Raw genomic sequence first — 57,066 nt, forward strand, 5'->3', positions numbered from 1 at the left:
TCCTCCCCTGAGCACGCCACGTCCCCGCTGCGCCCCCCTCCCTCCTGGAAAGTCCTAAGCGCCATCAAACAGCTGTTAGGTGGCTGCAGGGGGAGGAGCGGTGACATGGTGCACTAGCGGGGGAGAGAAGGAGGCAAGGAGTGGGGAGGTTGGCTGCTGGTGGGTGCACAGCACCCGCTAAATTTTCCCCATGGGTGCTCAAGCCCCGGAGCACCCACGGAGTCAGCGCCTATGCCCTATGTACTATTTTAATAATCTTTGTACATAGTATGCCTTGTGAGGCATAATTTGAAAACTCATAAGTTGTTGGTCAGTATCGTCCTGACAAAATGTGTGTCAACACTGTCTGGAAAGTTCTATAAGAGTTCCCCGTGTGATGTTATTAACCCATGTTCCCAACCCCACAGCCCTACTGAGGCAGAAGTTGGCAAACAGGTGTGTCCTCGGGAAAGGAATGTGTGCTTGCCTGAATTTGCATTTAAGCGGTAAACAGTCATCAAGCAGGGACGGAAACAAAGGAAGCTCAAACAGATGAGGAAAAGCCAGCAGGGAACATCCTTCCACATAGACTCTGTGTGCCCTAGTGCCCAGCTGCAAATGTTTTTCAACCATGGGACTGAAATTATAGAAAGGAAGGACAAACACCCCAAACCCCTCCCTGCCCATGGCATTCACTACACCTGAAGAGAGGAAGGGAGTATTCGCTGGACACAGAGGAAGGGGGCCTGACCTACACAGTTTGGTCAGGAAGGCTGCTGAAAGCATGTGCTGAGACACTTTGCTTGAATCTGATACAGTTTGTTAAGTTAGGCACTCGGAAACGTTTCGTCTTTTATTTTCTTTGTAACTATTCCTGACTTTTATGCCTCATTTCTTGGATTCCCTTAAAATCTCTCTCTGTGTAGTTAATAAACTTGTTTTATCGAATCCAGTGTGTTTGAATTGAAGTGCCTGTTTGATACACTCTGTTTGGGGTGACAAGATGTGTGCATAGCATAATCTTTAAGAAATAATGGATTTAATATAATTTGTAGGGTCCAGGAGAGGGCCTAGCAGTACAGGACATACATTTCTGGGGGAAAGCTAAGACTGGGGGTGTGTTGGAGTCACTCTGCTATATAACCCAGGCTGGTGAGACCCTGATGTAACCCAGGTGTGGCTGGCAGGCTGCTGTTACACACAGACACTCAGGGTGTGACTTGAATGCTCTTAGGTTCTTTGTGGGCGGCCCAGGTGGGAGCTCTTTCAGCAAGGCTTTGTGAGGCACTCAAGGCTACAGGGCAGGGGTGACACACCTGCTCATTAGCCTGGATTGTACCCTGGTTTGTCACAGATGCATAAACAGGAATCTCAAGCAGGAGTAAAGGGGTTCTATTCCCTCTGTGTTTGGCACTGGTGCAACTGCTGTTGGAATGCTGTGTCCAGTTCTGGTGCCGAAAGTTCAAGAAAGTTGTTGCTAACTTGGAGAGGGTTCAGGGAAGAGCCATGAGAATGATTAGAAAACATGCCTCATACTGATCGACTCAAACTGATCAATATAGTTACCTTAACAAAGAGAAAATTAAGTAGCCACTTTGTTACAATCTATAAGTATCTACTTAGGGAACAAATATTTAATAATGGGCTCTTCAGCCTAGCAGAGAAAAGTCTAAAACGATCCAATAGCTGTAAGTTGAAGCTAGACAAATTCAGACCGTAAATAAGGAGTAAATTTTAACAGTGTGAGAACATAAGAATTGCCATATTAGGTCAGACCAAAGGTCCATCTACCCCAGTATCCTGTCCTCCGACAGTGGCCAATGCCAGGTGCTCCAGAGGGAATGAACAGAACAGGTAATCATCAAGTAATCCATCCCCTGCGCCCATTCCCAGAATCTGATAAACAGAGGCTACGGACACCATCTCTGCCCATACTGGCTAATAGCCATTGATGGACCTATCCTCCATGAATTTATCTAGGTCTTTTTTGAACCCTGTTATAGTCTTGGCCTTCACAACGTCCTCTGGCAGAGTTCCACCGGTTGACTGTGCGTTGTGTGAAAAAATACTTCCTTTGTTTGTTTTAAACCTCATGCCTATTAATTTCATTTGGTGATTCCCTAGTTCTTGTGTTATGAGAAGGAGTAAATAACACTTCCTTATCTACTTTCTCTACAGCAGTCATGTTTTTTATAGACCTCTATCATATTACCCCTTAGTCGTCTCTTTTCCAAGCTGAAAAGTCCCGGTGTTATTAATCTCTCTTCATATCTCTCCTCGCCTACTGGAGGAACGAACCAGGGGCCGTTCTCCTCTTGACCTGCTGCTTATAAACAGGGAAGAATTGGTAGGGGAAGTAGAAGTGGGTGGCAACCTGGGGAGCAGTGACCATGAGATGGTTGAGTTCAGGATCCTCACAAAAAGAAGAAAGGAGAGTAGCAAAATACGGACCCTGGACTTCAGAAAAGCAGAATTTGACTCCCTCAGGTAACTGATGGGCAGGATCCCCTGGGAGGCTAATATGCGGGGGAAAGGAGTCCAGGCAAGCTAGCTGTATTTTAAAGAAGCCTTATTGAGGGCACAGAAACAAACCATCCCAATGTGCAGAAAGAATAGCAAATATGGCAGGCGACCAGCTTGGCTTAACAGTGAAATCTTTGGTGAGCTTAAACACAAAAAGGAAGCTTACAAGAAGTGGAAACTTGGACAGATGACTAGGGAGGAGTATAAAAATATTGCTAGAGCATGCAGGGTGCGGGGTGTAATCAGGAAAGTCAAAACACAACTGGAGTTGCAGCTTGCAAGGGATGTGAAGGGTAACAAGAAGGGTTTCTAAAGGTATGTTAGCAACAAGAAGAAGGTTAGGGAAAGAGTGGGACCCTTAATGAATGGGGGAGGCAACCTAGTGACCGATGATTTGGAAAAAGCTGAAGGGTAAGAACCTTTATGTATGCAGTAACATAAAATCCCTCCTGGCCAGAGGTACAGAATCACTTTACCTGTAAAGGGTTAAGAAGCTCAAATAAACTGGTTGGCACCTGACCAAAAGGACCAATAAGGAAAGAAGATACTTTCAAATCTGGGGGGAGAGGTTTGGTTTGTGCTCTCTTTGTTTGTTCCCTCTCTGGACAGAGAGAGAGACAGAGAGACCAAGCAGGTAGACCATCTCCTGAAAAGATACCTGAAATGATACATATAACACTACATAAATTGTAAGTAAAGGCAAGGAAATGCATTAGATTATCTTTTGTTTTAGCTTGTGAATTTTCTCTATGCTAAGAGGGAGTTTTATTCCTGTTTTTTGTAACTTTGAAGCTGAGCCTAGAGGGGAATCCTCTGTGTTTTAAAACTTTTTATTTACCCTGTAAAGTTACCTTCCATCCTGATTTTACAGGTGTGATTCTTTCACTTTTTTTAAAAATAAAATTCTTCTTTTAAGAACCTGATTGATTTTCAGTGTCCTAAAAAACCAGGGGTTTGGTCTGTGCTCACTTTGTAACCAACTGGTTAGTATATTATTCTCAAGCCTCCCCAGGAAAGGGGGTGAAGAGGCCTCGGGGAATATTTTGGGGAAACAGGGACTCCAAGTGGCCCTTTCCCTGAATTTTTGCCTAAATCACTTGCTGGTGGCAGCAATACTGTCCAAGGACAAGGAAAGGATTTGTGCCTTGGGGAAGTTTTAACCTAAGCTAGTAGAAATAAGCTTGGGGGTCTTTCATGCAGGTCCCCACATCTGTGCCCCAGAGTTCAGAGTGGGGAGGGAACCCTGACATGGTGCCAGCTCCAATCTGGCCCTGGTCAGTGGGACTGGCTGACTCAGGGGGGCAGGGAATGGGATACGGGGCTTAGTGAGTGAATCTCGTTTGCTGTGTTCATTAGGTCTAGAGTGAAATGAGTTGGGTCTCAACCCAGATAGGAATAGACAGGTGTGCACTTGACCACAGTCCCCACAAAATTGGGGATCAGGGAGAGCAGGGGCCTTGAATCCCTGAGACATTTCTGCCTCCTCAGCTTCCCCCAGGGTTAGTGACCGAGGTATATACCCTACACGCCTGTGAGCCCCTGTGCACCTCAGGCCCCAGCCTCCTGCCCAACTGCTACAGAACCACCAAAACACAGCATGCCCAACTGCCACAGAACCTCCGGATGCCAACATTCCACCCAACTGCCACAGAACCCTCAGACCCCAACGTTTCACCCAACTGAGATGAAACTTCAGACCTCAATGTTCTGCCCAACTGCCCGGGAACCCTCAGACCCCAATAGTCCATCTTAAATGGGCCATGTATCATGGTAGCTGGACCTTTAAATCCTGTTCCAGTCCAGGTGCACCCTTGTTTGGTGTAAGGAGGAGGGTGGGCTGCCCCTGGGAGCTACAAATGAGAGAAAGACCAAAAGCAAGTGACAATCTGTTGCATGTCCACACTGTACTCCTTGTGTCGGCAGAGCGCATCCACATTAGCAGCCCTTCATTGATAAAGTCGAGGACCATCAACACCAGCACCACTTGCCTGGAGAAGATCGAAGAGTGATCCTGAGCGACAATATCTGCTCTGGTTCCGTGTACCTCCTGCTCAAGCTACATTGGGACAGAAGAAGTGGACCCCATGGATTGCCTGGTGATTGGTTCCAGTGGTCAGCAGCTGCTGTCCATCTTCTGCTTGCCTCTGCCATCAGGACCTGCAAGTATAAAACCCATAGTGTCGCCAAGGATAGTTGGGAGCCAGGCTTCATGCCTGTATGGTTAAACCACGGAGGTGTTTGTTGTCTGTTTATCTTTTCCCCGGGGTTTCCCTACTTTCTGTACACTTCCCTTCATAAATCATGGTTTGTTTTGCACCTTAATCTGGATTAACTCTTTGCTTACCCAAGGCAGCGGGGGAGTGTCTAACTTTCCAGGTGATTAGATACTGGAAGCTGGGCCCAAAGTGACAATCTTCTAGGCACCTGTTGCTATAATATTCTCAGTGCAATAGCCTGAGGCTCAGGTGTCTTTCCATCCTCTGCTGCCCAGCTGCCATCAGTCTTTAGAAACCGGTGCCCTAAGCCCCTACAAATAAAAGTAAGACAATCAGTTTTCAATGTGACTGTTGTCCCTGCCAAGCCTTTCTCACTCGGGGACAAATCCTACACTCCGTATTCAGGCAAAAATCCTACTGGTTTCTGAGGAGCTTTGCCATGATCTTGCTAAAGTGGCCTAGAGAATAAAAGGTCATTGAAAAAAAAACTAATTGCAACAGGGCTACAGGCAACTGTGATTGATTAGAGCCGGATGTTTTTTTCTTGATGCAGCTCTGGTTGGTGAACCGTGGAGAGGGAGATCTAATCTACGAATAAAAAAAGAGAAAAATGAAAGCAAATGTTAAGTTTCATTTTACTTCCCGGTTGGGGCAGGGTTTCCCGGAATTAAGAGCTGTTCATCAGAACAGTGACACCATAAACAAACACAGATTTTTGGACATGCTTGTAAAGAGACAGGCCAAAGCCTGGAGTGCCCCTAGATGTATTAGACATAGCCCCAAGGGCAGAGGCCCACAAATGCAATTATCCAGCCCAAGGTTATGCTTCCTGGGACGCTCAGGGTGTTTTCTGTGGGCTCTGAGTCATCAGGGCTATGCAGGGTTCATTTGTAGACAGTAACCACACAGTAACAAACCTTTCCTTCAGAATACCCAGGGGCTTGTATTGAGATTTAAAATCCAAATGTCCCCTATAGTACACATACCTCACACTTGCCTTTGTACCTTTTCAATATCAAACACCCCTCCACTGATCACACTAGATAAACTGCATTTCTCTCAGTCAAAACTGAGATATTTGCCCAAGTGTGGTTTCCCTGCTGTAATCAACCACCTCCCATTAGTCCTCCTGTATCCATGCCCCTTCACTCCTTCATATGCTTATCCCAGCACAATCCCGCGCAGGCCTGGGTACATGGCTAGATGGCCTTGTTGAGATGTGATCAGCAAACACTGCCCCAAGCAGAGAGCAATGAATTGGTGTCCAAGAGGGACAGGTGTGATTAGGAAGAAATGGCTGTCTCCTCTCAAGTTGCAGTGGGGGAGGTTTAGGTTGGATATTAGGAAAAACTTTTTCACTAGGAGGGTGGTGAAACGCTGGAATGCGTTACGTAGGGAGGTGGTGGAATCTCCTTCCTTAGATATTTTTAAGGTCAGGCTTGACTAAGCCCTGGCTGGGATGATTTAGTTGGGGATTGGTCCTGCTTTGAGCAGGGGGTTGGACTAGATGACCTCCTGAGGTCCCTTCCAACCCTGATATTCTATGATTCTATGATTCTCTCTCCCCATAACTTCCAGAAATGCAAATGTTCCCGGCTCATCTGTTGGATCAGTGAATGGGGGGTTTGCAGGAGTGGACTCCAGAACAACAAAAAGCTTCCCAAATAGCAGACCTAGATATCAGCATAGGGTATGACTGGAAAATCATTGGCAAACACAGCCATCTTGGAAGACAGCTTTTACTGTAGTATGGGGAGGGGATGCTGTCTGCTCATGGCCGGAAAACTCCCATCTCCTATGCAATGTTTTGTAAGATCAAATTGGAGTTGGTGTGAAAACCATCCTGACAGAAAGGTGCTATGTCAATATGTAGATACCGAAGACTGTATCAATGGTAATTTGTTAAATTATTTCCTTTCTGAGAGGGGAGGGTTTTGTTACAGGTTGGATAAACCCTAATTCAACCTGCCCTTTGTTCAGGATACATGTCAGAAACAAACCATCAAGCTCCTTTATGCAATGGCTAGCAGAAACCATAGGAGCTGCTGCTCCAATGTTACCGGATTTGCCCGTTACTTTGGGGTATGCTCATTTATTAGGGTTTGGTAATTCTATCAATATACTGGTTGTGTCACTTGTGTTCTCATAGGGAGCTCTACTTCTCCCTGCTGCAAGTCCCCTCCCAATGGAGCTGTCCTGCAGGACTTAGGTTCCCCAGGGCTGGGTTCTTCCCACCCCAGAATCAGATGAGCACACACACACACATTAACAGAACGCATCTGAGAGGACCGCGTTGATCAACACTCCCAAGCTGACCCCTTATATGTCCCTGGACTCATTACGCTGGTTTGAGCAGCACTTCCAAGCTGCCATCCTCAGATACTCTGATTCAGCATGTCCCCTATCCCCACTTTTACGGGATAATTGTTGTCGCCGGCTGCTGCAGCCTGGCTGTAAGGGAGCAGGGCCGGCTGACCGCTGTGTCTGGGAGGGGAGGAGCATGGCAGCCCCCCACCCGGCGGGCGACTCAGAGTGGACTCTTGGCTTGGCTGAGTGCTACCAGGGAGAGCGGGAGTCCTCCTCTCTGGCCCCAGCCCCAGGGCAGCCTGCCTGCTGCTCAAGTCAAACTGTACAAAGTTTGAGCTCCTGTCACTGTGACAAGATTGGAGTTGGCCATTTAATGCCTCGTTTATAAATCGCTGGTGCAGTTGACAGCGTCTGCCAGTCTATTTTTAAAACCTCAGGTTGTTCTAAACTTAGATCTGCACCCATTGGTATTAACGCACAGCGCTTCCCCAGCAGCTCCTCAGATCTCCCCTGCCAGCTGCTTGCTCTGCGGTGCATTCCCTCGGCCGAGGGGACCCCATTGTCCTCATCAGCCCTCTCACATACACACAGCAATCGCCCCCGGGGAGCTGCTTGCCAGCAGAGATGAGACCTGCGCGGGAATAGAGAGAGAATAGAGAGGCAAGGGGCAACCAAACCAGGGCTTTGCAATGTGTTTTCCTGCCAGTTGAAACCGATCTGGGTGTTGCAGTGGCATTTGCCGCTTGCTCCCCTGGGGCCAAGTCATTTCACCTCCCACCTGGGGACATTCACAGGTTCTTAATTACTCTACAGGGAAGGATCTCCATACACGTGCGCACACCCCAACCGACCAATGTATCCCGTGCCCAGCCCCACCGCAGAGCCCGCACCCCCAGCAGAGCCTGCACCCCAACCCTGTGTCCCAGCCCTGAGCCCCTCCACACCCCAAACCCCTCATCTCCAGCCCCACCCCAGAGCCAGAGTCCTCACATCTAACCCGTACAAGGCAGGTGTATGTGTGTGGAGGGGGGGGCAGGACTTGGACCCCTTCTGGGCACCACCAAAAATTATACAAACCTGCCACCGCTGGCTGTTTGATTCCCGCTGTGTTCAGGGAAACAGGACTTTCCATGTTTATTGTACACAAACAGGATAGTGTCAAAGAAATACCTCCATCATCAATTTAGCCTTCTAACAGAAAAAATCTCCATGACCTCGAATACTGACTAAGCACTCAATGCAAAAGGGATAACACCATGGGTGGTGCGTGGAGCCCCCCTTTGGGGAGGCTAGCCCCTGTCTCTGCCCCATCCACCTCCCCTCACCACAAATGGAACCCCGGGACCCCTCCCCCCAACCATGGCCAGAGCCACAATCCCCCCACCCAGACATGCCCTGAGTGACCTCCCATCAGCCGGAGGAGCCCTGGGCTGGCTGAAGCCCTGAGTATGCTGCACCTGCCTAGAGGAGCTGCAGGCCAGGCACAGCCATGCCGCACCTTCCCTCCCATCCCCAGACCCAACCACAAGGCTGGCCCTGCAGACAAGAATTGGAGATAGTAACAGCATCTCTAGTTCCCCCTTTTTTTTTAACTGACCAACTCTCCTGTCTGCTTTCCTCTGGACCAGAGTGAATGGGCATCAGCTGGCTCTGTAGCAGGGGGTGGTGGCTGTTTATATATGGATTGAGCCATCTTCTAGGACACTGCTGGTGAGCGACTAGGCCAATCCTCGATCAGCAAATCCGATCGCAGATGTCACATAAAAATCCACCTCCTGTGGGTGCCATGCACCCTTTTCGAACCCTACGCTTTTCTTGTAATGTCTGGATACACTGACTATAGAAGTGTTTGAAAGCCTGTGTAATAGTTTGCTGCCAGAACCATCTGTCCCGAGCTATCATTTCCAGATCATTGGGAGATATGCTGCATGACTTCACGTTGGCCTTTAAGACATCTTTACAGCGCTTATACTGACCGCCAATGGAGCATTTTCCACAAACAACCCGGCAGTAGAAGACCATCTTCGGTATCCACGTGTCATCCATTTTCATAACATGACCAATCCAGCGAAACTGTTTGTTCCTAAGCATTGCTTCCGTGCCCATGATACCACACAGCGTAAGGGCCTCCATGTTTGGAATTCTGTCCCACCAGTTCACATGGGCGATCTTCCTGAGGCAGCGCACATGGAGCTGATCAAGTTTTGAAACATGGCGGCGATATATGGTCCATGACTCCGATCCATACAACAGGACAGTCAGGACAACTGCTGACTGTCCAACTGCCTGACAAACGACCTTCCTATGAAGTTTAACACCAGGGCCATTCCATAGGCGTTTAGTCAATCTTCCAGAGGCATTGCTGGCTTTGGCTAGTCGAGCCGTTACAACATCATCAGTGTTTATACCGGAGGAGAGTACACTTCCAAGATAGCAGAACTTGTTAACAGCTTTAAGAACAGTATCAGCAGCAGTGATCACTGGGGTGCTGGGCTCTTTCCAAACAGACTGAGATATAATTCTGCAGAAAAAGACCTGGGGACTACAGTGGATGAGAAGCTGGATATGAGTCAGCAGTGTGCCCTTGTTGCCAAGAAGGCCAATGGCATATCGGGCTGTATTAGGGGGAGCATTGCCAGCAGATCGAGGGAAGTGATTATTCCCCTCTCTTTGGCAATGGTGAGGCCACACCTAGAGTATTGCATCCAGTTTTGGGCCCCCCACTAGAGAAAGGATGTGGACAAATTGGAGAGAGTCCAGCAGAGGGAAACGAAAATGATTAGGGGGCTGGGGCACATGACTTACGAGGAGAGGCAGAGAGAACTGGGCTTATTTAGTCTGCAGAAGAGAAGAGTGATGGGGGATTTGATAGCAGCCTTCAACTACCTGAAGGGGGGTTCCGAAGAGGATGGAGCTCAGCTGTTCTCAGTGGTGGCAGATGACAGAACAAGGAGCAATTGCCTCAAGTTGGAGTGGGGGAGGTCTAGGTTGGATATTAGGAAATACTATTTCACTAGGAGGGTGGTGAAGCACTGGAAGGGGTTACCTAGGGAGGTGGTGGAATCTCCATCCTAGGAGGTTTTTAAGGCCCAGCTTGACAAAGCCCTGGCTGGGATGATTTAGTTGGTGTTGGTCCTGGTTTGAGAAGGGATTGGACTAGATGACCTCCTGAGGTCCCTTCCAACCCTAATCTTCTATGGTTCTATAATCTCAGTCTTCTTGAGGCTCACAGTGAGTCCAAAACGGTGAGCAGAGGTAGCAAAATGATCAAAAAGTTTCTGAGGGGTAGCCGTGTTCATCTGTATCAGGAGACCTTCTTGTCAACTGTTGAGATTGGGCCACATCCACCCTGACTGAATTAGCCTCTTTAGCACTGACCCCCCCCTCCCCCACTTGGTAAGGCAACTCCCATCTTTTCATGTGCTGTATATTTATACCTGCCTACTGTATTCTTCACTCCATTCATCTGATGAAGTGGGTTTTAGCCCACGAAAGTTAATGCACAAATACATTTGTTAGTCTCTTAGGTGCCAGAAGGACTCCTCGTTGTTTTTGCAAAAAGTTTCTGTGCATCCTCGACTGAATGAGCCAACAATGCACAGTCATCAGCAAAGAGGAGGTCACGGATGGTTGCAGTGAACACTTTGGTGCGAGCCTGAAGTCTTCGGAGGTTGAAGACGCTGCCATCAGTTTGAAACAGAATGGTTATGCCCAACTTGCAATCCTTGAAAGCAAAAGCCTCATCGAAAAGTCGATGCCGAACAGGAGAGGAGCAAGGACACATCCTTGCTTTGTACTATTTGAAATTTCAAAAGGTACCAATGTCTCTCCATTATCAAACCAGTCCTTGTGTTTGCGTGTTCGGAAACCCTGTACTTCGACAACAGTTTTATAGGTTGTTTCCTTGATGTTGATCCAGTCCTCTTCAAAAGTGACTGGCTGCTCTGGACCTTCATTGTTGATGGCTAAGGAGGCATCAAGACTGAGTTGAAACAATGCTCGTGTCTCAGGCATTTCAAGTTTACCTACATCCAACTCCTTCTGGCACACAGCAGAATGATGATGTTTTGGTGGAAAGAGGCTCAAGGAGATGACACTGCATACCATACAATGGTCAGATCAGGAGCCAGTGACTCACATTGCACAAGTCAGCTTAACATCAGAGATGTCTCTTTGTTTTGTAATGAAATGAAATCATATGCCAATGCTTAGACCGAGGGTGCATTCAAGTTGCATTGTATCTGAAGGAGGGCGCCATTTGAGTTCTCCCTTCCAATACCATGATGTCCAAGCACCTTGTGCCATGTGGTGGAGTCTTGACTAACTGTAGCATTAAAATAGCCGAGTGTATAGAGCTTGGAATTAAAAGGTAATGAAGAGATCACCAAATTCAGGCTCTCGTAGAAAGTCTCCTTGTCATTGTCTGCAGCAGGCAACGTAGGTGCGTACACACTAACAAGTACAAGGCCCTGTCCATGCTTCAGTCAGTCTAAGCTGTGCAGTCATGAAGTGAGGACTGATGGCGTGTGGCTGGGGTTCAAGCTGGGGAACTAGTAACGTCTTGATGGTGAAGCCAACTCCCGCTTGTCTTGGACACCCCTCAGGATGGCCCACACAATCATATGAATAACCTCCTCCAACCCCTGTAAACTGGACGATACCAGAGATGCGTGTTTCGCTTAATGTGGCGACATCCATGTTATAATGTGCAAGTTCTCTACCAATAATTGCTGACCTGCGTTCATGGCGACCATCGCTGTCAAGAAGTGTCCGTACATACCAGCACGCAAAGCATAGTTTCTGTTTAGACGTTGGTTTTCTCTTATGACCGCAAAACTGGATATCAAGTTGGTCGCGACCAACTGACAGGAGTCAACAGGAACAAGGTGTGTTTAGGGATTGTTTTCTCTCCCCCTCTTCTTTCAAAGAAAGCAGTGCTGTCCCTAAATAGGGCTGCCTGTTGCTTTCCTGGGCTATGCTAGCTTTTACTTAATGCAATAAAAAACGGTTCCAAAACAAAAAAATTCATGTATTGCAAAGAAACACAACTGCTGGAGAAACATACATGACATGACACATCTGTGCTGTGTGGGAGGAGGGAAGGGTGGAGGTGGGAACGGGACAATCACAGATTTGCATATGTCCAGGTATCATATTCAGCCTTCCTGTCTGGAGTGCCCTGCAATAGGTGCTGCACTTCAGGCTGGCTAAACTGCATGGGGATGGGGGTTGAGTGCAGTGGGTAGGGGTTGGAGTTTGCAGGGGTGCACAGTGAAGGTAAAGGTGATGGAGGCAGCTGGTGGCAATAAGAAACCAGATGTTGGGTAAAGCAGGTTGGAGGTAACATGGGGGCACAAGGGAAAGAGTTTTGGGACAAGGGCTGCAGCGGGGAGCGGGTGCAGATCTGCTCTGTCTGCAGCGCTATGAGCGCCTGCATCGAGTCTGCTTGGTGCTCCATAATGCTTAGGAGCCACTCCGTGGTTTCTTGCCGGCGATTTGCATTCTCCTGGCGGAGCCTCCTTTCGCTCTCCCACCACTCCTGGAATTTTTGATTTTCAGCAAGGGACTGCGGCATGACTTCATTCAGAAGGTCCTCCTTGCTTCTTCGTAGCCATTTCCTGAGGCTGCGTAGCCGTTCGGCCGTTGATAACATGGACGGCTGGGATGTCAAGGTTGCATCTGCGACATTTTACAGAGGCAGCATTGTTCACACCAGACAGAGCAATGATTTGGCCAATCTTAAAGAGAAGCACAGTTCACACAATAGCACAAACTGCCTGTCCCAAGGCAAGTACACATAACCCACAAGAGCCCCGAAATGGTGAGTAACCACAATGTCAGAGGTGAAAGTAAGCCGGTTCGCCCTGGTATGGCATACCACCAAGAGCCGGTGCACCATATGGGGGCAGCCCGGCTTCTCCAGGGGGCAATTTAAAGGGCCTGGGGCTCCCAGCAGTGGCTGGAGCCCCAGGCCCTTTAAATTGCCTCCAGAGCCCCGCTGCTGGAGCCCTGGGGTAGCGGCTGCCGGGCTCCGGTGGCTATTTAAAGGGCCCAGGGCTCCCCTGCTTCTACTGCCCCGGCCCTTTAAATAGCAAGAATGCAGCTTCCGCCCTGGCCCTTATGCGGTTTGCCTGTGTGCAGCAATAGTCTCCCTGCGCCGCACGGCACAGTGGCGCGGATACGTTAGCCTGACTGGGACAAGGAGCACAGTAGCTCTGCCAAGGAACCTGTGTAAGCAGATTGCCCAGCTTCTGCATGAGACCTTCGATGAGATCACTGAGGCCAATTACTGCGATGTGAGACAGCACATCCATGCCCTATTCCGCATCTAGGCATGCACACAGCCCTAACCCTTCTTTCTGCAACCCTCCTCGCCCCAACAGCCCACACCCAACAAATCTCTTCACAAAATCAAAGCCGCTTACCGGGCGCCTCCTCTGCTGTTTCCTCTTCCCCAAGCACTGGATGCTGCCACTGGCTACCTTCCTCCTGGCTTGAAAACAGCTCCTGGCTGCATGCATCTAGGGATGGCGAGTCGTCCTCTGGCTCTGGGCACCCCTCCTCCTCAGCACCCTCGCTCCCACTTTCCTCCTCATCCTGGCTCATTGCACTCTGGGCTGGAACGGCCTCTGAAGTGTCCATGGTGCTTTTCGGAATGGAGATGGGGTCGCCCCCAAGTATCGCGACCAGCTCTTTGTAGAACCGGCAGGTCGTGGGGGAGCACCGGAGCGGCGGTTTGCCTCCTGCACCTTGTGGTAGGCGTTCCGCAGCTCCTTCACTTTAACGCTGCACTGCACTGCGTCCCGGTCATGGCCCCTTTCGGTCATGGCCCTTGATATCTGCCCATAGGTAACGTAATTCCTATGGCTGGAGCACAGCTGGGACTGGACAGCCTCCTCTCCCCAAACGATGATGAGGTCTAGCACCTCGGCATCGCTCCATGCCAGGAATCGCCTGGTGGGTGGAGACATGGTCACCTGGAAAGATTCGCTGAGAGCACTCCACAGAAGGGGACTTTCAAATTTCCCAGAGATGGTTGGTCACCTGAGGCCAGGGCAGTAGAGTTCAAAGTGATGACCAGAGTGGCTAGAACAGGCATTGTGGGATGTCTCCCGGAGGTCAATCAGAGCGCAGTAATAGACCAGGGCGTCCACACTGGCATTGCAGTGCTCCAGCCCGGGTGCAGCAAGCTCTATGCCTCTTGGGCAGGTGGATTCCCAGGGGTGCTCCAGCCGCGGGGTGCGAGCGCGCTACGTGCCTTGCCAGTGTGGACACCTCAGGCGTTATGGCGCCCGGGGACGATTTAATGAGCTCCAACTTGCTAGTGTAGACAAGACCTAGATCCTCTCCAGAGGAAAACTCATCAGGCTGCAGCATCCATAAAACAGGCATAGGAGGAGGCGGATGGGTGGATATTAAGACCCGGGGTGCTCCAAATTTTCAGGTGCCCCGCCCTATACAGCTGAATAGTCTGTGTGTGCCCAAGGATGGCCCTGAGTTTGTGAGTGTGTCTGTTTAGCTGTGTGCATGTCTCACTGCAGTTGGTTTTCTAATTGTGTATCTGTTTTCTGTCTCAGTGTAGCTGTGTGTCTGACCAGTTGTCTGTCTGTCTGGTTGCGTGTGTGTTTGTTTTAGGATAGGTGTGTGTGTGCAGTGTTTTCCCCAAGTTTTGAAACTAGAGGGGTTTGAATTTACAAAGGGCGGAGGGGGAGGGGAGGGTGGAAAATGACTAGCTGACCACTAGCATGGAGGAGAAGTGGGAGGGGAGAGATCAGGGGGGCGGAGTTTGGCCGTTTTATTTGTTTTTCATCTGCCTCCATACAGCTGTCTGTGTGTCTGACGAGCTGAGTGTTCCAGTGTCGCTGACTTTTTTCCCTGTCTTCTCCATTCTGCTCCCTCCCTATAACACCCTGAGTCCCCCCTCCACCCTGACAGTTTTTCTCTCTTTTCAGCGAGCACTTCTCTTTCCTCTGCATTCTGCTGCCTCCTCTCCAGACACCGCCCTTGAACCTCACACCTCCTACAGGAGCATCCCTGCTCTATAGACAGCCCTCACCCAGTACAGGATGGACCCCTTGGCTCTGCTCCTCTACCTGTGCACAGGTAAGTGCCAGCCAGAGGGCCTGGGAAACGCTGGGCTCCTCCACATGGGTGCCCAGCGAGTACCCCTCTGGCAGGGGGATGGGAGCAGCTGGACGCTCAGGACTCTTGGCTGCTATACTTGGCTGGCTCTGGGAGAGGAGTGGGGTCGGTGGGTTACAGCAGGAGGCCTGTGCATCAGGACTCCTGGGTTCTCTCCTCAGCTCTGGGAGGGGAATGGGGCTCTCGTGACTTGTGGGGGGGAGGGCTGGTAATCAGGACTCCTGGGTTCACTTCCCTCTCTGTTCTGTTCCCCCCAGACTCTCTGGGATGGGAGTGGGTCACAGGTGCCACTCCCTTTCTCTGTGGGACGTGTGTGCTCGGTAGGATGTGGGGGGTGGGGGGGGCGGGTTTGGGGAGAGTCCAGCAGGTCTGTAGTGGATGCAGTGTTTGCAATGGCTCAGTCCTTGTGTAAAACCACAGTCGCTTCCCCCCGCTTCAAGGTCACATCTCTGCTGTCTGTGAGGCCTGGACCCATCAGGGAATGGAGGGGGGCAGACTTTGGGGTGGATGAGGATGAGGGGGATGGGTTGGGAAGTGGGGAAAGACTGGGAGATGGGGCTTGAAAAGGGAGGAAGGGAAGAATGGGGGAGGCCACCTCAGCTCCTCCCCCACCCTCAGCTCCTTTGCCCCCAGACCCCACCCACCCAGCCCCACTTTGCCCCATATCTGCTCCTCCTATAGCGCTGGAGGGCCTTTACCACCTCCCAGGCCTGGAGGGGGCAACTCCAAGGGGATTCTCCTTCCCAGGCCTGGCCTTGCAGGGAGGGTGAGGGCAGAAGGGAGGAGAGCTCTGCATTAGGGGAGTTGGCTACGCTGTGCGTTAGGGATTCACTTTTGCCACTGATTGGCTGTTTGGTGTTTCTTGTGTGACATGAGTTTGGTGGGTCTCAGCTGTGGCTCCCATGGCACAAGCTTGCCAGGCCACCCTGCACTAATTGACAGACTCGGCAGAGACCAAGATCTGCCTGGGCCAAGTTGCTACCGGTGCAATGCTGTGGCCAATCCTTGGATACATAAGCAGGGGACTCTCGGGAAGGACTAGAGAGGTTATTTTCCCTCTGTATTTGGTCCTGGTGCGACCACTGCTGGACTCCTGTGGCCAGTTCTGGAGCCCACACTTCAAGAAGGATGTTGATAAATTCGAGAGGGTTCAGAGAACAGCCATGAGAATGACTGAAACATTAGAAAACCTGCCCGATAGACTCAAGGAGCTCAAACTATCACTATTTAGATTAACGAAGTGAAGACTAAGGAGTGCTTATCTCCGTCTATAAATACCTACCTGGGGAAAAATGTTTGATGATGGACTCTTCAGTGTAACCCAGCGGTTCTCAACTAGGGGTCCACGGCCCACAGGGTGTCCGCGAGCCCTTTCAAGGAGGCTGCTGGGCCCTGCGGCAGAAGCCCCAATCACCGGCGCCCCACTGTGGGGCTGAAGCTGGGGGAGGCGCAATCCCTCCCCAGTCCCCGCCGCCTGGCCAGGTCAGAGGCAGGAAGCCAGAGCCCGGCAATGTGGGATAACTGCTGCTCTGGCTGGTGCATGGAGCAGGCAGCAGCAGCTGTCCTGCCTCTCCTGCTGGTGCCCTAGATTGAAGCTCCCAGCCTCCTCTGCTCCCGCAGTGGCAGCCGGTAAGAGCCCCCCAGCTCCGTGGCTGGCGGACCCCTCCGGGAACAGGGACCACAGGGGAGTCCTCCCAGCACAGTCCCTAATACCCCTCTCCTTACACCCTGAGCTATGTCCTCCCTGAATCCTGAGCTACCCTGCCCACACACAGCCCCAGCTACCCCCTCCCTTCACCCTGAGCTACCCACCCCCCTGCCCACATACAGACCCTACTTACCCTCTCCCTGCACCCTAAGCTGTTTTCAAACTTTTTGAGCTAAGCCCCCCAGCTTTGAGTTGTAATTTTTGGTTGCCCCCCCAACCCAGACAGACTGGGTGGCCTGCTGAGGTGAGTCAGAAGGTGGAGGTAGCACTCCCTTCCTGGAAACTGCTATGTGGGCCTTGAACCCCACTGTCCCCTGTCCCCCCCAAATAGAAGTCAAACTACACCTATGCCCAAGGCCCCTCTGTCCCCCTGGGCCCTGCAATTTTTATAGCATGTCGAGGGGGGCCTCAGAGAGAAAAAGGTTGAGAACCCCTGGTCTAGCAGACAAAGGACTAACACAATCCAATGCCTTGGAAGTTGAAGCTCGACAAATTCAGACTGGAAATAAGGCGTAACATTTTTAACAGCGAGAGTAATTAACTACTGCAACAATTCACCAAGGTTTGTGGTGGATTCCCTTGTTGGGATATAATATGTAAGATGATATATGCTATGGGGCCGAGTGTGGCTGTTGTGTGTTTGAAACCAGAGTGCATGTCCTGCATTTTGGCAACCAAAGCAAGAACTTAAAGGTCAAGCAGTCAAAACCTATTTGTAACAAACAACTTTGTTATGTCCTTGGAAAAAATGAAGAATCAGCAGATAAGGAAATAACACCAGTGGAACTGCTATAAAAATGTATAAATGCCTTGGATTGTGTCAGCCTGCCCAAAATTGTCGCTTTAAAACAAAGGGTAAAGGCCCAAAACAACAAAAACAAAAATCTAATAATGTCACAAAGTAAATTATAAATAAAAGCTTCACACATTTGCAATTTATAGTCTTTCAATAATCCAAAGCCCAGTTTATGTATGGTGTGGTACTTGTAAACTCCCCGCACCTTGTAACTAAACTAAACCCCAACTAAACATCAAAATGTCTAACTACTGGGCTATGGTGTAGTATGTTTGGGGTATAAATGTAAAGTAAATAAGATCCATTTTGTAAAGCATAAAAAGTATTTATATATAGCAACACTGTGTCCAGTATCTGCCTGCTCCCCCATCCCGTAAAAAGGCCCCTGCTGAGGGTCTAACACCCTGAACTGGAAATTTTAAATCAAGACTGGATCTTTCCCTAAATGTTCCAGTCTGGTTCAAACAGGCATTCATTCAGAGACGCTCTCTGGCTTGTGTTACATAGGAGGTCAGACTAGATGCTCAAAGCAGTTCCTTCTGGAGTTATGGTCTGTAATTCTATGAAGGCTGCTCTGCCCCTGCTACCCTACAAAAAATGTTCCCCGCCTCCTCTTATGAATCTGGGTCAGCAAGAGATAAATCAAGGGCTTCATTCACCTGTGCTAAATCCGTTCATGATGGTTAGTCTTCACTTGGGAGTTTCTGCTGCTATGCAAATGAATGCAGGGTACGATGCACGTAAAATGGCCCTTAAGGACTAGAGAAAAGGGAAGCTTGAAGGATCTGGGAGTCAGGACTCCTGGGCTCTATCCCTAGCTCTAAGAGGGATGTGGAGTTTGGTGCTCAGTCTCAGAAAGGTTTTGGAGTGAATTTGCTGAGGCTACAGCTAATGACAAGAGTTTACAGAGGGTATTCGAGGCTATTAACGTCAGATGGCCAAGACATTACATATCAAGATGTTCCAAGATGACATGCTCACAAGAGGACATGAAGGACCCTTGGACATGGGGAAATGTAAGTGCAGAGCCGGAGAGATATGGTACTGGCCACAAATGAACAATGATAGAGAAAAATTGTTAAAATGTGTGAAACAGGCCCCCAGTGCCAACCTAAACAGAGTAAAAGAGGCTATGTTGATAAGCGATGACCAGTTCAGGGCGTGGTCTAAAGTTGGTGTGGATCTATTTGCATACACAGGTGAAGACTATGTTTTGACACTGGATTATAATTCTCATTCACTGAAGGTTGTTTATTAGAAAATACCACATCAAAACACGTTACAATGCACATGAAATCCATGTTTTGCTGGCATGGAATCCCTGAAATTATTTGGCTCTGGGATGCAGCCACTTCTGGGGTGGGGCATAGGAGCTGTTTGTACAGTGATTCGCTCACCCGGCACTGAGATGTGGCCATTTGTTGGGTCTCTTTGGGAGGGCATTGGGGTATGTATGACTCTCCCTCTCTGTGCAGCATGTGTGCTTGGTAGGATGTGGGCCAGGGATGGGGTTGGTGGGCAGGAAGTGGACGTGGTTGGCACGGACCTGCTATAAGGTTACCAGAGGTTCCTCCTCCTTCCAAGTCATGTCAGCTCTGTCTGTGAGGCTGGGACCTCGCAGGGCATGGGGGAGGGCAGACTTTGTGGTGGTTGAGAATAAGGATGACAGACTTGGGGTTTTGAGGCACACTGGGAGACGAGGCCTAAGAAGGGGAAATTGGGGGAGCCTGCCCCCGCTCTCCCAGCACCCCCTTTTGTCCAGCCAGCCCCACAATTTTCCAACCCCACCCACCAGCCCCACAATTCTGCACCCGACCTTGCCCCACATTTGCTCCTCCTGCAAATCTGGAGGGTCTTTACCGCCTCCAAGCCTAAAGGGGGCAGCTCCAAGCAGCGGACTCTGTTTCCCAGGTCTGGGTTTGCAGGGATGGAGTAGGCAGGGGCAAGGGGAGGAGAGCAGAGCCACCCTGACAGATTATTACACTCCCTACTTCTCTCCCACAATTACTCTTGGCCTTGCTTGCCCAGTGCAGAAGCCCTGATTGGCTGCCTTTCTCCAGGAGGTGGGGGATGTGGGGAAAGACAGCCATTCAAGGAGGGGTTTCCCCACTCATCCACTTCTCCCAGCCAGTCCCATCGGGGGAGCTTTGCATCAGGGGAGTTAGCTACCCTGTGTGTTTGGGGTTCAGTGTAGCCAGCCACTAGCTGTTTGGTGTTTTGTGTGTGACATGAGTTTGGAGGGTCTCAGCTCTGGCTCCTGCGACACAAACTTACCAATGCAACGCTGTGACCAAAAGGGCTAATGCGTTCTCTGTGTGCATGAACAGGGGACCCTCGAGCAGGAGCAGAGCGGTTTTTTACTTCTGTACATGGCCTTGGGGTGACTGCTGCTGGAATAGTGTATCCAGTTCAGGTGCCTTTCAGGTAGAAGTCACAAAGGATGTTGATAAATTGGAGAGGGGTCAGAGAAGTGCCATGAGACTAACGAAAGGATTGGAAAACCTGCCTCATAGTGATAGACTCAAGGAGATCAGTCTAGTTAAAGAAGGTTAAGGGCTGATTTAATCCCAGTCTGAGTAGCTATGAGGAGGACAAATATTTAATACTGGTCTCTTTACTCTAGCAGATAAAGGTCTAACATGATCAAATGGCTGAAAGTTGACACTAGACAAACTAAGGCCATGTCTACAATAGCGCAGCTGTATCGATGCAGCTGTGCCAATGTAAGATCACTTGTGTAGCCGCTCTATGCTGACGGGCGAGAGCTCTCCGGTCAAAATAATTAAACAATCTCAACAAGCGGGAGTAGCTATATCAGTGGGAGATGCTCTTCTGCCACCATCGCATTCTGCACATTACCACTGATGCAGGCGAAACTTATGTCGCTCAGGGGTGTGTTTTTTTCATAAGTTTTGCAGACATAAGTGGTAGTGTAGACATGGCCTATGAAAATAAAGCTGACATTTTTAACAGCAAGTGTTATTCACCATTGGAACAATTTGCAAAGAGTTGTGGTGGATTTTTCATCACTGGACATTTTAAATCAAGACTGGACATTTTTCTGGAAGATCTGCTCTGGTTCAATCAGGAATAAATGCAGGGGAAGTTCTCTGGCTTGTGTTATGCAGGAGGTCAGACTAGATGATCACAATGGTCCCTTCTGGATGTAGCCTTTTATTTTATTTAAAGTACATTTTATATTGTGGTGTGACACCATCTTGGGTTCGGCTCTGGTGGCTACAGTTTCAAGCTTAACAGAGTGAAAGTCACCTCTGTTACTTGCTTCAAACTGAGAGCCTCTAGGAACACATAGAGACCAAAGGTAATGACCATCTATAATTCACCAGTACAAGGTCTAGTCTATTTTTAAGTTTTATTAAAGTTAGTTATGATTACCCACGCATATAGAAATTCTATACAGACCTATGCACAATTTAAAAATATAGTTATACTCACATCCTTGACAATAGTGTTAGGGTCTGATGGGTCTCTCATGGCTTGATCATCAGTAGAGGGATGGTTCCTGCTGGAGTCTCCCAGAGGGAGCTCAGTTTTCTCATTCTGGGCATCCCCTTTTTATACTGTGATTCTGTCTACACCTACATTCTGCATGTCCATAAAAGTGTCCACCCTCTTTTCCCTTATTGGTCTGTCTCCCCTGGAAACTTAATGAACCCCAATTTTCTATAGGCTAGGTAAGTTCCCTTTATTCTCATTAGCATTAGCGCACAAGCTGTATCCCATGGTTAAGACACATGTCTGAGACAGATGCGCCTTTATGGTATTTTTATGATCTAATATTAATCTTCTGGGTAATTTTGCACAATACTGTCACTTGGTGCCTCTTTTCCCATAACCTTATGGCACTGGATTATTTTTCAGTCACTTATGTCATCATTTCTTGTCTCCAAGGCCTAAACTAGATAAACTAAAGTCTTTCAGGCTTTAACCTACAGGTTCTTACATTTCAGCTTGTCTTAGTCATCACTAGTACTTGGTTCGGTATTTAGAGGAATTATACTTTTATAATCCTACAAAATAACTCTAGTTAATGAATATATCTATGATATAACATAATCACAATGTCGTACAATAAATGAATAATAACTAAAACCACTGGCTACATGGCCATTAGTCTATCAATCTATGAAGACTGATCTGTCCCTTCTGTCCCTACAGGAAGTACATCTGCTATGGATCAGCATCAGGAAAGCGGATGGAGATAAATCTAGGACTTCCTTCGCCAGCGCTGAATCCACTCATGATTAGGCCCTGCCAAATTCACCGTCATGAAAAACATATCACAGACTGTGAAATCTGGTCTTTTATGTGCTTTTACCTAATCCTATACAGATTTCACAGGGGAGACCAGTATTTCTCAAACTGGGGGTCCTGATCCAAAAGGGTGTTGCAGGGGAGTCACAGGGTTATTTTAGGGGGGTCACAGTAGTGCCACCCTTACTTCTGTGCTGCCTTCAGAGCTGGGCGGCCAGAGAGGAACGGCTGTTGGCCAAGCACCCAGCTCTGAAGGCAGTGCCCCGCCGGCAGCAGAGCAGGAGTAAGGGTACAGTGCCATAGCCCTCCCCCAATAACCTTTTGATCCCCCACTCCCACGGCTCCTTTTGCGTGAGGACCCCTCCAATTACAACACTGTGAAATTTCAGATTTAAAGAACTGAAATCATGAGATTTATGATTTTTAAAATCCTGTGACCATGAAATTGACCAAAATGGACTCTGAATTTGGTAGCGCTCTACTAATGAAATTTATATTTAAATAGGAGTGTCTGGCACTATGCAATGAATGTGGGGAATGATTTGCATAAAATAGCCCTTGAGGGCTAGACAGCCGGGAGCAGGTGGTGAGGAGCTGGGAGTCAGGAGGCCTGGGTTCTATCCCTGGCTTTGGGAGAGGAGTGGGATTTGGTGGGTTAGAGTAGCGGGCTAGAATTCAGTCCCATAGCCAGAAAGCCCCAGGCACTGGCCTGGTCTCCATCCGGGAAGCTCTAACTGGAGACTGTTTAACCCCTGCAGTGCTGGCCCCGAGCCATGGATTCAGCGTGGACGTGGAGGGACCCATCACCTTCCAGGAGGCAGCTGAGGGGTTTGGGCAGAGCGTGGTGCAGTTCGGGAATGCCAGTGCCGGGGGGTAAGGGCTGGACATGGGACCCCACGTGACTTGTGCCCAACACTGAGGGGCATGTCCGGCTGGGCTGCCTCCCCTGGGCCTCAGTCCCCTGGGTGTATGGGGCATCCCCTGACCCCCCATACCTTTTCCCTGCAGGCTGATTGTTGGGGGCCTGCTGCAGACAGGAAACGTGAACGAAACCGGCAAAGTCTACAAGTGCAACCCTGGATCCGGACGCTGCCAGGAGATCCCCATCCAGAGTAGGGGCACCCTGTGTTGTGGGGTGCAGCAATAGGATTGGGGTGGGAGCCAGGACTCCTGGGTTCTGTCCCCAGCTCTGAGAGGGAAGGGGGGTCTAGTGGGTTAAAGCGGGGGGAAAGAGGGGCTGGGAGCTAGGACTCCTGGGTTCTATACCAAATGTGGGGGGGTCTAGTGGTTAGAGCTGAGAGTCAGGAATTCTCAGTTCTTTCCTCCGTTCTGGGACAGGAATGGAGTTTATTTGCTCAGCCTGGTGTGCATCTCTCCCCTGTCAGGGTCCCTAGATGCCATGAACATGTCCCTCAGTTTGTCTCTGGCTGTCCAAGGCTCCCAGTTCCTGGTAGGTACCACACCTAGGGGAAATGGGTGGTGGGAGTGGGGTCCGACATTTTCTCCCTCATCATTCCAGGTTCCCCCCCCCCCCCGAAACCCCACTACTCATGGATGGTAGTAACTGGGCGGTGTCAGCATGACTGCAGCAACGGTGCAGAGGTGACAACTGGGTGACGTCCCCATGACTACATGATAACTGTGTGAGGGCTGTTGGTAATTCCTGTAACTGGAGGGGTGGTACAACGATGCAGTGGGGAATGGTGGTAGCCAGGTATCCTTACTTTCGCTACAGTGATCGTGAGGTGATGTTATGAGGGATGGAGGCAACTGGCTGATGTTGCCATGGTGACAGTGACTGTGTGCTGAGGTATCAGGAAACGTTGTAACCGGGTTGCTGTCATGGTGACAGTGACTGTACGTGGACATAGCAGGGAGCATGGCAAGTGGTTGACATTGCCATGGCAACAGTGACTGGACACTGCTATAGCAGGGAGTGTGGTAAGCAGATGATGCCCCTGTGCGTCTCCCCTGTCTCCTCTCAGAGTTAGGTCCCGACGTCCTGTCTGCCCCAAGGGGGTCCCTGCCCTGGCAGGGCCTTTCCCTGCATATCCCGGGGGCGGGGGGGAAGGGATCAGGCCCCAGGCTCTCTTCCCCACCCTCACTGCTCTGTTGAGAGGGGAACCTACTGACCCCCTGCCTTTTCGTGCCCCGTGGTGCACCGGGCCTGCGGGGAGAACATGTACGTCAGTCACTGCTGCTTCCCTCTGCAGCAGAGCTTCTGGCAACTCCAGCGCATCCTGGACACCCAGCCAGGTAAGGGGTGACCCGGGGGTGTGTATGGGGGGGACTTACACCCTGGGTTCCCGGGTGGGTACAAGGGCCGTGGGGAGGTGGAGGGGAGATGGGTCTAGAGGTGCCCAGGGTCTGATATGGGTTGGGATACCAGGCTAGGTGGGCCCATTGGTTTGATTCAGGATGTCAGTAGGAGCTGGGAGTCAGGACTCCTGGGTTCTGTCCCAGCTCTGGGAGGGGGAGGGGTATATTTTTTTCATCCCAGTGCATGTCATGGTCTACTCTCAGGACCCCTCCATGGCAGGGGCGGGATGGTATTGTGACAGAGGGGCCGAGGGGTCTGATCGGGGTGGCCAGCAGGGGGCGGGATATCTGGTTAGATGTGCCCATTGGTCTGGTCTAGCTCTTTCTGTTGGGTTTCCCATGTTTGTGGAGTTGAGTCAGGACGTACTTCATTCCTGTCCCATTCAGAGTGCCCCAGACATGTCACAGACATAGTGCTCCTCGTCGACAGCTCGGGCAGCATCGTACCTGAGGACTTTGGAAAAATGAAGAGGTTTCTCGCTGAGATCATGAAGCGTTTCCGCAGCACCAACACGCAGGTAATGGGCAGAAGCTGAACCCTGACTACGTGCCCTGCCCCTCGCAGTCAGTGCTGACCCCAGTGCGGTGCTAGGGGGCGCTGTGCTGCAGGGGGAGCGGTAAAGAATTTTGCATCCAAAACCAGGAAAAAATTCCAACAGAACCACTACGTCCCGACTGCCTCAGCCCTTAACTGAGTCTGACGCCTGCTTTTCTTACCCTCCACCCCTGGGGTTGTTTTTCTCTCTTCTCCCCTGCCTCCCCTTGCAGTTCGCCCTCATGCAGTACTCCAATAAATATGAATTGCACTTCGACTTCATGGAGTACAGGAGAAGTCATGACCCCGATCACCTCGTCTGGACGATTGAGCAGCTTCATGGAACGACGTACACGGCCACAGCCATCCAGAAAGTCGTGTAGGTATTGCCTTCCTCCCCGTGCTGACTCTACAGGGAATGGGCTACAAGGACATGCAAGCTAAGGGATATCCCCTGGGTTCTATCCCCAGCTGTGGGAGGGGACTGGGGACTAGTAGGTTAAAGTGGGGTGGGGATGCTGGGAGCCAAGACTTTGGGGTTCGATTGCCAACTCTGTGCCTCTGTTGTGTTGTGACTTTAAGCAAGTCACGTCCCTGCCCTATGCTTCAGTTTCCCCATCAGTAAAATAGGGACATGAAGGTGACCTCCTTGTAAATGACTTTGAGATCTGCAATGCCAAAGCAGTGGACGAGCGCTACATGTTATTACATATCAATAATCCTCCCATGCATTCCCCACCCCACTTTTCCAGGCGGGAGCTGTTCACCTCTGGGAAAGGCGCTCGGGATGAGGTCACCAAGGTTCTCATTGTGATCACAGATGGGGAGAAATCTGGAGACCCGCTTTCTTATTCAGATGTCATACCTGAGGCTGAGAGAGCTGGAATCATCCGCTACGCCATTGGGGTGAGCCGTGGCTGTGCGGAGAACTAGTAGGGATCTGAGCCCCTGTCCAGGTTCCCACCAGATAAGGGAGAAGAACTGACCCTGGGTTGTAACTGGGTCAATGTGTGACATTATAGGAGAGCTGGAGCCTCCCTGTTGTTCAGGTTGAGCAAAGCTTTCTAGTTAAAGGTTGGGTTTTCTGACTGCCCTACGATACACGTGCTGACTCAGATTGTCATAAAATTTGGTTTGCCTCATGGGGATGCAGGTTAAGATTAATGGTCTAAATTTGGGATCATTTGAACAAGGGGTTTCTGAGATATAGCCCCCCCCCCACCCCCCGCCCGTTAAACAGCAAAGTAACTCGGTTCTTATAAAGTCTTTTTTGCACCCGCCTGGGACTCAAACAACAGCTCTGATCCTCCCCAAACTGATCTCAGTCACTTGACATTTCTCTCTGTTAAACTGCTGAGCCAAAGAGATTGAAATGGGCATCAGCAGCAAGGAGAAGGGCAAGTTTACATGATACACTTAAGTCGAATTAAGTTACGTCGTCACACAGCCACCGCAGTAATTAAATCGTTTTTTCATGTCCACATTACTCTCCTGTCAGCGGTGTGCATCTTCACCAGGGACTTTTTACTGATTTAACTGTCAGAGCGGGACATTGTGGGGCTGAAGCCCCACCGCCTGGGGCCAACAGCTGAAGCCTCAGGCTATGTAAGCCACACAGTGCCTATATGGACACTGCATCAACCTAACTACATTGACCTAAAACAACGCCTCTTGTGGAATTGGAGTTATGAAGTTGGTGTAGCGGGCGAGTTTCACGGGTGGGACTACATTTTAGTGTAGCCACTTACAGAGTTAGGTTGACGTAAGTCCTACATCAACAAACTCGGGTTTAGAGTCATAGATTCCCAGGCCAGAAGGGACTTTTGCGATGATCTAGTCTGAGCTGCAGTGTAGCACAGGCCAGAGAACTGACCCCAATAATCCCTGTTGGAACCAGAGCAAATCTTTTAGAAAAACTGCCAGCCTTGAGATAAAAATTGCTAGGGATGGAGAATCCACCACGGCCTGTGGTGAGCTGCTCCAAGGGTTAATTCCCCTCATGGTTAAACCTGACACCTTCTTTCCAAAAGGAATGGGTGTAAATTCCACTTCCAGCCATTGGATCTTGTTCGACCTTTGTCTGCTGTTTACGTCGGGCCCAGCGACGAGGAGGTTTCTGACTCCACCGCTGAACCGACTGCACACAACCCACCCGGACTAGTGTGGTGGTCCTGGCCCTTCACTCCTTGCCCTGAGGCGTCCCCCGGAGACATTGCAGCACTCACCCCTCACTACGCCCTGGAGATTGAGCCATGCAGGTCCCCAGAGTGCTGACAATCCCCATGGCAAGGAGACCCCTGTGCCCTGCTGCTGGGACAACCAACACAACTCAGTGCTGAAATGAGGCAGGGTCTATAACTCCAGGCTCCAGCAGCCCCCCACTCACCGGAGAAGCACATGGCGCTGGCTGAGCCGTGCCTCTAGAAGGCCCAGCAGAGCTCGGGGCGGGTGGGTGTTGGTCCAGGGCTCCCAGCTGTGACTGATGCCAATGCCCTGGTCTCCCCTGTACCTCCCTCTACTCCGTGAAGGTCGGCGAGGCCTTCTCCAGTGATACTGCCCAACAGGAGCTCCAGGAGATCGCCTCTGAGCCCACCAACGAGCATGTCTTCCGGGTGGACAATTTCGACACCCTCCAGAGCATCCAGAGCCAGCTGCAGGAGAAGATCTTCACCTGCAAAGGTAACAGAGCTGGGGCAGGGGCCACAGGGGCCCTGGGGCTTTAGAATGGGTTTTCAAGGTCGAGATGGCCGGCATATTGGGCTGCATTAGTAGGAGCATTGGCAGCAGATCGAGGGAACTAATTATTCCCCTCTATTTGGCACTGGTGAGGCCACATCTGGAGTATTGAATCCAATTTTGGGCCCCCCACTACAGAAAGGACGTGGGCAAATTGGAAAGAGTACAGCGGAGGTCAACAAAATGGTTAGGGGCACATGATTTATGAGGAGAGGCTGAGGGGACTGGGGTTATTTAGTCTGCAGAAGAGAAGAGTGAGGGGGGATTTGATAGCGGCCTTCAACTACCTGAAAGGGGGTTCCAAAGAGGATGGAGCTCAGCTGTTCTCAGTGGTGGCAGATGACAGAACAAGGACCAATGATCTCAAGTTGCAGTGCGGGAGGTCTAGGTTGGATATTAGGAAACACTCTTTCACTAGGAGGGAGGTGAAGCACTGGAATGGGTTACCTAGGGAGGTGGTGTAATCTCCATGCTTAGAGGTTTGTAAGGCCCGGCTTGACAAATCCCTGGCTGGGATGATTTAGTTGGGTATTGGTCCTGCTTTTTGAGCAGGGGGTTGGACTAGATGACCTCCTGAGGTCTCTTCCAACCCTAATCTTCTATGATTCTGTGGCACGGGGAGCTGCTGGGAATCCAGAGCTGGGAGTGGTGAGAGCCTATGAGTAGTGCGATGGGATATACCTATACGGGAGCAGTGGGAAGCTGAGTTTCATCAACATACCCAGAACCTCTGGGGACATGAATGATGCTTCCCTTGGTAAGAACAAACCCAAAGATTTCCTCTTACCTATTTAAACAGTCCCTGCTCCTCACCCCAGAGGTGGCTGCCTCTTCGTTCTGGGAAAGGGATCTCTGTGTAGCACTGTTTATGACACCCTGACACCCCAATATTCACCACTGTCATGTAATTAGGATATTTTTTGTACAAAGTATGTCTTGTGAGGGATTATTCTAAAAGTCTTGGTCTGCTAAACATTAATCTCATTGGATTGTATGTGTTATCGTTCTATGTGAAGTTATGAAGTTTGGCTACATATGTGCTACTGAAACGTGTGGCGAGGTTCACAACACCCACAAGCAGCCTTTCAGGTACAACAGTAAGAAGGCCAAAGAGTTTTAATGGCTTATTGAGGAAATGCATATAAGCACATGGATTACCCCAGGAACTGGGTACAATACAAACCTCTCAGAGATAGCACTACACAATGGGAACTGTTTGTCCCAGGTCACAGAAAAAGAGCTTTCCAGCGAGTGGGAAGAAGATATAAAAAGTGGACAATGATATCATGGGGGACATCACTCTCCCTACAACATTACACCTGGAAATATCTGAGGGGCAAGGACTGAACTGTGGGAAGTGCTGGTCCCAGGCTAGAGGGATTGGCTAGTGGTTAGAGTTGGGAGTCAGGAATTCTCGGTTCTATCCTCCACTCTGGGACAGGAATGGAGTTTATTTGCTCAGCCTGATGTGCATCTCTCCCCTGTCAGGACCCCCTGATGCCATGAACATGTCCCTTGGTTTCTCTCTGGCTGCCCAAGGCTCCCAGTTCCTGGTAGGTACCACACCCAGGGGAGATGGGTGCTGGGACTGGGGTCTGACATTTTCTCCCTCATCATTCCAGGGGAAAGCTCCCTCCCCAAACCCCAATACTCATGGATGTTAGTAACTGGACGGTGTCAGTGTGGCTGGAGGAATGGTGCAGAGGTGACAACTGGGTGACGTCCCCATGACTACATGATAACTGTGTGAGGGCTGTTGGTAACTCCTGTAACTGGAGGGGTGGTAAAACAATGCAGTGGGGAATGGTGGTAGCCAGGTATCCTCACTTTGGCTAAAGTGATCGTGAGGTGGTGATGTGAGGGATGGAGGCAACTGGCTGATGTTACCATGGTGACAGTGACTGTGTGCTGAGGTATCAGGAAACGTTGTAACCGGGTTGCTGTCATGGTGACAGTGACTGTGCATGGACATAGCAGGGAGCACGGCAAGCCATGGCAACAGTGATTGGACACTGCCATAGCAGGGAGTGTGGTAAGCAGATGATGCCCCCGTGTGTCTCTCCTGTCTCCTCTCAGAGTTAAGTGCTGGGACCTGGGGTGCCGACGTCCTGTCTGCCCCATGGGGGTCCCTGCCCTGGCAGGGCCTTTCCCTGCATATCCATGGGAGGGGGAAGGGATCAGGCCCCAGGCTCTCTTCCCCACCCTCACTGCTCTGTTGAGAGGGGAACCTACTGACCCGCTGCCTTTTCGTGCCCCGTGGTGCACCGGGCCTGTGGGGAGAACATGTATGTCAGTCACTGCTGCTTCCCTCTGCAGCAGAGCTTCTGGCAACTCCAGCGCATCCTGGACACCCAGCCAGGTAAGCGGTGACCCGGGGGTGTGTATGGGGGGGACTTACACCCTGGGTTCCTGGGTGGGTACAAGGGCCGTGGGGAGGTGGAGGGGAGATGGGTCTAGAGGGGCCCAGGGTCTGATATGGGTTGGGATACCAGGCTAGGTGGGCCCATTGGTTTGATTCAGGATGTCAGTAGGAACTTGGAGTCAGGACTCCTGGGTTCTGTCCCAGCTCTGGGAGGGGGAAGGGTGTATTTTTTTCATGCCAGTGCATGTCATGGTCTACTCTCAGGACCCCTTCATGGCAGGGACGGGATGATATTGCGACAGAGGGGCCGAGGGGGTCTGATCGGGGTGGCCAGCAGGGGGCAGGATATCAGCTTAGATGCGCCCATTGGTCTGGTCTAGCTCTTTCTGTTGGGTTTCCCATGTTTGTGGAGTTGAGTCAGGACGTACTTCATTCCTGTCACTCTCAGAGTGCCCCAGACATGTCACAGACATAGCGCTCCTCGTTGATGGCTCGGGCAGCATCGCACCTGTGGACTTTGGAAAAATGAAGGCGTTTCTCACTGAGATCATGAAGCGTTTCTGCAGCACCGACACGCAGGTAATGGGCAGAAGCTGAACCCTGACTACGTGCCCTGCCCCTCGCAGTCAGTGCTGACCCCAATACCCCAGTGCGGCGCTAGGGGGCGCTGTGCTGCAGGGGGAGCAGTAAAGGATTTTGCATCCAAAACCAGGAAAAAATTCCAACAGAACCACTACGTCCCGACTGCCTCAGCCCTTAACTGAGTCTGATGCCTGCTTTTCTTACCCTCCACCCCTGGGGTTGTTTTTCTCTCTTCTCCCCGCCTCCCCTTGCAGTTCGCCCTCATGCAGTACTCCAATAAATATGAATTGCACTTCGACTTCATGGAGTACAGGAGAAGTCATGACCCCGATCACCTCGTCTGGACGATTGAGCAGCTTCATGGAACGACGTACACGGCCACAGCCATCCAGAAAGTCGTGTAGGTATTGCCTTCCTCCCCATGCTGACTCCACATGGAATGGGCTACAAGGACATGCAAGCTAAGGGATAGGGACTCAGGACTCCTGGGTTTTATCCCCAGCTGTGGGAGGGGACTGGGGACTAGTAGATTAAAGTGGGGTGGGGATGCTGGGAGCCAGGACTTTGGAGTTCGATTGCCAACTCTGAGCCTCTGTTGTGTTGTGACTTTAAGCAAGTCACACCCCTGCCCTATGCCTCAGTTTCCCCATCAGTAAAATGGGGACATGACGGTGACCTCCTTGTAAAGGACTTTGAGATCTGCAATGCCAAAGCAGCGGATGAGCGTTACGTTTTATTACATACCAATAACCCTCCCATGCATTCCCCACCCCCCTTTTCCAGGCGGCAGCTGTTCACCTCTGGGAGAGGCGCTCGGGATGAGGCCACCAAGGTTCTCATTGTGATCACAGATGGGCAGAAATACAACGACCCGCTTTCTTATTCAGACGCCATCCCCGAGGCTGAGAGAGCTGGGATCATCCGCTACGCCATCGGGGTGAGCCGTGGCTGTGCGGAGAACTAGTAGGGATCTGAGCCCCTGTCCAGGTTCCCACCAGATAAGGGAGAAGAACTGACCCTGGGTTGTAACTGGGTCAACATGTGACGTTACAGGAGAGCTGGAGCTCCTCTGTTGTTCAGGTTGAGCCAAGCTTTCTAGTTAAAGGTTGGGTTTTCTGACTGCCCTACGATACACGTGCTGACTCAGATTGTCATAACATTTGGTTTGCCTCATGGGGATGCAGGTTAAGATTAGTGGTCTAAATTTGGGATCATTTGAACAAGGGGTTTCTGAGATATAGCCCCCCCCCTTAAACAGCAAAGTCACCCGGTTCTTATAAAGTCTTTTTTGCACGCGCCTGGAGCTCAAACAACAGCTCTGATCCTCCCCAAACTGATCTCAGTCACTTGATGTTTCTCTCTGTTAAACTGCTGAGCCAAAGAGATTGAAATGGGCAGCAGCAGCAAGGAGAAGGGCAAGTTTACACGATACACTTAAGTCGAATTAAGTTACGTCGTCACACAGCCACCGCAGTAATTAAATTGGTTTTTCATGTCCACATTACTCTCCTGTCAGCGGTGCGCATCTTCACCGGGGACTTTTCACTGATTTAACTGTCAGTGCGGGGCGTTTTGGGGCTGAAGCCCCACGGCCTGGGGCCAACAGCTGGAGCCTAAGGCTATGTAAGCCACACAATGCCTATACGGACACTGCATACACTAACTACATTGACCTAAAAACAATGCCTCTTGTGGAAGTGGAGCTATGAAGTTGGTGTAGCGGGTGAGTTTCATGGGTGGGACTACATTTTACTGTAGCCACTTACAGAGTTAGGTCGACGTAAGTCCTACATCAACAAACTCAGGTCATAGATTCCCAGGCCAGAAGGGACTTTTGCGATGATCTAGTTTGAGGTGCTGTGTAGCACAGGGCAGAGAACTGACCCCAATAATCCCTGTTGGAACCAGAGCAAATCTTTTAGAAAACCTGCCAGCCTTGAGATAATAATTGCTAGGGATGGAGAATCCACCACGGCCTGTGGTGAGCTGCTCCAAGGGTTAATTCCCCTCATGGTTAAACCTGACACCTTATTTCCAAAAGGAATGGGTGTAAATTCCACTTCCAGCCATTGGATCTTGTTCGACCTTTGTCTGCTGTTTACGTCAGGCCCAGCGACGGGGAGGTGTCTGACTCCACCGCTGAACCGACTTCACACAACCCACCCGGACTAGTGCGGTGGTCCCAGCCCTTCACTCCTTGCCCTGAGGTGTCCCCCGGAGACATTGCAGCACTCACCCCTCACTACGCCCTGGAGATTGAGCCATGCAGGTCCCCAGAGTGCTGACAATCCCCATGGCAAGGAGACCCCTGTGCCCTGCTGCTGGGACAACCGACACAACTCAGTGCTGAAATGAGGCAGGGTCTATAACTCCAGGCTCCAGCAGCCCCCCACTCACCGGAGAAGCACATGGCGCTGGCTGAGCCGTGCCTCTAGAAGGCCCAGCAGAGCTCGGGGCGGGTGGGTGTTGGTCCAGGGCTCCCAGCTGTGACTGATGCCAATGCCCTGGTCTCCCCTGTACCTCCCTCTACTCCGTGAAGGTCGGCGAGGCCTTCTCCAGTGATACTGCCCAACAGGAGCTCCAGGAGATCGCCTCTGAGCCCACCAACGAGCATGTCTTCCGGGTGGACAATTTCGACACCCTCCAGAGCATCCAGAGCCAGCTGCAGGAGAAGATCTTCACCTGCAAAGGTAACAGAGCTGGGGCAGGGGCCACAGGGGCCCTGGGGCTTTAGAATGGGTTTTCAAGGTCGAGATGGCCGGCATATTGGGCTGCATTAGTAGGAGCATTGGCAGCAGATCGAGGGAACTAATTATTCCCCTCTATTTGGCACTGGTGAGGCCACATCTGGAGTATTGCATCCAATTTTGGGCCCCCCACTACAGAAAGGACGTGGGCAAATTGGAAAGAGTACAGCGGAGGTCAACAAAAATGGTTAGGGGCACATGACTTATGAGGAGAGGCTGAGGGGACTGGGGTTATTTAGTCTGCAGAAGAGAAGAGTGAGGGGGGATTTGATAGCGGCCTTCAACTACCTGAAGGGGGGTTCCAAAGAGGATGGAGCTCGGCTGTTCTCAGTGGTGGCAGATGACAGAACAAGGACCAATGATCTCAAGTTGCAGTGCGGGAGGTCTAGGTTGGATATTAGGAAACACTCTTTCACTAGGAGGGAGGTGAAGCACTGGAATGGGTTACCTAGGGAAGTGGTGTAATCTCCATGCTTAGAGGTTTGTAAGGCCCAGCTTGACAAATCCCTGGCTGGGATGATTTAGTTGGGTATTGGTCCTGCTTTTTGAGCAGGGGGTTGGACTAGATGACCTCCTGAGGTCTCTTCCAACCCTAATCTTCTATGATTCTGTGGCACGGGGAGCTGCTGGGAATCCAGAGCTGGGAGTGGTGAGAGCCTATGAGTAGTGTGATGGGATATACCTATACGGGAGCAGTGGGAAGCTGAGTTTCATCAACATACCCAGAACCTCTGGGGACATGAATGATGCTTCCCTTGGTAAGAACAAACCCAAAGATTTCCTCTTACCTATTTAAACAGTCCCTGCTCCTCACCCCAGAGGTGGCTGCCTCTTCATTCTGGGAAAGGGATCTCTGTGTAGCACTGTTTATGACACCCTGACACCCCAATATTCACCACTGTCATGTAATTAGGATATTTTTTGTACAAAGTATGTCTTGTGAGGGATTATTCTAAAAGTCTTGGTCTGCTAAAGATTAATCTCATTGGATTATATGTGTTATCGTTCTGTGTGAAGTTATGAAGTTTGGCTACATATGTGCTACTGAAACGTATGGCGAGGTTCACAACACCCACAAGCAGCCTTTCAGGTACAACAGTAAGAAGGCCAAAGAGTGTTAATGGCTTACTGAGGAAATGCACATAAGCACATGGATTACCCCAGGAACTGGGTACAATACAAACCTCTCAGAGATAGCACTACACAATGGGAACTGTTTGTCCCAGGTCACAGAAAAAGAGCTTTCCAGCGAGTGGGAAGAAGATATAAAAAGTGGACAATGATATCATGGGGGACATCACTCTCCCTACAACAATACACCTGGAAATATCTGAGGGGCAAGGATTGAACTGTGGGAAGTGATGGTCCCAGGGTAGAGGAATTTTTAGCCTGAGTATGAAAACCCGGGAAAGCCAAGGCAACTTGTGCCTTAAGAATGTGCTGCCTGTTTATCACTTAGGATGAGAATCTCCTTATCTGTATCCTACCTATCCAGTGTGTTATGATCAGTTTGCAGGTTTTATTTATTTATTAAGGTAATCTGCTTTGTTCTGCTTGCTTTCCCTTATAATCACTTACAATTAACCTTTTGTAGTTAATAAAGTTATTTCTTGTTTATAGTATAACCCAGTTTGTGCAATTCATACCAGGGGGGTGGGGGGGGGTGAAAGAAGCTGTGCACATCTCTCTCCACATTGAGGGAGAGGGTGAATTTTTAGGAGCTTGCACTGTGCAGATCTCTCTGTACAGTGTAAGACAGTATTGTTTCGAGTTTATTGCCCAAAAGGATGTGTACGTGAGTTCCAGGTGAGTCCTCTCACATAAAGCTGACTTCTTTCTGAGTCTGCAGCTGGGTGTGGCCCTTTCTGTGTGTGTGTGCTGCACGAGACCGGAGAGCCTAATTCAGCATAACAGGGAGAGGGAATCCAGGCTGGTGGAGCAGGAGAGGCTCAGTGAAAACCCAATACATCAAGTGGCATCCCAGACAGGGTGGTCCAACCAATCACACTGTTGAATGGCTGTTTCCCATGTCACCTCCTCATGTCTCTCTTTTCCTTTGAGGTTATTCATCTCAGGTCATCACAGCCAGCACCTACATGGTCGGAATCCCTCACTGCCAACGCACCGGCAAAGTCATCCTGTTAGCCAAGATACCAAGGGTGGGGAATGGACACCCAGATCAGAGCTGTCGGGAGAGCAGGTATGGGGAGTGTTACAGGTAATGTGGATTGTGGGTGTGAAAGAAAGAGAGCGCTGGGGAAGCCTGTAAGCTTTTGGCATCATGCAGTATTTGTGTTTGGCTTCACCTTCAGGAACGATTCGGTCAGAGAGCCTCAGGAAGGGATAAACTTGACTGGTTTAGAGAACTGCACCACAGCTGACATTCAGCATCTCTCCAATAATCCACTTCTGTTACCTTCACTTACAGTTTAGACGGAACTCATAAGGTGGCCCAGACCCACCAAGGGACTTAGGCGTTGTGATGCTGCATGGAGGCACCTGCCTCTGCCCGTGATCGATGAATGGGAGGAGGGGAGAGAGAGACACGGGCCCTCTTCACCTACCCCACATGTTGGGTCTCATCCAATAGGCATGCTCAGAGCTGCCAAGATATTCACAAACCAGCTGGAGGAGACAAAGAGAGGTTTCCCTTATAGCCTGGGGGTTAGAGTCCTCACCTAGGACACGGGTGACCCATGGTTCAAATCCCTGCTTTGCCTGATTAAGAAGAAGGATTTACCCATGTAGCTTCCTCTCTCAGGCTGTAGGGTGGTTGTGATTTGCATATGTTCTGTGGCCCAACTGATACTTAATTACTCAATTAACAGGGGAGACTGAGGGAGTCCACATCAGACTATCCCATAGCTTAGGGGTTAGAGCACTGAACTGAGAACTGAACTGAGAAATAGCAGGGTCCTATTCAATTCCTTCTCCTCTGATGACACCTACCAGAGGAGGAGTTAGATGGAGGAGAGCCTGTCTTCCCCGAGTTTGTGGACCATGCTGGGATGGCGGGGGGAGGGGGAAATGGGCACCGTGCAACTGCATGTTTAGAGTAAGACAGTAAGGCACAAGCCCTGCCATTGAGACAGCAACAAAGGAGCTTCTGCTGCAAAAACATAGGCACCAAGTCAGTTTAGGCACCTACAGGGGTCAGCAGTAGCCAGGCAGAGGTTTTGCAGCTCACAGAGGCAGTTAAGTCTGGGGGGTTAAGCACATACGTACCTTTGTGGATCTAGACTAGAGAGACTCAGGCAAGGAAATAACATTACTAGTGATATTAACAGTGTCTGAAAAAGATCACACTACACTAACAAAGTGAATTTCTCTAAAATCCAATTGCCTATTCGTGCCACCTAAACAAAACTTACAACAGTGGCTCAGTCAGTGATGAACTTGACTTGTGATAGCCCAGCCTCTAAAAAGAATTGCACCACAGTTAGCATTCAGCATCCCCATCCCTTCAAGATCTAGCTGCCTGTCTGTTCAAGAACACTTACAGAGATAGCCCCACCAGCTGCACTTTGGGAGGGTGAGGCTAAAGATGGAATGGACATTGGGACTGAATCCTTATCCCCAGAGGGTGGGAAGGGTCTCAGTGGGAGAAGAAGCAGGAGTTGACTAAATTGAGGGGGTGGCTTATCTGCCTCTCCAGATTGGCTCATATTTCGGGTGTACACTGTGCACTGTGGACCTCAACAGAGATGGGAACACGGACCTAGTTCTCATTGGAGCCCCCATGTACCATACACCCCTGAATGGAGGACGGGTCTATATCTGCCCGATCGACTTGCTGGTAAGAAAGAGGAGCGCAGCACTGGGGAAGATGGGTGGCCTGGGGTTCTTGTTTGCCTGGACTGCCGTGATGCTGTGACAATTAGTATTGCAGTGGTGGGCATGGCGCTCCAGGAAGCGGGGTAGAGGCTCAGTAGGGGGCGCTCTTCCCTCCCAGTCAGTTCTGGCCCCAGTGCCCCAGAGTTGGGGGTAGGGCACACTGTGCTGCAGAGAGAGGAAAAGGAGCTTGCTAGGGATCACTCTCTGATGACAGCAAGTGCTGATCCTTTCTCCATGTGTCTTTTTGGATTGGGCCTGCAGGGGACGACGATGTTCTGCAACAAGACACTACATGGGCAGACGGGGGAAGTGTCTGGGCGCTTCGGGGCCAGCATGTCTGAAATCGGGGACATCAGCGGGGACGGACACACAGATGTGGCCATTGGGGCTCCCATGGAGAATGACAATCGTGGGGCCTTGTACATCTTCCATGGGGAAAAGGGAGGCCTCAGTCCCCAGTACAGACAGGTGAGCCCAGCTCCTGCGGGGACGGGTCAGTACACAGCCCTGAAGGGACACCATGGGGCCCACAGCCCCTTAGTGCCCATTATACTGTGTACTCACCCCTTCTGCATCCCTTATTGCTCTCTCTGCCCTACAGCGCATCGAGGGGTCACGGTTTCCCAGCAGGCTGCACTACTTTGGCCAGGCCGTCAGTGGTGGGACAGATCTGACGGGGGATGGACTGCCGGACATCGCGGTGGGGGCACAAGGGCAGGTCCTGCTGCTGAGGTAAATAATGTTGCACTGCTCCAAACGACAATCTCAGGCCTTGTCTACACTAAAGCATATTTTTGATATAAATTATTCCAACGATCTGAAAGTGTAACAATTTCATCCCTATTCCATGTCCACACTGCGGTCCTCGTGTCAGCAGAGCGCATCCACACTTGGTACAGTCACACTGAGAGTGAGAGCAGTGCACTGCGGGTACCTATCTCAGTGTGCGACTCGCCACATTCCACAGCTGGGTGTTGTGTGATGGTGGAGTGGATCGCAGTGCATCATGGGTATGGAATCAATGTCCCATGATGCAGTTCTTTCTGTCACAGCAGTCTATGGGCTTTTGACTGCATTCTGTGGCATTTTTCAATGGTTCTTGTTTACTGTGAGCCTGCCATCTCCATCTGAAAAGATGGATCCTGCACTGATCTGTACTGTTGTGATAACTATTGCGAACAAATCGTGGATGGTCATGCAGTATATCATGAGCTCCCAATCTGAACAGGAACTAGAGATGCCTGACATGTTGTGTTCCATGGAAAGAAACAACACAGATTACTTTTGGCATTCATGGAGCAGCTGAACACAGTGGACTGTCGCTTTTGAGCTTGGGAAACAAGCACTGATTGGTGGGATCACACTGTTATGCAGCTCTGAGATGACGAGCAGTGGGTGCAGAACTTTCGGAGGCAGAAAACCACCTTCCTGGGACTGTGTACGGAGCTCACCCCAGCCCTGCAGTGCAAGGACACCAAAGTGAGAGCTGCCCTCTTGGTGGAGAAGTGCATGGCAATTGCAGTGTGGAAGCTGGTGACCCTGGACTGCTACCAGTTGGTTGTGAATCAGTTTGAAGTTGTGAAGTCGATTGCAGGGGCTGTGTTAATGCAAGTATGCACGGCCATTAATTGAATCTTGCTATGAAGGACCACGACTCTTGGCAATGTACGTGAAATAGTGAATGGCTTTGTAGAAATGGGATTCCCTAACTGCGGCAGGGTAATAGATGGAACGCATATTCCAATTTTGGCCATGGACCATCTTGTGAAGGAGTATATCAACAGAAAGGGGCACTTCTCCATGTTATTTCAGGCACCTGTAGATCACTGTGGGTGTTTTGCTGACATCAATGTGGGGTGGTCTGGGAAGGTGCATGACGTGCGCATCTTCAGGAGCACCGGACTGCACAGAAAGCTGCAAGCAGGGACTTTCTTTCCAGACCAAAAGATTCCAGTGGGGGATGTTAAAATGCCCATCATGATCCTGCTAGACCCAGCATATCCCTTACTCCCATGGCTCATGGAGCCTTAAATGGGAAGCCTGGACCGCAGCAAGGAGCTCTTCAACAGCAGGCTGAGTAGATGCAGAGTGACTGTGGAATGTGCCTTTGACACATTAAAAGCAGGCTGGCGATGCCTATAGGGAAGGTTAGATCTTAGTGAGGAAAACATTCCAATGGTCAGAGCTGCCTGTGGGGCTAAGGATGAAAAGCTTGCCTGGGGTGGAGTGCTGAGCCAGATCACCCGGCGGCTGATTTTGAGCAGCCAGATACCATGGCTACTGGAGGGGCACAATGAGGGCTATATCGAAGCAGGGAGGCTTTGAAGCAACATTTTGAGAATGAGAACCAGTAATCTGCCACGCTTCATTAAGCTCAATTATCTGTAGTGTAGACAAGGATGCACACAGTAGCAATACATTGTGTGTGTGTGTGTCTGTCTGTACTGGAGAAAGGCACAATGATCGCTTTGCTGCAGGGCCAGCGAGTTGCATGAGCCCGTGGTGCTCGAGCTCCAGGAATATTCCGGGCCTGGGGGCCCGGCTCCACCAAAGTTTGGGTCCGAGTTCCATCGCTGCCCCCACACGCCTCCCCAGTTCCTCTCCCGCCCTTGCTCCTCTTGGCTGAGGTGGCTGAGGTGGGGCTGAGGGCAGGGGAGTGCTGGTGCAGGGGTGGTGGTGTTCAGGGCACTGTGGATTTGTGCGTGAGGGTGCCGGACATCACGTGTCCGGGGAGTGTGGTGGTGGGGGGCTGTGTGGCACCCCAAACCCCCTCCTACTCCCAAACTCCCTCCCAGAACTGGCACCCCCTCCTGAACCCATACGCTCTGCCCCAGCCCAGAGCCCACACCCAGCACCCAAACTCCCTTCCAGAGCCTTAGGCAGGTATGTGTGTGTGGCGGGGTGGGGGTGGGGGAGGACAGGACTTGGACCTGTTCTGGGCACCACCAAAAATTATACAAACCTGCTGCCCCTGCTTGGCTGCTCCCTTCTCTGCCCCCCGGCATCTCCTCTAGTAGAGCTCTATATCCATAACTTGTCTCCATGGGGTGCTGTGAGCACCTCCAGGCTGGGTGGGAGGCTCAGGAGAGGGAGGGGTCCTGGCCCCATTGCAGAGAGCAGATGGGTGATGGTTCTGTTCCCCCCATGGCAGGTCCCGGCCGGTGCTCAGAGTCAGGGTCTCCATCAGCTTCCAGCCCCCCACGATCCCAACCTCGGCCTTCGACTGCCAGGGGCAGGAGCAGCTCAACACAGAGGCCAGCAGGGCAGAGGTCTGCTTCACCATCACTAAGAGCACCATGGACAGCCTAGGTCAGGCCATACCCCCCCACCCCCTGTTCCCTTGCACTCTGAGCCAGCCAGTTCCCTGCCCTGGAGCTGGACTGGAGCTAGTGCCCCGTAGAGGGGAAAGGCCCCGTGTCCCATTTCCCCTTTAGGTTCCCACTCTGTCTCTCTCTGTCCCTCATTTCCCCTCCCCCTTAGGTGACAGGATCTCCAGCACCATCCAGTACAGCCTGGCCCTGGACCCCGGGCGGACTAATATCCGAGTCACCTTCGACTTCACCTGCCCTGTCCTGAGCAGGGAGCTGCGGCTCGGCATCGAGACGAGATGTGAGACGTACCGGATAATGTTTCCTGTGAGTGTGGGAGAGTCATAATTTCTTTCCCTCCCACTGTGTCTGCCCCTCCAACTCTGCCCCTCGCATCCAAATCACCCAGAGAACAAACTCTCTCCAGGTCCCACCCAGTGCCCAGCCCCCCATTACCCTTCAGGGGCCCGACATGTCTCTCTGTCTCCCCAGCTCTGCCCAGAGGACACCCTGACCCCCATCACCCTGCGTCTCAACTACACCCTGAAGGGGGATCCCATCGCTGCTGCCAGCTGCCTCAGACCCATCCTGAGCGAGGACTCTGCACTGGTGTCTGCAGGCTTGGTAAGGTGCCAGAGCCAGGCCCCGCGGTGGGTCTGCTGCAGGGATCGAACCAGTGACGTTGGCATTCCAAAGCGAGAGACTGCAAAGTTCAGAGCCAGCAGCAGCTTCCTAAACCCCTTCCAGAGTGTAGGCACTGGGGGGCGACAGAGACGGAGGCCGAGTTTGCCTTGGCTACGGACCTGTCTCCGCTGGGTGGGAACATTCCAACTTCTCCTCAAAGTTCCCAAAATTTCTGTCCAAAAACCAAAATATTTTTTGCTAAAAACATGATTTTTGCTGAAAATTTTTCAAAACTTATTTTGGCCAGAGCCCCTTAGAGGGGAAAGGCCCCACGCTCTGTTCCCCATCCCTCCGCGAGCCAGGCAGGCCCCCTGTCCTGGCACCCCTAGAACTGTGATACTTTTTCTGGCCAGAGCCGGGAGGGGAAGGGGGAGGAGGGGTTTGGGTGAGTGGGTGGGTAGCAAGGGCAGGGCAGATGATGGGTTCAGCTGTCCCCTGTGTAGGGGACTGGGAGGTGCTGGGGTAACTGGAGGGCCCCTGGGTCCCTGCAGTGTCACTCTGGCAGATGGTGCTGCAGCCCTCTCCCCATTGACCCCTGCCCTCCTGGCCTCCCCCCAGCTCCCATTTCAGAAGGACTGTGACATGGATGGCCGCTGCGATGACCAGTTAGGAGTCTCTTTCAATTTCTCTGGGTAAGTCACCAAATCCTCTCCACAAAAACACCCGCCATGGGGGGACTTGTCCAGCTTGATCACAGTTTGGATTTCCAGTGCGGATGGATCCTGGGTAGGGGGCACTGCTGTGGCGAAGATTGCAGCACTGGGGTCCCTGGCTGGGCACTGCTAGAGGAAGTTCACAGAGCAGCCAGGGCACTGCCCTGAGGAAGCTCACCCCTTTGTCTCCCCCTTAGCTTGAGCACCCTGGTGGTGGGCATTAGCCCTGAACTCAACATCACCGTCTCCATTGAGAACCGCGGGGAGAATTCCTACAGCACCACGGTGCGGTTCTTCTACCCGGCCGCACTGTCCTACCGCCGGGTCCTGCTGCTCCAGGTACCCCAACACACCAGGCATGAGGGGCAGGCTCTGCAGTGGGGAGCCGTGCTGCAGAGAGTGGGCAGGGGACTTGGCAGGGGATGCTGCTCTGCAGGGAGCAGGTGGGGGACTCCGCAGGGGGCACCGTGCAGGAGGGAGTGGGCTGGGAACTCAGTCTGGAGTGTCGTGCTGCAGGGAGTGGGTGAGGGCTTGGCAGGTGGTGTCGTGATGCAAGGAGAGGGCAAGGGGCTCAGCAGCGGGCACTGTGCTGCAGGGAGTGGTCAGGGCATCAGCAGGGGGCGCTGTGCCGCAGGGAGCGGGTAGGGGGCTTAGCACGGGGTTCTGTGCTCCAGGGAGGAGATGGGGGACTCAGCAGGGGTCTGTGGCCCTCTGTCTCACTGGCTGGTCCCCTGTGCTCAGTCTAACAGGAGGCCCCTGGCCATTAAGTGCAGCTTGGCGGAGGGCTCAGAGGAACAATCTCAAAGGAACAGCACCTGCCACATCAACCTCCCCATCTTCTGGAGCGGGGCCGAGGTAGGGACGGGCCCTGGCCTGTGGACTCCCCAGGGGTGAGCCCAGCTGGGAGCAGAGAGCGGCAGTTCCCAGGAGTCAGCCCAGCCCGTGACAAGCGATGTGCTGGGGAAAGTGCCCGGGGGAGCCCGGAGAATCAGTGCAAATAGAGCCCTGAAATCACTCCAGGGCTGGGGTCCGGCCCTGCCGGGGCTGGAAGCCAAGGGCCAGACTTGGGGGGCTGGAAATCAGGCTTCACTGGTGGAGAAAAAAACAAAGGGCGGGGCTGTTGCCTTCCTCATTTGGGGTCCTTAAAATGACGGTGAATGGGGTGTTGCCATGGCATGGAGCCGGCTGAGATCTCTGGACCCCAAACCAGGTTAACGTTGTTTAATGTTGGACAGGGACAGGGTCATGTTAACACCATTTGCCGCTCTGGGACCATTTGTTCTAAGTTCATACAAAAGCCCCCCACCGTCCTCCGTGCCTGCCCCGCCCCCGCAGTCTCTGGCAGTTCCCCAGGCCCTGAGTCCACTGGCTCTCTCACCCCCCCACCCCGGTGTATTTTCCAGGCCATCTTTGTCACCACTTTCGCTGTCTCCTCTGAGGCCGACCTGGGGGACAGGCTGCAGATCACGGCCACTGCCAGCAGGTGAGGGGGCCGTGCAGGGCCAGGGGTGCGGTGGGGGGGCAGTGGGAATGGGCCGTGCATGGAGCAGGACGATGCAGAGGCCTGTGGTGCAGCCTCCCTGCACAGTTAACTGGCTCCATCTCCTCACATCTCTCCCCTTTGCCCTCCCCTCCCCACAGTGACAATGGTGGCCCCATCACCGAGCGCATGATTCACCGGGCAGAGCTGCCGGTCAAGTACGGCATCTTCGTCATCCTCACCAGGTAGGTCCGTGCGGAGACAGAGGGGAGAGCGCCCCCTGCTGGGCCCCCTGTTCCCTGCAGCACAGCGCCCCCTGTTGAGCTCGTCCCTGAAGCACAGTGTCCCTAGCGCTGCACGGGGTCATAGATGCCAGCGCTGACTGCAAGGGGAGAGCGCCCCCTACTGAGTCCTTCCCTGTAGCACAGCGCCCCCTTCTGGACATGACACCCCACCGCCACTCTCCAGCCCCATCCAGCACACTCCCGTCTCTCTCCTTCCTTCCGTCCTTTTCCTCCCCCAGCCTCGAGGAGTCGACCAAGTACGTCAACTTCTCTGTCGAGGACGCAGGGACAAGTGTGCCAGTGACACATGGGTACGAGGTGAGGCCAGTGGCACAGAGTGCGAGGGGGGAGATGGGGTAAGAGGGAGGGAGTGGAACTGCCTGAGTCAGATTTAGTGGCTTAGAGCACAGAGAGATGAAGGTGGGGGTGGGCAGGGAGCCAGGACTCCTAGGTTCTACCCCCAGCTCTGGCAGGGGAGTGGGGTCTGAGGGTCAGAGCGGGGGCTGGGGATCAGAGCTCCTGGGTTCTCTTCCTGCAGTGCCCTGTAGCGAGTCTGTTTCTTTCAGGTCAAGAACCTGCGGCAGCGAAGCGTCCCCATCTCGGTCACGTTCCAGTTCCCCGTGGAGCTGAGCGGGGTCCGGGTGTGGGACGCCTCTGAGGTCGTCCCCTCCAAGGTACCTGCCTCTCCCTGCCCTTGTGTGTGTGAGATGGGCCCAGTGACACCTGCTCAGCCCTACAGCGCCCCCTGCTGGGACAGGCTGCCTGGGGGAGAACGACCTTCCCCAGGTCCTTCCCCAGCCCCTGAGCCAGCCAGTCCTGTGTGCTGGTGCCAGATTGGTGCTGGTGCCCCCTAGAGGGGAAAGGCCCCATGTCCCATTCCCACCCCCATTAACACCGTGTCTCTCTCCCTCCCCAGCCCGAGCTGGCTCAGTGCACCAGTGAGGCTGAAATGCCGGGTTCGAAGGACTTTGTGAAGCAGATGAGCGAGCGCCCCCTGCTGGTGAGTATGGACCGGTGCGGATCCCAGCCACTCTTCTCCCTCTGCACTAGCTCAGACAGCAAGTGCTATAGATAGACCCAGACCCGCATGGCTATGCTGAGCCCCTGCACACCCCCTGCCCTACCCGGCGATATCCTTCTGCCCCCAGGACTGCTCCGTGGCCACCTGTAAGAAGATCCGGTGCAGAATCGCCTCCCTGGAAATGCGGCAACCGCTGGAGTTTGTGATCAAAGGGAACGTCAGCTTCCAGTGGGTCTCCCAGGTATGAGAGCTTCCTCTGCCTCTCATCAACAGGCGAGGGATCCCCCCCATGTGAACAGCCCCTGAGCCCCTCCCCAGAGCTGGCTGCATCTCAGTGCCGGGCAAGTGATTGCTCCGATGTGAACAGCCTGTAAATTGCTCTGGGTCCCCCTGGGACAATGCTCTGGGCTGGTTTGTGTCATTTCTGGTCAGAGACGGTGAATTTCTCCGTTCCAGACTCAGCAGCAGAAAGTGAGTCTGGTGAGCGAGGCCCGGATTGAATACGAGGAGAAGAAATACACCCAGAAGGAGGGATTCGTCCAGCGCCAGGTACCAGAGTGACTGCGCCCGGGTTAGAGAGAGCATTGGCTAGTGGTTAGAGCTGGGAGCCAGGACTCCTGGGTCCTGTCCCTGCTCTGGGAGGAAGTGAGGTCTGGGGATTTAGAGCAGGGGTGATTGATGGTGCCAGGACTCCTGGGTCCCCATCTCACACCTCCTCTCCCCCAGGTGCAGACGTTGGTGGAGCGCTCCGAGGTCTATAACAACCTGCCCATCATCGTGGGGGCCTGATCCTGCTGGCTCTCATCACTGCAGCCCTCTAGAAGGTGAGGGTGCAGGGCTTGGACCCCTTCCCCCACAGCCCATCACCCTGGGGGTGGGGCCTGTGGTTCTCCCAGCTGGTGGAGAAGGGGCAACGGCCTTTCCTTCAGAGGTTCCCACAGCCTGTCCCTCCTCCTCCTCGACCATGGGCCTGTGTGTGTCTGGCTCTCACCATTTCCCCCGGCTGTCTCCTTCCAGTTCGGCTTCTTCAAGCGCCAGTACAAGCAGATGATGGAGGACGCTGTGGAGGGCGAGGGGCCTCGCCTGACCCAGATTGCAACCGCTGGCAACCCCCCTGCTTCCGATGCCCCAAAACAATACCCCCCCCATGCGCTCCCCTAGATGGGTCACAGAACCCCCAAATTTTAATTGCTGAAGCTGGGCACCCTCACTCTGCCCCCCTCCTTGTCCCCCTCCCCCACAGGCACGAGTTGCCAATGTTGGCACCCCCCCCCCGGCTTTGCCTCCCTCTGGGTTACTCCAGATCCACCCCTGCCCCCTTATGTTTGCCACCTCCAAGACGCAGAAAGACCGGCCACTGCCCATCCCCAACCAACAAAAGAGGTCCGAGTGCCAACTCGAGCTAATTGTTATTCAAATTAGGCTGGGCAGAATTCTATAAACCTTTTTATCATTTTAGTGGCGCACACTGAGGATACGTTCACAGGCATTTTTTTAGAACTCTATTGATTTACATTTTGATGTGGAAACTTGTGGGGTTTAAGCTTCCCACCCCCATTTTTATCAATTTAAATGATCACGGTTGTGGGAATTCGTGTGTGTTTGGGGTCAGGCCATATGTGACGGTCAGACTGTTATTTAGTAGCAGTCGAGGTTGACATTCAGAAAGGTAAAGCTTTATAACAATGCTTGGAAGGACTGGATTTTTACTGGTAAATGTTGAATTCATCACACACCGGCAAACTGGGGGCAAAATATTTCCATTGCTAATAATCGAAATTTTCCTCTTGAGAACATATCGGAGTTAAGGCTATTTACTTTGTATATTTTGACACAAGATGTTGATAATTTGTGTTTGAAAAGTTATAAAATGTGACCTTTTAAAATCAACATTTGTTGGCTTTACAGAATTTGGGTTTGATTCCCCCCACCCTGCCCCCAGTAATTTTCCACAACTAAAAATTTAAATGAATAAAAATCAAAAAATTTTGATCAGAAATAAACAGTACTGTCCATGGAAACTATTTTTAAAAAGAATTCTGCCAAGCCTATTTATAACCTTTAAAAACACAAATTGTCAACATCACATGTCAAATTGTACAATGTAATTATCCTGAAAGCAGCCCCAGTGACACCCACACGGCCACAAGTTTTCTCGACAATAAGGTGGGACATTAGAAAATTCTCCAGGAACAGTTTTCTTTCTTTGTCTAGCTGCATGTTTTGATTGTGATTGACAGAAATGTTTTCCCTTGGTTTTGGGGGGTGCGCGGTGAAACTGATGATTGCTGACAATTACCACTAAAAATCTCATTGTCCCAAGCTAAAACACGGAGTGAGCGGGCAACAAAAACGACCCCAAAACCCCCAAACCTCTGCATAGGTTTTCCTATGTTCTCTTAGGGAATGACAGATCCTCAGAGCGGCATTCTCCTGCCCTGGAGAGAAACTAACAAATGCATAAAGGATGAATGGCGCTTCCCTTTGGGGAATAGAAGAGATGTTCAATGGTGAACAGGGGAGAGGCTCTGGCCCTTTTCCCCACAGCTGTGACCACAGCTGTTCTTTCTGACACGTAACTCAGGGAGCCCTTGCCTTGCTCATCATGAGCCCCCATACCCGGCGCCTCACAGGAGCTACAGCCCGGGAGGGAGCCTTCCCCCCAGCGTCCCCTCCCAGGAGACCCTGCCTCTCCCACCCTGCACCTACCCCTCCCTGTTGGTGAGCTGTGAGTGAAGCTCACTACGTGGCGCTGAGAGGAGCTGCCGTGGTTCGGCAGGCTAAGTAGGGCCAGCTGCGCTCCCAGCCACATGTCTTGCATGGTAGATACAAATTCACTGCACGGGTGGCTGTCCATACTCACGTCCGGCGGAGGGACATCAAACCCCAATACATTAAATCTTTTCACTGGCAACAGGCAAGGCAGGACAAAAACCGGGCAGGCCAATTAAAAATCATCCAGGGGGCAGCATTATGTGGGACACTCCGGATCCATATCCTGATGCCCCTTGCTGAACTTGAAATCTCCCACCCAGAGCGTCCCTGGCAGGGCTGGGAGCCCGGACTCCTGGATTCTATCCCAGGAGCTGTGGAAGGGAGTGGGATCTAGTGGGTTAGGGCAGGAGGCCCACTCTCGGCTGGCATCTGAGCCACGCTCGGCACAATGGTGGCCGGTTCTTGGCCGGCGTCTGAGCCACGCTTGGCACAACGGGTCCCTGATCTCAGCGGGGCCTTGAGGTGCTACTGGGTTACTTCCAATAAATCCAAGCTCTCAGAGTCATTCACCTGTCTTGTCTGAAGTCTCAGGTCACTTCAAACTGTCTCTAAATAGTGTGTGTGTGTGTTTGTGGGAGTGAAAGGGGCTGTGCTGTCCAAGCTTCCACACCACACAAGGAAATGAAATCACTTTTAAAACTGATTGAAAAGGAAAAAATAAATGTCTCTGTCCTGCAGGTTTAGCCTGAGGAACTCCCTGCCACATGCAGTAATGAGGCTGGGACCAAATACATTCCTGTATTCACACCCTACGTACTATTGTAATAATCTTTGTACAAAGTATGCCTTGTGAGAGTTATAATTTGAAAACTCACAAGTTGTTGATCAGTATTGTCCTGATAAGATATGTGTCTCAACATTGTATGTAAAGTTTTATAAGATTTCCCTGTATTATGTTACTGACCCGTGTTCCCAACCCCACAGCCTTGCTCATGCAGAAGTTGGCAACCAGGTGTGGTCTCGAGAAAGGAATGTGCCTGCCTGAATTTGCATTTAATCAGTAAACCGTCATCAAGAAGGAAGGGAAACAAAGGAAGCTCAAAGGTGTGAGGAAAAGCCAGCTGTGAACATCCTTCCACATAAACTCTGTGTCTCGTAGTCCGCAGCTGGAAATGTTTTTCAACAGTGGGACTGAAACTATAAAAAGGAGGGACAACCCCTCCTTCCCTGTCTATGGCATTCACTACACCTGAAGAGAGAAAGGAAGTATTCACTAGATGCTGAGGAAGAGGGTCTGATGTACACAGTTTGATCTGGAAGGCAGCTGAAAGCATGTGGTGAGAAACTTTGCTTGAAGAGGATATAGTTTAAGTTAGGCACTAGTAAATGTTTCATCTTTATTTTCTTTGTAACCATTTCTGACTTTTATTCCTCATTAGTTGGATTCACTTAAAATCTCTCATTGTAGTTAATAAACTTGTTTTATTGTTTTATCTAGTCTAGTGTGTTTGAATTGAAGTATCTGGGTAATTCTGTTTTGAGGTGGTAAATTGTGTGCACAGGAATAATCTTACAGGAATAATGGATTTAATATAATTTGTAGTGTCCAGGAGAGGGCTGGGCAGTACAGGACATAGATTTCTGGGAGAAAATCTAAGACTGGGTGTGTGTTGGGGTCACCCTGCTGTATAACCCAGGCTGGTGAGAGCTAGAGTGTAACCCAGGTGTGGTTGACAGGCTGCAGTTACACACTGACACTCAGGGCTGGCTTTCATGCTCTTAGGCTGTTTGTGAGTGGCCCAGGTGGGAATTATTTTGGCGAGACTTTGTAAGACACCCAAGGCTGCAGGGCCGGGGGGTGACAGAGCTGCTCATTAGCCTGGATTGTACCCTGGCATGCCAGAGATGTGTAAACAGGACTCTCACATGGGAGTAAAGGGGTTCTATTCTCTCGGTGTTTGGCACTGGCGTGACCGCTGTCGGAATGCTGTGTCCACTAAGCAGTGTGACATAATGTCTGTGCCACTCAGGAAAGACAAGAAGTTCAGGCACTTCAGTGCTATAAGGCCTATGTCATCACTGCCGTGACGTAATTAATCTAAGCAGCCCATGGTGTATGCTCACCCACAGTCATTCCTCAAGCCTACTATGGGCTTTCAGGTCCTAGAGAAGTGTGTTTCCCAGTTAGTCTCATTAAAGTTCCTAAATTCCCATCCATCCTCTTGGTAGAGGGCTGGTGGGTTCATTTTGTGCCTCCTTAATGATAAAATATCACAACATTTTTTTCAAAGCAGCTCTTGTTTTTTTAAATAGCAAGTCTTCCAGCCGCACTTGACACCCCTGCTTCCCCCTCTGTAAAGCTGAGCTGGTCACTTGGCCTCTGGTCTCCTTGCACCATAACAAAGACCTTGGAGGGCCGTGACAAGCATTCATAAAGTGCTCCATATAGTAAATCGTCATTAGTTTTAGTCCACAGGGATTGTTCTCTCCTTCTCTTTCTAGAACTATGTAAAATGAAAAAGGATGCCCAAGAATAATGTTGGAAACTGCCCTTCTCCCCCATTTCCCATCCTGCTGATGTGTCTTCCCTGGTGCACCTAGTACAGAGCCTTGTGAGTTTTCTAAATCAAAGTTCTGTCTGGGGCTGGAGGCTTTTGGGATACATTTTAGGGAATACCTAGTGTACAAAAGTACGGTGAGACGGGTTTTAGAGCACCCAAACTGCTCTTGTGCATTCAGCCTAGCCGGATGATTGTGTGTTGGGGCAGGGCAGGAGGACGAACTTGATTCCCCTTGGGAAAATGACAGTGACTGAAATATCCTTGGATAAATTCTCAGTTCCTGGTCTTTAGTCACTTCCTAGTCTGCCCAGGGTTTCCTTTTACAGTCTGAATGAAATGTATTCAAGTTGTAATCACAACCACCATGTGACATTGCACCTCATAATGCTTTACGGAAATATGCTTATGAATGTATATATGACTGTAACCAGGCACAGACTCACCGGCGGCGGCCCCTGCTGGTCATCTCCAGGAATTAGCTCACCAGCCTCAAGAGCACCTTCTTCAGGCCAGTGTCTCGCCTTACTGCTGGCTCCCGTGTCCCTCCTAGGACCCCGGTGCCCCTTTCACTGTGTGCTTCCCCTTGGCAGTACCCCACAGTTCTGGGTCTCCCTCTCCCAGGGGAACCCCCCACCCACTATCCCTACCTCGCCTCAGTTGTAGGCTCCTTCCAGTCACCAGTTAGCCTCCACGCCCTGGGGCAGACTGCAGTATGAGCCACTCACCACAGGCCAGGTTGGGTTTGGACCTGCTGCCTCTGTCTAACCTTGGGCTGTCCCCTGCAACTCCAGTACCTGTTGGGCCTAATGCTAGGCCGCAGACTGGGGCTTTCCTGGCTGGAGCTCCCCAGCTCCTCAGGCCCTTCCCCAGCCATGCTCTAATCTGGGTACTCTGCTTAGGTTGCCGCAGCCAGGTCCCTCCTTCTCAGAAGCTAGAGAGAGTCTCTCTGGGCTTCTGGCTTACAGCCTTTATAGAGCCAGCTGGGCCCTGATTGGGGCATGGCCCCCCCAGCTGAGGCTGCTTCCCCAATCAGCCCTGCTGCCTTTCTTCTGCAGCAGCCCTCTCTCAGGGCTGTTTTAACCTCTCTGGCGTTGAGTGGGTGTCCGCCCCGCTACAATGACATAACTGGAATATGTTTTATGCTACATATGCCATGTAACATATCTCTGCAATGGTTATGATCTACTGAGTATATTCATCCTATTTGTATGCATGTATCATTTTTGTATTTGAAACTATGAATACTTGTTTGATTTTGAGTAGCCTTAGTAAGGCATTTGGTCAGCTTCTTAAGAAAGGAATTTGCGAGTTAAGTGCCCAATCAAGAAACACTTAATGGACAATGGAACCTTAGAAGACTCCAATCTACATAAGGAGTCTACCTGGGGGCGTTCAAGGTAGCATGTGAACAATGGCTGCCACCTGTAAAGTTCTGAGTCATGCACGGACATGTGACTTGCCCATGGGACTCCAAAATTCCATCTTGGAGCTGAATTCTGGATAGGAGAGAGGAGGGGGTCTCCACCCACAAGAGAAAGTCTATTTAAGCACCTGGGAGATCCCTCCATTTTGTCTTCAGCTGGCTTAAGAGATAGCCTCTCCATCCCCAAAGGATACCTGAAAGAAACTGGAACAAAGAACAGTAACCACAGGGGTGTGAGTGACTACTAGACCCAGACTAGATGGAGACTAGTCTGTAAAAGAAGCTTACTGGAACATCATTGAGGGTGAGATTTCTTCTGTAATCACAAAAAGAAAAGGAGCACTTGTGGCACCTTAGAGACTAACCAATTTATCTGAGCATAAGCTTTCGTGAGCTCACGAAAGCTTATGCTCAAATAAATTGGTTAGTCTCTAAGGTGCCACAAGTGCTCCTTTTCTTTTTGCAAATACAGACTAACACGGCTGTTACTCTGAAACCTTCTGTAATCATTTTCTTACAGTATTAGGATTAGACTTGCGTGTTTTATTTCATTTTGCATGGTAATTCACTTTGTTCTGTCTGTTATTACTTGGAACCACTTAAATCCTACTTTTTGTATTTAATAAAATCACTTTTTACTTATTAATGAACCCAGAGTATGTATTAATACCTTCAGGGGCAAACAGTTGTGCATATCTTTCTATCAGTGTTATAGAGGGTGAACAATTTATGAGTTTACCCTGTATAAGCTTTATACAGGGCAAAATGCATTTATTTGGGGTTTGGGCCCCATTCAGAGCTGGGCACCTGAGTGCTGGAGACAGCAACACTTCTTAAGCTGTTTTCAGTTAAGCCTGCAGCTTTTGGGGGATGTTGTTCAGACCTGGGTCTGTGTTTGTAGCAGGCTAGCATGCCTGGCACAATCAGGCAGGGCACTGAAGTCCCAAGCTGCCAAGGAAAACGGGCTCAGAGGTAGTTTCAGCACATCAGGCAGCGATTCCCATGAGGTTTCTGTGATCCAACCCGTCACAGTGGCATAGTCGAGCAGGATCTGTGCACAGCTGATTGCTCTGAGATACTGGTAGTGATTTTAAGTGAGTTTTGGGTGTGGTGGCTGGAGAACAGACAAACTGGTTACTGGTTTGTTATTTTCTGTTAGCTTATTTCGGGGAAGGGAATAGAAGCAGGAAAATCAGCAGCATGAGTGAGAGTGAGACTCAGAAAAAGCTAGAACTGCACAGGTTGCAAATGGCTGAGAAAGAAAATGAACATAAAGGACAGATGGAATTAAAACAAATGGAAATTAATGCAGAGGCAGCCAGGGAAAAAAGAGCCCTGGAGTTGAGAGATCGAGAAATACAGGCCCAGATTGGGGCCCAGAAGCATGAACTGGCTGTTATGGAGTGGAAGAGACAAAACCCTCCAGCTGCTTGTTCCACGTCCCCAAAAATCCACAAATGGGAGTGACTGTATCCACAGTATGATGGATCCAGTGATATTGCTGAACATTTTATCACCTTTGAGAGACTGTGCACCCCCCATGCAATCCCTGAAGATGAAAAGATGACCATATTGATAGCAAAATTGACTGGCAGAGCTCTGGACATATTCAGTAAGATGCCTATTGATGATGCTTCAAACTGTGGTAAACTTGAGGAACTGGTTTTGAAACAGTTTCAGATTACATCTGAAACCTACAGGGTTAAATTCAGGAGTCTTAAGAGGGGATCTGGATTGAGTAATGTGGCTTAAGTAAATGAAATGAGAGATTTGTTAGATAAGTGGATGAGGGGAAAAGGCATTACAAGCTTGGAAGAAATGTGTGATTTGGTTACTCAGGAACAATTCCTGAATATGTCCAGCAATGATGTAAAACAGTATTTGTGGGACAAAAAGGTAAATGCAGTGGGTGAATTAGCTGGGTCTGCAGACTTTTATGAGCAAATACAAGCTGCAATTAAACGTAAACCACTGGCAGGGGGGTACAGGGTTGGGGAAAAGCAAAATCACCGTTTTGCCCCTGGGGAAAAGGAGGCTGGGCATTCACCTCCCCATTCCCCTGTTACTCGCCTCAGGACTCCTGGACAACCAGGGGATCCCAGAAGGTGCTTTCACTGCAATTCCCCAGGACAGCTGAAAAGCAGCTGTCCCAAATTAAAGGAGAGTAAACCTCCCTTGTCCCATGTTAGCTTAGTTACCCTCAGCCCTGAGACCCCAGAGGGTACTCCTACCTCTTATCACACCAGCTTGGTGGACATGGGGCTGGTGAAGCCCCATGGAACACATCAAGGTTATCAAAATTGATGGCATGGAGTGACTGGGGTAGAGGGATACTGCAGCTCAGTTCTCTCTGGTTCGACCAAGTGTGGTTCCAGACGCTAGTGTTTTGACAGGGCAGACGACCCACATTAACAGGGTGGGGCCGCAAAGGTTCCCTGTACCCCTGGCAAAGGTTCATGTGGAGTGGGAAGGTATGGAAGGTGATTTACTGGAGGGAATGCTCGAGGACATCCCCCCGGACATGTTGCTGGGAAATGATTTTTTCAGCAAAACTAGGCCTGTTCATGTGGTAACTCACAGCATGAAGAAAGGCTGTGAGGGGCTCCCAGGGAGGGAGGAGAGAGAATGGCCTGTCCGTGAGGAGGCTGTTCCAGCTGATGACTGTAGGTCAGTTAACACGTCCTGCCCCAGGGAACACAGGGGTGGGTGACTCGGAGGGAGTCCCTTGGACCTTGGAACCCACAGAGGAGGTGGGGGAGGGTCCCATTGACACAACAATGTGGGAGGCGGGGTGCTTCCAAGTACAGGAGAGGCAGAGCCAGGCCTCTACACAACTGAAGACAACAGGCGCCGGGGAGATGCAGTCAGTGCCTAGAGACAGAGACACTATCTCAAGGGTTGTCTGTCAGGAATTTGCAGCTAAACAAAGGGCTGACCCCTCCCTTGAGAGCATAAGAAAGTGTATCTCGGAGAGAACTCCAAGAAGGGAAGGAGGGGAGAAGTTTTTTGAAGAGGATGGGAAACTTTATAGGGAGGACCCTGTAGGGAAAAACTGAGGCCCCAGTCAAACCTATAAGCAGTTGGTTGTACCCAGCCAACACCGGTGGGAATTAGTGCTGGTAACACACAACAGTCCCTTTGCTGGTCACTTGTGGGTACAGAGGACTTATGACAAGCTGAGGAGAAATTTCTACTGGCCAGGGATACAGAATGATGTGAGGGATTATTGTAGGACTTGTGCAGTGTGTCAGGAGAGGAAGAAACCGGGGGGACCCCAGAAGGCTCCGCTGCATCCCTTGCCGGTCATCCAAGAGGTGTTCCAAAGGGTGACAATGGACATAGTGGGTCCTAGGTCAGGCCCCACTCAGAGGGGGAACAAGTATATCTTTGTGGTAGTAGACGTCACCACTCGGTATCCTGAGGCAATCGCACTGTCTAACATAGAAGTTGAGACAGCTGCAAGAGCCCTGCTCACCATATTCAGCAGAGTGGGCTTCCCTAAGGAGATTTTGTCTGATCGGGGGGCAAATTTTATGTCGCATTTGTTCAATGAACTATGGAAGGTGTGTGGAGTGAAACAGCTTAAGATGGCCCCCTACCACCCCCTGGCCAATGGGCTGGTGGAAAGGTTCAATGGGACCCTAAAATCCATGCTGGGGATGTATGCCAAGTAAAGGGGCCAAAGTTGGGGTGAGTTATTGACCTTCCTGCTGTATGCCTACAGGGAGGTATCTCAAGAGTCCACAGGATTTTCCCCATTTGACTTTATGTATGGGAGCAAAGTGGGGGGACCTCTTGATCTCATCAGGGATACCTGGGAAGGATTCAACACGGTGAGGGAGGAACCCGTGACTGAGTATGTCCAGAGGTTCAGGAGGGAGTTGAAAGGCATGATGGAAATTGTCCAAAACAACCTCCAGAGCAGTCAGGCCAAGCAAAAGGCGTGGTATGACAAAAATACTTGTAAATGCACTTTTGATGTAGGAGATTTGGTCATGGTTCTCAGCCCTGCAAAAAAGTTCAAGATGCAAAACTCCTGGGAGGGGCTCTTTGAAGTGGTGGAAGTGGCGAGTGAGGACATTTATAAAGTTAAAAAGCCCCTTGATGATGCTGTGCTCCAATTGGTACATGTAAACAGACTCAAGGCCTATCACAGTGGAGTGGCCGGGGTAAACATGACCTGTTGTATCAAAGGGGAAACTGTGGCACACCCACTCACTGATTTGATGGCTGAATGCCAAGATGGGTCAATCCTGGAAAGAATGGAAATCTGTAGTGAGCTGATACCAGTCGAAAGGGAGGAAGTGTTGTCAATGCCACAAAAGTACAGTGAGGTATTTTTCAACAAACCAGGGAGGACACACTTGCTGTCTCATAGAATCCTGCCGAAAGGGGCTCAGCCTCCCCATTCCAGGTCTTACAGGGCCACCGGCAAGGTGAAGGAGCAAATTTGGCTGAGATACAAAGCATGTTGGACCTGGGGGTGATTAAGGAGTCTGACAGTGCGTGGGCTTCCCCTGTGGTCTTGGACCCCAAAAGGGATGGCACTGTTAGATTTTGTGTAGACTATAGAAAACTCAATGCTGTCACTGTAACAGATGCATACCCCATGCCAAGAACTGATGACATGCTGGATGTCCTGAGCCAAGCCAAGTATCTCAGTACATTTGAACTAACCCAAGGGGTTCTCAAACTGGGGGTCGGGACCCCTCAGGGGGTTGCAAGATTCTTACATGGGGGGGTCATGAGCTGCCAGCCTCCACCCCTGGTATAACCATATAGCAAAGGGTAGCCTAGAATTCCTCCTTACCTCTAAGGGGTTAAGAAGCTCAAATAACCTGGTTGGCACCTGACCAAAAGGACCAATGGGGAAACAAGATACTTTCAAATCTTGAGCGGGGGGAGGCTTTATTTTGTGTGTTCTCTTGGGAAGCAGAGAAGCATCAGGTCAGAAAACTCCTTCTCCTATAAACCATCCTAAAAGTCTCTCATATTACAAAGATTGTAAGTAAAAGCCAGGCAAGGCATGTTAGATTATCTTTTGTTATTTTTGTGAATTTCTCCTTTGCTGGTGGGAGGTTTATTCCTGTTTTTTGTAACTTTGAAACTAAGCCTAGAGGAAGTTCTGCTGTGTTTTTGAATCTTTTGTTACCCTGTAAGGTTATTTTCCATCCTGATTTTACAGAGGTGATTTTTACCTTTTTAAAAAATAAAATCCTTCTTTTCAGAATCTGTCTGATTTCTCTATTGTCCTAAGACCCAAGGGTTTGGGTCTGTGATCACTTTGTAACCAATTGGTTAGGATATTAGTCTCAAGCCTCCCCAGGAAAGGGGGTGGAAGGGCCTGGGGGATATTTTGGGGGAATAGAAACTCCAAGTGGTCCTTTCCCTGATTCTTTGTTAAATCACTTGGTGGTGGCAGCATACCGTCTAAGGGCAAAGAATTTGTGCCTTGGGGAAATTTTAACCTAAGCTGGTAGAAATAAGCTTAGGGGGTCTTTCATGCAGGTCCTCACATCTGTACCCTTGAGTTCAGAGTGGGGAGGGAACCCTGACAACCCTGAACCCTGCTTTGCCTCCAGCATTTATAATGGTGTTAAATATATAAAAAACTGTTTTTAATTGATAAGGAGGGTCACACTCAGAGTCTTGCTATATGAAAGGGGTCACCAGTACAAAACTTTGAGAACCACTGATCTAACCAAAGGTTACTGGCAAAATCCCTTTGGAGGGGGAGGCACAACAAAAATCAACTTTTATCACTGATATAGGGCTCTATGAATTTACAATGTTACCTTTTGGTTTGGTAAATGCTGGTGCAACCTTCCAGAGACTGGTCAACAGAGTGTTAAATGGTTGGCAGAATTATGCTAGGG

The 57,066-nt window shown here is 50.9% G+C and overlaps 1 protein-coding gene and 1 pseudogene across 1 annotated transcript; both read left to right on the plus strand.

Moving 5' to 3' along the window:
• The first annotated feature begins 14,895 nt into the window (after nt 1-14,895).
• On the plus strand, nt 14,896-48,699 carry LOC125638283 (integrin alpha-D-like; annotated as a pseudogene).
• LOC142072381 (integrin alpha-D-like) lies at nt 23,480-28,656 on the plus strand. The gene is made up of 6 exons (XM_075129034.1): nt 23,480-24,202; nt 24,653-24,783; nt 25,034-25,179; nt 25,553-25,706; nt 27,329-27,479; nt 28,553-28,656. The coding sequence occupies exons 1-6, from the start codon at nt 24,127-24,129 to the stop codon at nt 28,654-28,656; spliced, it is 762 nt and encodes a 253-aa protein (XP_074985135.1). The 5' UTR covers nt 23,480-24,126.
• Nucleotides 48,700-57,066: the final 8,367 nt, after the last annotated feature.

Source organism: Caretta caretta, chromosome 6, assembly GCF_965140235.1.
Source record: "Caretta caretta isolate rCarCar2 chromosome 6, rCarCar1.hap1, whole genome shotgun sequence".
In the NCBI taxonomy this organism is placed as follows: Eukaryota; Metazoa; Chordata; order Testudines; family Cheloniidae; genus Caretta; species Caretta caretta.

Coding starts and splice junctions, on each gene's coding strand:
- LOC142072381 (XM_075129034.1), top strand. CDS start 24,127: ATGTACGTCAGTCACTGCTGCTTCCCTCTGCAGCAGAGCTTCTGGCAA. Junction 24,203..24,652: donor CATCCTGGACACCCAGCCAG/GTAAGGGGTGAC, acceptor TGTCCCATTCAG/AGTGCCCCAGACATGTCACA. Junction 25,180..25,552: donor ACAGCCATCCAGAAAGTCGT/GTAGGTATTGCC, acceptor CCACTTTTCCAG/GCGGGAGCTGTTCACCTCTG.